General features: G+C 37.2%; 8 protein-coding genes and 1 pseudogene across 13 annotated transcripts in view; 2 read left to right on the forward strand and 7 right to left on the reverse strand.

The window, feature by feature from the left end:
• The first annotated feature begins 4,924 nt into the window (after positions 1-4,924).
• LOC113753906 (BTB/POZ domain-containing protein At1g67900-like) lies at positions 4,925-8,946 on the forward strand. Of its 2 annotated transcripts, XM_027298180.1 has the most exons (5): positions 4,925-5,244; positions 5,755-6,039; positions 6,185-6,254; positions 6,378-7,637; positions 8,274-8,946. In XM_027298180.1, the coding sequence occupies exons 2-5, from the start codon at positions 5,981-5,983 to the stop codon at positions 8,763-8,765; spliced, it is 1,881 nt and encodes a 626-aa protein (XP_027153981.1). In that variant the 5' UTR covers positions 4,925-5,244; positions 5,755-5,980; the 3' UTR covers positions 8,766-8,946. The 2 variants fall into 2 exon arrangements, with proteins under 2 accessions (XP_027153981.1, XP_027153980.1); XM_027298179.1 differs by lacking the exon at positions 4,925-5,244 and having other exon boundaries at positions 5,592-6,039.
• A 2,005-nt stretch (positions 8,947-10,951) lies between these two features.
• On the reverse strand, positions 10,952-11,414 carry LOC113752745 (annotated as a pseudogene).
• Positions 11,415-18,395: 6,981 nt separating this feature from the next.
• On the reverse strand, positions 18,396-19,580 carry LOC113752746 (ethylene-responsive transcription factor ESR2-like). Its single transcript, XM_027296815.1, has one exon. The coding sequence runs from the start codon at positions 19,578-19,580 to the stop codon at positions 18,396-18,398; it is 1,185 nt and encodes a 394-aa protein (XP_027152616.1).
• An 11,683-nt stretch (positions 19,581-31,263) lies between these two features.
• On the reverse strand, positions 31,264-33,431 carry LOC113753085 (plant intracellular Ras-group-related LRR protein 3). Of its 2 annotated transcripts, XM_027297173.1 has the most exons (4): positions 33,234-33,431; positions 32,863-33,098; positions 32,287-32,453; positions 31,264-32,190 (listed from the first exon to the last, which is right to left on the reverse strand). In XM_027297173.1, exons 2-4 carry the CDS (start codon positions 33,061-33,063, stop codon positions 31,545-31,547), a joined length of 1,014 nt encoding a protein of 337 aa, XP_027152974.1. In that variant the 5' UTR covers positions 33,064-33,098; positions 33,234-33,431; the 3' UTR covers positions 31,264-31,544. The 2 variants fall into 2 exon arrangements, with proteins under 2 accessions (XP_027152974.1, XP_027152973.1); XM_027297172.1 differs by having other exon boundaries at positions 32,863-33,431.
• A 513-nt stretch (positions 33,432-33,944) lies between these two features.
• On the reverse strand, positions 33,945-37,625 carry LOC113753596 (protein MAK16 homolog A). Of its 2 annotated transcripts, none has more exons than XM_027297783.1 (9): positions 37,450-37,625; positions 37,220-37,329; positions 36,187-36,305; positions 35,975-36,072; positions 35,267-35,354; positions 35,018-35,149; positions 34,797-34,878; positions 34,349-34,491; positions 33,945-34,260 (listed from the first exon to the last, which is right to left on the reverse strand). In XM_027297783.1, exons 1-9 carry the CDS (start codon positions 37,509-37,511, stop codon positions 34,216-34,218), a joined length of 879 nt encoding a protein of 292 aa, XP_027153584.1. In that variant the 5' UTR covers positions 37,512-37,625; the 3' UTR covers positions 33,945-34,215. The 2 variants fall into 2 exon arrangements, with proteins under 2 accessions (XP_027153584.1, XP_027153583.1); XM_027297782.1 differs by having other exon boundaries at positions 34,779-34,878.
• A 1,857-nt stretch (positions 37,626-39,482) lies between these two features.
• On the reverse strand, positions 39,483-43,041 carry LOC113751143. 2 transcript variants are annotated; one of them, XR_003464781.1, is made up of 4 exons: positions 42,728-43,041; positions 41,860-42,555; positions 40,850-41,347; positions 39,483-40,728 (listed from the first exon to the last, which is right to left on the reverse strand). XR_003464781.1 is itself a non-coding variant. In XM_027295023.1 (2 exons), exons 1-2 carry the CDS (start codon positions 42,909-42,911, stop codon positions 42,026-42,028), a joined length of 714 nt encoding a protein of 237 aa, XP_027150824.1. In that variant the 5' UTR covers positions 42,912-43,041; the 3' UTR covers positions 41,707-42,025. The 2 variants fall into 2 exon arrangements, 1 of the variants encoding a protein (XP_027150824.1); XM_027295023.1 differs by lacking the exons at positions 39,483-40,728; positions 40,850-41,347 and having other exon boundaries at positions 41,707-42,555.
• Positions 43,042-53,847: 10,806 nt separating this feature from the next.
• On the forward strand, positions 53,848-57,243 carry LOC113753420 (inorganic phosphate transporter 2-1, chloroplastic). Its single transcript, XM_027297564.1, has 3 exons — positions 53,848-54,779; positions 55,682-55,873; positions 56,063-57,243. Exons 1-3 carry the CDS (start codon positions 54,036-54,038, stop codon positions 56,885-56,887), a joined length of 1,761 nt encoding a protein of 586 aa, XP_027153365.1. The 5' UTR covers positions 53,848-54,035; the 3' UTR covers positions 56,888-57,243.
• A 1,609-nt stretch (positions 57,244-58,852) lies between these two features.
• LOC113752747 (beta-arabinofuranosyltransferase RAY1) lies at positions 58,853-61,308 on the reverse strand. Its single transcript, XM_027296816.1, is given in 4 exon segments — positions 58,853-59,054; positions 59,109-59,538; positions 59,782-60,028; positions 60,223-61,308. Coding segments are annotated over 4 exon segments (1,950 nt in total). The 5' UTR covers positions 61,294-61,308.
• Positions 61,309-64,302: 2,994 nt separating this feature from the next.
• The window catches only part of LOC113751730 (arginine/serine-rich protein PNISR), an 8,329-nt gene continuing 4,875 nt past the window's right edge, over positions 64,303-67,756 (reverse strand). The window contains exons 9-12 of one of the 2 annotated variants that reach the window (XM_027295842.1): positions 66,625-67,690; positions 66,471-66,524; positions 64,781-64,855; positions 64,303-64,643 (exon numbers count right to left, since the gene is read on the reverse strand). In XM_027295842.1, coding sequence (XP_027151643.1) covers positions 64,592-64,643; positions 64,781-64,855; positions 66,471-66,524; positions 66,625-67,690 — 1,247 coding nt within the window. In that variant the 3' untranslated portion in view covers positions 64,303-64,591. Of the gene's footprint in view, positions 64,644-64,780; positions 64,856-65,098; positions 65,496-66,470; positions 66,525-66,624; positions 67,691-67,756 lie in introns of those variants that run through there. The other variant, XM_027295843.1, reaches the window with a different exon arrangement.

Here is a 67,756-nt window from a genome sequence, read left to right on the forward strand (position 1 = left end):
AGCAGCAGCTTCTTGAGTTCTTAGTTGAATAGGAGCTGAATGATGTTGAACTTAATTAGTAATTTAGAATACAGTAGACGAGAGAGCTGAAGGTCTTAGTGCATAATAGTTTATCAAACTTTGAACTTTCTGGTGGAGGAGGATGCGCAAGATGATTAATTAGGCTTATAACAGTTATCCAGCACCCCAGTCTTGTGTATGATACAGTTTATATGTTGATCTATTTAAGTTTTTGGATCGAGTTTTTAACCTATAATCTAATGTCTTAGTTGTACTAGATGATTATTTAGGTGTCACATAACAAGATAACTAATCAGTCTAATCTATGCATTAAGTGGGATTGACGAAGTTTGTGGTGGAATTAGGATACGTGAAAGTGGCAGTTAAAAGGAGGAGAGGACACAAGGACCCCACAGGGCCAAAAGCAGCCAAAGTAAAAAGAAATCTTGTTACCCAAAGTGGGGTTTAGAATTACACGAACGGCCCATTTGATGAAAAAGATTAGAAGGACAATTGCATGGTCAAATTGCCAGTTCATTTGGGAAAATGGGAAGATCCCCATCCATCCCCATTCCCCTTAGCTTGTTTATGAATGGTGAATGTTACAATTCAGAAGGCTCTGATGAAGAAAGAATTGGCACAGAACAAAAAGATGCTCGATCCTGTAGCAGCAGCAGCAGCAGCGGCAGTAATATCAAACATCTAAATCAGATCGTGGGGTGCCATTGTTGCATGTGTGCATGCGCTAATGCGTACAAAGTCTACAGATCTCTAAAAGTCAATACAACCAAACAGAGAATAACAAAACTTGGAAATGGGACGGAAAGTGATTATTCATGGGGCAAAACTATGCATTTATTATAAATTTTTTGCGAGCCCAAACAAGACAGTTGTTTGTCAAGTAAGTATTGAAACAAATCCCACATCGATAGACAGTATTGAGTGTCATGGGGGTTAGTACACCTCTAGTAGCAGTGGCCTTACTGGCTTTTCCAAAAATCCCACATCGATCATTGGGAGGGGGGTTTGGGGTTAGATTATTAGTTCCCTGGGTGGCCTCAAGAGTTGCCGGCTTTTGAGGTTTACCTGGGATTAAGGGTTAGTGATTTAATTCTGATTTCTTCTGTTGAAAGAAAAAGAAAGTATGGAGAGGTTTCTAAGTGTCATGGAGGTTTGTACACCTTTAGTAGCAGTGGCCTTACTGGCCTTTCCAAAAATCCCACATCGATCATTGGAGGGGTTTCGGGTTAGATTATTAGTTCCCTGGGTGGCCTCAAGAGTTGCCGGCTTTTGAGGTTTACCTGGGATTAAGGATCAGTGATTTAATTCTGATTTCTTCTGTTGTAAAAAAAAAGTATTGAAACAAATCTTTGGAGCACCGACTGGCATTAATATCTTTGCCCTGACCTTCACTAGCTGTCATCGCTGAGCCGTATTCATCGATTTGCAGGTTCCGTGACCTTTTGTTTTGACTCTCGAATGTAATTCAGACGCTCTCCTGAAAAGAAATTTATTATACTAGTCCGAGTTTCCCATCAAAAATTGCAGACGTCGGAATCAATCATGAACCTTGTTCAGCGTAACCAAGGATCATGCTAGACTAGACCTCATCAACCGTGCCGTAAAGATGGCACTAGGAAACTGCTTGGTATTTTTTTTTTCCAACCTCGTAATTCACAAAAGAAAGAAAAAGAATATGGATTGAGAAGGCAAAAGGGATTCTAAAAAAGTCTTCTATCATGAATATTTGATAACAAAATGAGTACATGGTATTATCGTATGGGCTAAAGTGGATAAAATTTTAGGAGCATTAAAAGAAGGCTTTGTAGGTGTAATGCCTGGCCGATATGATTAAATAGGAGGGTTGATGTTTACTTCCCTTGAGCAAAAATTGACATCAGAAATTTTAAAAAAATAAAAACAAAAAATCAAGAAGCCTAGTTTGGAGGGTAGTATAAACTTTTAGCTGAAAGCTGTAAAAGATACGCCATAAATTTCATCATGCAGATTCAAGTGTCACTTCAACGTCTTCACCGCATAAATTTAACTGTTCCTTTTAATTTAATTCCATTCGGGCTCTCCATCGATTGCATAGTAGCTCTAACAAAAGTAGTATTTTTCTACCGGTACTTTTTTTGTTTGTTTGTTTGTTCGTAGTAAGATAGCTAATTGAAAATTGACCTGTAAAAAAACTTTTTGCTGTTTCACATCGTACGATTATCAAATCATCATCATCAAAACTAAGACAGAAGAAGAAGGTCCCACCAAGGAAATATAGTGGAGGAGAACGAGGTCCCACCTGTCGACTGGTAGCCCCGTTGGGTGGCACCGTTAGCACAGCTGAGGACCCCCCACACCGTAGACCGTGACCGTCGAGGATGGTGGCCTTTCACACATAGTGATAGCGGACTGGACGGCAGCAGAGCAATTATACAAATGCCAAACAGACCTCAACCACCTTTCGTCCACACCAGTTTGACCTTGAATTTAGAACAAAATATCCGAATTGCCAGTGCAAGGGGGTTCGGTGGGAGCATTGATCGAGCCAAGACGCTGTTCGGGTGTGGAGTCTGGTGGACACTGATCGAGCCAAGACACTGTTGGTTCTTAATCCAAGGTGGACAATGACTGAACCAACACATACGTTTTTTGGGGTCAGTTTACCTTTGTATGCCCAACCAAACTTGGCAAGTGGGCAGAAACTTTAGGTCCACGGCCCGAAGAGAAATAGTGGCTTGACTCAATTTCTTCTAACTTTTTTTTTTTTTTTTTGGGTTGTTGTCAGAATTTCAATCCTTAGTATCAATTCATAAGATATATTAATAAGGTAGTTGATAGTATTACTAAATTAGTAAGTTGTGTATGTATATTTCGAACTGCTAGTATAAACTATGGATCCGTGTAGTACAAATCTTGTGTACCATTATCAATTCATCTGTACTCATGACAGAAAATACGTCCAACATTTCATAGATTTGATCAATTTGAAAAAATCACTAAATTTAACGTATTTATCACTAAAATACGTCAAATTGTTTATTATCTATGGGTTTGTTTGGATTGTGAATTATTATAGATATTTTTACTGTAGCACTTTTTGTGATGTGATGTATGTGAGATAAAAAGGTAATTGAAAAAATAAAAGGTGCGTTGAAAATTATAACGATGATGTAAGAAAATATATTTTAGCAAATAAATCGCAATCCCAACAAACCCTACGTTGTTTGAATGTTCCAAAGGAATGGCACCAAAATTTCCACAAGTGGAATGGACATTGTCCACTTGTTGTACCTTTACACAATGACACTAGTAACTTGTAAGTATCATTTGAGGTATGCTCTAAGGTTATGATGACTAACTGTTCTCTAATTATTCCAATCATTTAACTTCAATCATAGACTTTGAATTGGTTGCCAAGGGACTGGTCACGAAAATGGATAGCTGCTCGCTCACTTTGGAGATGTAGCAGCTAGACTAGAGTAGGAAAAGATCGCAAGTGCCTAGCTCTAAAGACACTTAATAGAAAACAAAATAAACACAAAGTAAGGCTATATATTGGCTCAAAAGTGAAAAGAAAAAAAAAATGATTGGATTGCATTTCAGGTTTTACTTGGCAGATGCTGACTTTATCCAATCATAAAGACTACTGCATTTAAGAGTTGGCAACTTGGCAGCGGAAGTTTGAGAGTTTTGTTCTCTGGATGTTTTATAGCGACTCCCTCTTTAGTTTACTAGGTACAAACAATTTGGATGAAAATAATAGTTTACTAGTTTACAGTTTACTAGTTTACTAGGTACAACCCATTGTATTTTGAGTTAATATGAGATGAGATTACTCATTACTAAATGCACTAAACAATTCGCTAATGTTGTGCTAAACTGTCTTCTAGCTGTCGATCTAGATATCAATAATACTATACTATTATTGTTCCTCGAGTTAATTTAGCAAATAAAAAAACTCCCCAGTCAAGCAAAGCTACTCTACTGACCCAAGAAATAAAAAAAAAATTTTGAACTTTTGACATGGATGAAATGCTTTACGGCTTTGCCAGTACAAAGATTGGGCAAAAATTAAGTCCAAAATCGCATACATTGCATGAAAGCTTTTAAAGTTGGATGCAAGAATGATGTCAGGGACACATATGACCAGAACGCCATATCGTTGGTTTGCAGCTCCCGGAGAGAGTTGTTTATGGATGAAGTGGACCCTTGCTTTTATAAAAACATCAGTGCAGCTCTTTCTGATACTATATATAGTTTTATCGGAAAAAGTTGTAATGGAAACGGAAAAAGAAAAAAGAAAAAAACCATTAATGGCTTTACCAGTCAGTGATCTTCCAAGAATCCAATGCATAATCCAATTGACTAAAACTCTCAACCGCCAAAGCAGTGCATTCTGCATAACTTTATGCCTGAAAATTTTTCTCTCATTTTTTGTCCCATAGCATCACAAATGATACTTAAAAAAACCAATCCGTGGCCGAGCCAACACACTTGTAGGTTTTTTCCCATCTTTCACACAGGGGTGTAGAGGCAAATTTAATGGAGATGGCCCTCCAGCTATAAATGCATGAAAAGTACCATCTTGTGCTATTTCAATGAAAAAGAAGGGCAATTGTGATGAGCCCATGTATTATATATCATGAACCTGAGGCCAATATGATAGGGCAATACCTAAAGGTGCCCTTGATAGAGATGCAGATATCCCATTCCTCATCCAGCATCTCTTGTCCCCAACCCCTCTTGCTGCTACTTTTTCGGTATTCTCTCCACAAACTCACCATGCGTATACACCATCCTTTATGGCACAAAATAATCAGGAATTTTACTTTTTCTTGAAATACACTTGTGCTGGGAAAGAAATTACTGTACATACTAAGGGCACCAGAACCGGGGGTACGATGTTTGATCGAGTACTATATATATACAGGAGTATTAGTATTAGCGTTTGACTAAAATAATCAGAGGGGTGGAAGAATAATCAATTCTTGAAATAAAAATGGCTCTAGCAATGATGAGAAATAGGACACTGGTGGGCGCACCATAGGCACGTGGGAGTCGCCTTTCTCTCATTGCTTGCACGCTGGCATGGAGGCTAGCAAGCTAAGCTGAAGCTGCCTATAACCAAACCATCTTTCTCCCTAGAGGGTCTGGCAATAACAAAAAACAGTTTGGCTTTGGAAATTTCCAGGGGGAATGATTGCCAATTTTTCCCGTCAACCAAACAACCTTAACATATTTCAGGTCGTGATCATTTTATATTTGTGTCTTTTCTAAATTGAGTAACGTGAAATTGATATTTATTACTTCAGTGGTCTCAATTTTTCTTCTCCTTTTTTCCCCCTTTTTTTGGGTTTTTTTTTTTTCAATACTGAGTTGTGGGAACTACCTAGGTAGTTAATTACAATCAAATTCATGATCTTTGACGGGATATTGGTGTACGCTTTGTTTCTGTCTGTTTGCATGTCGATATCAAAAGGGGTGGAGAATGTGACTGAAATGACTTGGATTTTACCTCATTTGATTTCCTTGGTTCATGTCATTTTTTTTTATCGTTATTTATATAGCTTTTGCTTGTTATACCAGTCACATAATAACCAGTTGAGCTAAAAAAAAAATGGAAGTAGTGTATCAATTCTTGGGCTGAATTTTCCTCTTTCTTCAAGAATATTCTCCTACTTTCGGTTTTCATCCTTTTGTTCACCCCGTTAAAGATTGGTTTGTATTGATTTTACTTTCTTGTCGAAACATTAGGTGTTGGAACAAAAGAGTTACTGAATACTGAACTCAGTATTGTGTTTAGTGGTCATCTGGGCTTCCGACAAACTGTATTGCTTGCAGCTGGAGGAAGAACTTTCCAAAGTGACTGGTGTCCTTAAAGTGAGGCTCTTAGCAAGCATGAAATTGGTTTTGTCTAATACTGCCACCTTGCATATCTTGTGAATTGGTAATCCTACAAGGAGGAGAAACAAGTTCAAAGATGAAGTTTATGAAACTAGGATCCCGGCCTGATACTTTCTATACTACCGAGGCTGTAAGGTAAAGTTTTATTCGTCACAGTTTCAATCAATTTGTAGCCCCTTGGTATCTTGAATAAATCTGCTGAATTCAGCTATAATAGTTGATTCTTGATACCCTTGTTTCAAGTGACAAAGTAAGAATCTTTTCTGTTTTGTTGATGCAGGTCAGTCTCCTCAGAGGTCTCCAGCGATCTCATAGTTCAGGTCAAAGGAAGCAGATATATGCTTCACAAGGTAAATTCCTTGGTAATTTACTCGTCTCCGTAGACTAATTCTGTGAAACGAAACGAAATGGGAAATCAACAAGAAAAGTTGTGAATTTTGTGAAGTTGACAACTTCTCTTGGCTGTCCTGCAGTTTCCCCTGCTATCCAAGTGTTTGCGCCTGCAGAGGCTGTGTGCTGAAAATCTCGAGTCACAGCAGCAAATAGTCCAGCTACCTGATTTTCCAGGAGGTGTCGAGGCATTTGAGCTGTGTGCGAAGTTCTGTTATGGTATCACCATCACTCTCAGTGCCTACAACATTGTCTCCGCTCGATGTGCTGCAGAGTACCTTCAAATGACGGAGGATGTGGAGAAGGGGAACTTAATTTACAAACTTGAAGTTTTCTTTAATTCTTGCATACTTCAAGGGTGGAAGGATTCAGTTGTAACATTACAGAGCACCAAGGCGTATCCTTTGTGGTCCGAGGACCTCGGCATGACAAGCAGATGTATTGAAGCCATTGCTTCAAAAATTCTGGCCAACCCCTCAAAGATGTGCTTGTCACACAGTTATTCAAGGAGAGGGAGGGATGATATCTCTTGCAATGGATCAGAAAGCCAGAGGCAGAAACCGGCAACCAAAGGCTGGTGGGCTGAAGATATAGCTGAACTGGGGATAGACCTCTACTGGAGAACAATGATAGCCATAAAATCTGGTGGGAAGGTGCCCTCCAATCTTGTAGGTGATGCGTTGAGGATTTATGCAGCTAGATGGCTACCAAACATATCAAAGTACATAAGTGTTGACAATGAAGTGGAGTCTGAACCTGAGATGGATTCAATTAAGGAAGTTACATCTAAACACAGGCTGCTTCTTGAATCAATTGTTAGCCTATTACCAGCTGAAAAAGGTTCTGTTTCTAGCGGCTTTTTATCAAAATTACTGAAGGCTGCTAACATACTTAAAGCCTCTTCAGCTTCCAAGAATGAATTGGCAAGAAGAATTGGAATTCAATTGGATGAGGCTGCGGTTTCTGATCTGTTAATACCATCATTGTCATACACAAGTAACATGTTATATGATGTTGATGTGGCCATGACCATATTAGAGCAGTTCATGTTACAAGGACAAAGTCCCCCAACAAGTCCTCCAAGAGCCAAGCGGGATTTCGAACGAAGGAGGTCTCGTTCGGCAGAGAATATTGATTTTGAGTTTCAGGAGAGCAGGAGGTCATCCTCTGCATCACATAGTTCAAAACTCAAAGTAGCAAAGCTCGTGGATGGATATCTACAGGAGATAGCTCGAGATGTCAACGTACCCCTCTCAAAATTTACTGCAATTGCTTCAGCACTTCCAGAGTTTGCCAGGGTCGATCATGATGATCTTTACAAAGCCATCGACATTTATCTCAAGGTATTTATTTCCATAGAAAACAGAAAGACTGACTAAAAATCATACCGTAGTTGATTCTTTTTCTTGTTTCCTTATTTTTTGCTTTTGTTTTAACCTTTTTCCTTCTTGTTCTAAAATTGCACAAGGGGTTAGATGTTTAAGAAAGGTTGGAGCAGAAGAATACAAAGACAGATTAGTTGACAGAAATTAGGATGTTTGTCAATGTCATTCAGTGGATAACCAACTACCTTGACCTTTAAATGCTGTCCATTTCTTGTTTGGTTAGTTAATTCAACTTTATGCACATCAATTTGGTATAATCTGGCAGTAGGTCCTCGTACGTTGATTTTACTGCCTACGGCCACGTTCAATGGTCTGAGAACTTTCGGTGGGAGGGACTCAAAAGAATTTTAGATAATGTTCTGTCATCACAGGAATCAGGATTATTGGTGTTAATTTGATCCTCACGAATCTGATGGGACTTTCACTGCTTGACTCGGAGTGCTACATGCCTACCATTTCTCTCTATGTTATTTTCTTTGCTTCTGTTTCACTCGAATTAAACCTTTATCCTTGATAGATTCCTCTACCAATTGAATCATGAATTCCAAAATGGGAGAATGGTGTTGACATAATTCCTTCTACTAAACTGTGCAGGGACATCCAGAACTCAACAAAAGTGACAGAAAGCGTCTGTGTCGAATTTTAGACTGCAGAAAGCTATCCGTTGAAGCCTGTATGCATGCAGCCCAAAATGAAATGCTTCCCCTTAGGGTAGTGGTGCAAGTTCTTTTCTTTGAACAAGCTCGAGCTGCCATGGCTGGTGGCCAAGTCACTGATCTGCCAAGCAACATCAAGGCTCTTTTAGCTACACACAATGACCATTCATCAAGGCCTGCAGCATCCTTCAGCAACAATGGTATGACACCGGCAGATGATCAATGGAGTGTCTCTGGAGCAAAATCACCCAAATCAAAGCTTTCGACTCTAAAAATGAAGCTGGCTGAGGATGATGATTTGGATGAAAATTACCAGGATGGGATTGGGAAATCCTCAAGAGTTAAGGCATTCTGCATGCTTCCTAATCGACCTAAAAGGATGTTGAGCAAGTTGTGGCCTAGCAACAGAAGTACTAGTGAGAAAAACTGAAAGAAATTTTGTTTTCTTTCTAGTTAAAAGGGATGGTTATTTGATGGTTAACATATACTCTACCTTAATTTTTTTTTTCCCCCCTTTGTCTAGTTCTTGCTTAAGCTTTGTAATTGTTAGGGAAGATAATCCAATGTGCATTATTGGTGTACCTTATGCTAATAAAAGCAAATGTTGTAGAGGTTAAAAGGGCCAAAAAAAAGTCTCTGAGGAACCTCTATTAGTGCAAAATGGAGTAGGACGCTTGTGAGGCTGGAGTCGGGACCAAGGTATTGTGCATACTTATTCCATCCAAGAGCATCCATCTTTATCATATATTGTAACTTAGTGAATTCCCCTATCGAGAAGAGGAAATTTAATGAACTGTTTATAGCGTACCTAAAACTGCAATCTGTTCTGGAGTGGAGTTATTCACCTTCAGGCGGTTGCTTTTCAGAAATTTTCTTGTACAAGAAAATTTTAGGCGAATGTTGAACGGCATTTGAAAGTACATTTGTTCATTGAGGAATCCATATCTGCAACTTGAAGAATTCATCAATGCAACTGGTCCTCCTCACTGTTTGTGGCAATGATGCACCTTCTTAACAACAAGTATCACTCTCGTATGCTAATCAAGATGAAAAATATACAAAGAGAATTTGCTCTAAACTAATGTTTCTCACAAGGAGAAAACTGTAACGTAGGAAATCAAGACTTGAAAATTGAACTCCTGACAATTTCATATCCTCCCAGAAGAGAACACAACAACCCCCCAAACAAACAACAAAAAACATATGACTTCGTAATAGTGCATGAAGAACATAACAGCGTACGGTTTATTGTGCACAAAAGAAGCTCTAGATATCATGCATAATTATTTAGTGCTTCTATCTCCCAAATTTGGATTTGGTACAATTATTTTGTCTTCCGACAGTTGTATTGGGATTTAGAGTCGAGATATTAATTGTCTCTGCCAATTGATTGAACTTTCGAGGCGGGTGTCCCATAAACATCACTTAAAAATACTACTATTGATGGTCCAGCATCCTTTGTGTTGGTTTTTGTCATTTATTCTGGAATGTACAAGGACAGCTGAGCTTCATGTTTCAGCACAAAAGTTTACTTCTTTTTGCTTAACATAGAATATATATATATGTACTAAATTGATCAGACGTATTTTTTTTTGTAGTATAACAAACAGGAAAATCATTAGGCAGATCAACATTGGTTCTTCAATAATTTAGGTAGTAATGACCATGTTGGGGCTAATGATTCCTACGTGCTTAAAGTTAAACGACCAGCTAAAGTTGATGCATGCGATGTCATCATCGAATAAGACCCCAAATTCAATTGATTTAGTTTCAATAATTTTGCATATCTGGTTATTGCAGCTACTATTTGTTTACCAGAGAAAAAAAAAATTTGCTCTCTGTTTTCTGCTTGTTAAACTGAGGTCAATTTTATTGCTTTACTATAGATTGGACTTGGAACATATGCATGTCCATCAAAGCCTGCCTGTTTATTTCATCACCGATCTGGATTCATCCAGTCAGGGCCCAACTCCAACTGGACTAGTGGTGTGATGAGTAAATTGTTGTTCATCTGCAGCAAAAGATATAAAAGTACGTACAATACGAGTGTAATATTTTTGGTGACGTAGAAAACTATAAAAACATGCACTCTCTTTTTTTAAAGAAAAAAAAAATTACTAAGAGAATGGTGGGATTTAAGAAGTTATATTTAAGGATTTTTTTTTTTACCTTTTTTTCGGGTTTTAAAGATGCTAAGTACAAATAATTATTCAAGAGTTAGTCTAGACCACCTCAGCTAGGAATTTAAACCATGAAAAGGATAAAATAACATTTCAATCAATACTAAGGCGAGTTTTCCCTTTTTCCTCTTTTGTATTCATTTCAAAAAGGGAAGGAAAAAAAAAAAAAAAAGAAATCCCAAATGCCTCTTCAAGGATATTAAACTCTGATGAGTTTTTTTGAAATTGGTACTCAAGCTTGGTATATCTTAACATGCAGTAGCTACAAAGTACTTGGCAGGCACAACTAATAAAACATCATGAAATGAGACATAGTAGATACAACAAATAGATGCATTCTTTTTACGTTTAAATGAGACCAAATAAAACCTTAATCCTATAGCTAGCAAATTTTTACAGTCAAGCGAGCCTCCTGCACTACACCACTGTCATGCGATCAGTACTTTGTTCAATTGGGCTTAGATTGTGAATCCTGGAGGGGGGTTGAATCAATGCTTTTGGTTCTCTGGAGGCTTTGTTGGGGAACTCGATGAAGCCTACAACGAAAGGAACCTGCATGGGTGGTTGGAGAGCAAAGGCAATTGTTCTTCGTCATGCTTCCCTGCCTAGCAAGCCCGCCACCTCCAGTGGCTACCCCTGGTGCCACCACCGGAAAAGCCATTTCACTTTCTCCTGGAATTTCCAACTTCAAATTCTTTTTATGTATCACTTCTCCCTCCATTTTTCTCTTCTTTTTCTCTTTAACTTAAAGCAAAGCAAAAAAAAAAAAAAAAAAAGCATGTTGAATTATATGTTGTCAGTGTTGCACATAACAAAAATAATTGACAGAAATTACAACTTGTAAACTTACTTGAGTTCTGGAGTTGATAGCCAGCAGCTCTAGCAAGTTAGTAACAAAGTGCATGGCTGGATAGTCTGGCTATGCTTTAAATAAAGGAAAAGCAAAGCAAAAGAAAGGAAAAGAAGTGGATAATGAATTTGTCTATGGTAAGGACAAGACAGGTGGGGGTGGGACTGCACTTGTGTTAGCAGTAATTAAAATGATGGAGATGGCCATGCAGCCATCTTTGCTTTTACATATGATGTCTCTTTCTTTTTCACGGGTATGGTAATATTGTCCATTAACGTCCCAACTGCATTCATCACTTTATATAATGCTTCAAACACTCTATTGGATTTAACTTTAATAGAAACCTATGATTAGCTAGCTACCTTTTTTTTTTTGACCCTTTTTTTCCTTGTTCATGATCAAGAATAGGAATTCATCTAGAAATGTATCAAGAAATGCAATAGTTTCGTTTTCCTTTGATGACAGGGGGAACTCAATATGTGTGGCCAAACTCAGCAAGATGCTCCTGTAATAGTTCAGAACTGTACATGCTACTATTTTACCAAACATATTGATCACGTACAGAGTAAGAGTAGCATCAAAGGGGAAGGGTGTGATAAGGAGTCGTGGCAGACATTCTCGTGGCTGTCAATTTTAGGCTATTTGGTCCATTGATCCATCACTTCCCTCGTGTTAATGCAAGCCGCTGTGGCTTGTGGGTCACAACTCACAAGTCTCAACCATCACTTAATGTATATATTGAAGGATCTGATACCGGATCCTCCTCATCCCACATCGGTTCTGGGGGTGTTTGGGTTTGGTTTATAAGTCCCTGGGAGGACCTCAAGAGTTGCCGGCTTTTGAGGTTTCTTCTGGGATTAAGTTTATAAAAGCCGAATTTCTAAACTTCAGTTTAGAAAAGGTCAAGAGGCAAATTCATGCAGGGGTAGTTTACTGAGTGTCGTGAGGGGTCTTTACTTCTTAGCAGCAGCGGCCTTACTGGCTTATCCTTGTGGGGTTTGCCATCCCACATCGGTTCTGGGGGGGTTTGGGTTTGGTTTATAAGTCCCTTGGAGGACCTCAAGAGTTGCCGGCTTTTGAGGTTTCTTCTGGGATTAGGTTTATAAAAAGCCGAATTTCTAAACTTCAGTTTAGAAAAGGTCAAGAGGGTGATACCGGATCCTCCAAATTTTGATTGATATATACCTTCCATCAGGATATTTTTTGATTGCTAAATATGTGCTTTGCTGATCCAGCCGGGCTATTTGGAAAAACACAAGCATTAGAAACAGCTCCAAGCTGAATCATCAAAATATCTTGTCTGGAAGAAGCCCTTGGTAGTTGGAATTTGTGCTATTTCATGAGAAATTTCACTAATCTATTTTCTTACGTAAGTTTTCACTCTCCATGACCTCAACAATTTGGGGCTCAGGTTTTCAAATTATATTATGTATACAAGTTGGCCTAACGGGTATTTATTCAGCACTCGTTAAAACATATTTTCAGTGTCATATTTTTAAAAAATGTAAAATTAACTAGAAAAAGTAAACAAATACAAGAGAATCTATATAAGATTAAATAGAAAAAATATATAAATATATGAGAGTGTAATAATTGTTAGCATATGTACATATATGATAGGTTAGATAAATTTTAGATGCCTTAATGAGTTTCCAATGGACACCTATTAGAAAAACTTTATGTACATTATCCCTAAGTTAATCTTATATACACTTGACAATGTAAGTTAATCTTCTATAGTATGTTTAGATGCATGATACATATCTAAAATTTGAATTTTAAATTAAAATTAAAATTAGTTGTTGTGTACCCTTAGGTAATAATGTATACATAAAAAAATTAATCCTATTATCCAATTTGCATTTCAACTATCTCTAACTTTTTTTCCTCTGTTTTCTTTTTCCTCTATTTCTGGACCCCAATATGCATACATAATTATGGTTTAGTTTCAATACTATCTAATTTTTTTCTATATTTTCTTTTTCTTTTATTTTCAGACACCAATATGCATACGTAATTACGGTTTAGTTTCAATACTACATAAACTAAACACAAATAACACGATACACCACTTTTTGAAAAAAAAAAAACTTGAGGCCTCCCTTAGCACATTTTACCTACCATCACCACGACCATTTACAACATACCATAACCTCCCACTGTCACCACTACTTCTCTTCCCCCTTCCTTCTTCCTCCTTTAACTTCCCCTTCCCTCCTTTCCCTCTCATCTAGTCGTAGTCTTGTCACAACATGCAACCCCTCTCTTCCTCCTTTGATCACGACTATCATGACTAGATCTAGTCTAGTCGCGGTCCAGATTGCAAAGCCCTTCTCTCCTTCCTTCCCTTTTTTTTGGTCACAACCACCACCGCTACAACTAGAGGAAGGGGAAGAGAAGAGAGGGCGGGAAGGGGAAAACGGAGGGGAAAACGGAGGAAAATGAAAAAAAAAAAAAGAAATGGGGGGAAGAAGGAGAAGAGGAAATGAGAGAAGGAGAAGGAGAGGAGGAAGAGAAAGAGGGAAAAACAAGGAGGAAGAAGAAGGGAGTGGCAGTGGAAGAGGAAGGAAGGGAAAAATAGTGGCGGTGATGGGTGGTGTTAGGTAGTTGAGATAAAAAATTTTAAAGATAAAAAAAAAAAGATAAAAATTTTTAAAAACATCCTGCTAAAATTTTAAATTTTAAAAATATCTCAAAATACATTTATTATGGAAATTTTTGGTATACAAAACTATAGTATAAACTTTTTAAAAACACTTCTAAAAATACCTAATCAATACGGATCCTAAAAGATGGGAGTTGATGGATTGTGGATGTGTTAGCCCAAAAAAGTGGGCCTTCAACTTAATTAAGTACGAGTTCACATAGAGGAACAAATCCATGAAACTGAACAAGAATTAACGTTTATCGCTTGACGCGAGGCAGTTAGCAAACGCTAAAAGCATATCTGGGCCTAGTTGGCCCAAAATAACGGCACGGTCCAATAAAAGGCTCCTTTCATGAAGTGTACTCGTCCAAAAGGACGTTTCTAAGATCTCTGTCATCTTCGCTCGGGAGTAGACGCCGGCATGTTGGTGGCATACACTTTGAAATTATGTTGCAAACTATCTCATTTAAATTTTTAATTATATACGCATAAATGAATTTTTTTAAAAAAGAGAGAGAGAGAATAGTTTTCATGTGCCTCTAACTGAAAATTTCGACGTGCTAATTAATTTTAATAAATGAATGACTTCTAATTTCCTTTGAAAACTGAATTACGTTTTTCACAATAAGCTCATCCAACTGGGAAATTACAAGAGATATCTGTTTAAAATATAAAAAATTGATAAATAGTCACCTACTAACAGTAGATCTCACATTAAAAAAGGAGCAGAGATTAGAAGGTGTAATGATGAGTATTAACTATAGCACATGCTAATCTACGCGGGAAAGAAATCTAGCACATGCTAATCTACACGGGACAGAAATTAGAGGTTTTAATAAAGAAATAAATGCATAACTGAAGGGCCAATGTATCTCTGCCATTTGGAACTGAATTATCAAACTCCCCTCCCAGCTACAGCGTCTCAAACTTCAGATAAAATCTTTGACATTATTGAAGCCCAAGAAACAGTTAAAAAAGTACAAAAAGCAGCTTTTTCATCCATGTTAGCACCTGGAAAACGTGGGAATATATCATGTTATTGAATTTGTCTCCTGTAGAAAGAAAAGGATAGGAGCTTCTTTTTTTTTTTTTTTTTTCAAATTCTCTCATCACTTAAATTTATCTAGAAGTTGCTCTTGCTTTATAATATTTTCAGAATAGCTTAGATTGAAAAATGTAAAATAAAAGACTAACGGCGAAAGGAAAACTGGAGGTGCTTTTGTAAAATACAATTTTTTTTTTTAATTTAACGATCATGTTCCAATTATTTACACTTCTTTTGTTCTTTCTCCTTTTATAGATGTTTGGAAAAAGCTGGAACAAAATGGAATCAAAAGGAACTCAAGCTTTCTAACCAAAAACAAAATAGTCGCTTAATTGGTCCAGTCATGATCAGACAATTGTACTACTTGTCTATAAAGGGTTTTAAGAGACTCTTCCGACCATTACCCAATGGTTGTGTCCTGGTTATCTTCCAGCAAGTTCCCCAACCAATACTGCAGTAGTCGCTCTTAGTAGAGTTGCATACGAGTCGAGCTGTCACGAGCAGTTTGAGTCAAAGTTTAATTCGAGTTCGATTAACAAAGAACTCGATTCGAGTTTGAACTGATCAAGTTGAATTCAAATTCAAAGATATTCAATTCAGTAGTTCACGAATTGACTCGATTTTATATATGTATATTTCTAATTTTTATTTTAATAATAAAATTACATATATATTCATAATATTTGACTATTTATTAAGAAAAAATATTAATTTATTCATTTTTTTTAAAAATAAGCTCAATTTGGTTTGAATTTGAAGTGGAGCTCGAGATTCATAGTGAAAGTACGTCGAGCTTGAGTTCAATGTCGAATTTACTAAAATTAAATCGAGACTCGATTTGATTAGATCAAAGTTCGACTTGACTCGACTCGTTTGCGGCCGTAACTCTTAATCTTCACGAAGATTCCATAAATGCATAACAATCCGATGTTGGAGTAGTATTAATAGAATTGAGCAACAAGTCCATAGTTGCGTCTACCGTTGCATTAGGCTGTATTTAATTTAATCACAATGGTCCAAACTCCTACTCAGTTACATAATTAACCTGTAGTCGGCAGGATTCGCCGATTCGGAACTGGTGGATCCAGTTAATTGAACCCCGAGCATTAAATCTCATGCAAGTGGAGTGTCTAAAAAAAAAAATCTCATGCAAGTGGGTAATTAAATTTTGGAAATGGCATTCATCCGCGTATATAGTGGCTTCATTGATTACGGACAGCGCATCATCGTGCCCCCCAAACCCACACATGATAACCTATTTTTGGAGTTTTGATACTCGGAAAAGCTAAATAACACTTTCTGATTCAAGTTCAACACTTAAAATTGTCCTTGTTCCTACGCATGGTTAAGAAACCTTTGCATAAAATTTCATAAAAATTGCAGCATGACAAAACGTCACAAATGACAAAATATATTACTCCTTGGCCTCACTTTAATAGTGTGCTATTTTTCTGTTTTCATCCGGTCCGGACAATAATAAACATTCTAATTAAATAATACAGTTTACTTTTAACTTCTCTAAAATTTCATACTCCCTCCGTCTCACTTTGATAGTTCTGGTTCTTTTTTCACACAGTTTAAGAAAAAGTAGTTAACTTTGTTGGAACAATCAATTTAGGTAACTATTTTTCTAAAATATCCTCACATTAATTAGAGTACAACTTTATGGGAACCTGAATTGATAGTAAAAAAAGAATAAACTCTCATTAAATGGAGTAGATTTATAGTAACAACAACTTACATTGAATAAGGGTATTTTAGAAAAATTAAAATACAACTACATTCTTCAATTGGAAAGTGGACTACAATTTGGAACAGACGAAAAAGGAAAACAGGACTATCAAAGTGAGACGGAGGGAGTAGAAGTTACGGCATGACAAAACGCAACAAATGACCAAGTATATTACTACTTCGGGAGTATCCGTAATTTGCTGGTGTGGGTAAGAAAAATTGCCTCGAACTATAATTCAAACGATTTCATAAGAGACAATTAAACACCCGGCATCTTTTTTTCCTTGTGTGGGAAAAAACAGAGAGTCTATCTAAGACGCTCTACATTCATATACAATCGGTGAATCCGCATGCCATCCTTTTTTTTTTCCTTGAAACGAGAACAAGTGATGGTAAGGATGACCTTTCTGGCTTTCTCCACCAGAACTAGATTGATGAGTGGACGCAAGTTAGCAACCTCGAAATTGAGATCGTCATCATAAAGCATTCAATTATCCGTTTGTAATGCCTCCCTTATGGAAATTAGCAGTACAATTGCACTTGGGTTAATACTACTGTAATTAATGTAATAGGCCAGCCATGAATTACAATAATGAACGTTTGGCAATCCGCGGATGTACACCTACGCGCTGCAAAATTCCATTAACCTGTAGTTATATATATATATATATATATATATTTTTTTTTTTGTTCTACTACTTTGTCTTCATTTTATTTTCATTTTAAATTCTTTCAATTCTAGTTGATTATTCGGCTTTTGTTCACCATCCAGATGGCTACAAGGCCAGTCCTTCATGAATCAGACCAATACAGGTTCTCTAAATTATGAAAGATAAACAAATACATAGCATCAGCAAGCTTTTTTCAAGTGATGAGATTGGCCATCTTGTATGTAGTTTTTGCAAAGGAATATTTGAAGAGGAAAAAAAAAAAAAAAGGAAGCGTCAACAAACAAGTTTGAAACCTTTTCTTATAATACCAAACCCTAAAACGCTCATAAGGATCATATATATAATCAACTGGAGTAGCATTCAGTACTGACTACTGAGTACCCAGCGTGCTTAAGAAAGAAGCATATCCCGACTGCGAAATTCCAATGCCCTACAAAATCTAACATAGAATTAAAAGAGCAACTGCTTTTTGGTACAACAGCTAGTAGTCCTAGTACTAGAAAAGATGGGAAAATTAAATAACAGCCCAAAAAGGCTGGACAAATACTTTCAGTAACTGCACCAAACTCGAAGGTCAACTCTTCGAAGGGTCCTAACATTGCCAAACTTCTGTAGTACTTCGAATGCCATTACAAAAAGCTTCTCATTTTGGCTTGAAGAATCAAGGTGACAAGTATGGACATGAATCAAATTCTGACAAAAAGACCTCTGGTAGAGCAAGAAAAAGGCAGGAGAATTCGCTTGAGAATTTTTGCAACAAAGCTAGTATTGTCCATAGTTTATGTCAGGATCAGAAGGGATAGAGAAATGGGCCAAATGAAAGTCAACTGATAATTCGGAAACATTTCCTTCGACCTTTCCAACTCCTGCTTACGACTTTCTGAAAACGGGTAATCTAATGAAATATTACTAAGTTACCAACTTCAGAAGTTAAATTCAAGCATTCTGCATCTTGGCAGCAGCAAAGGCACCAAGGAGGTCCGGGTACTGATGAAATCCTTCTCCCAATCCCAACATGCATTCTTGTGACCCTTGAACATTCTCAGCCGGATGATAAATCTCACTGTAAAATGGAATAGGCTGTGGCGGGACAACAGCACTGAAATTGTCCAACAGCTGTGGAAGTGGAACGTGGCAATCCAAATAAGCAGCATCTCCTATCCTCCTCTTCAACCCGCCACCTTCCAATGAAAGATTCATGGAAACATCAGTAGTAACTGCAGAAGAAGACGAAGCAGCAAAAGAATCCACCAAAGCCAACTCGGGTTCAGACTTTACTATCTTTTTCTCTTTCGGTAAAAACCCTTGGATGATTTCTTGCAGCAGTCCTGAATCTGACGGCTCTGAGGGGAAAAAATCCATGCACTCAACTTGGTTATTACTTGTGCTGGAAGTTGGAACTCCTGAACAAACTGTTTGTTGGTATTCGTCAAACTTTCGTTGCAGGCTAAAAGTAGTAGAAAGGGAATCAATGGTTTTTGGAGCAGTAAGGTTGTTATTACAAGATTGATTGCCCATGAGGGAGTTGGAGAAGTTGAGGTCGGCAAAGGGTCCTTGCTCATACAAAGGCAAAGTGCTTGAAGAAGTAAGTATTGATGAGTTTGTAGATGAAGAGTTGAAAAGGTCACGAAAGAACAGCATGTTAACAGAATTACTAGTGGTATTTCTTTGATTTGCTGATCCAGAGAAGTGATCAGCAAGATGTGGGCTGGAGCGAGAAGATTGAAAGGCTGGTTGGGATGATGATTTTGAGTAGTGAAAAGGAGGGATGAGAGTATCATGTGAAGGAGAAGTAGGGTAGACAAAGTTGGTTCTAGCTTTGACACCGCGCATCGCTCGGGCTGCACAGTCATAAGCACAAGCAGCTTCCTCTGCCGTGTCAAATGTACCAAGCCAACGCCTTTCTTTGGACTGAGGGTCTCTTATTTCAGCCGCATAGCGGCCCCACGGACGGCGGCGGACTCCGCGGTATCTCATGGTGCCACTATTACTAGCACCGTCTTTGTGAGACCTCTTGGCTGTTGAGGTGGTGCATCTCTTGGAAATGGCGGAGGTGTTAAGGAGAGGGTCAGATTCGGGTGCTTGGGTGAGACAACCGAGTCTCCTCATTGCTTCTTCCATTTTGATTCGATTGGTACGGGAAGAAAAAAGGTAACAATGAAAAAAACAACACACCAGAATGTATGAGGATTCAGAAACCTAGAAAGCTTGTGAAAATCAAGTACCAAAACCAATAGGTGGCGATAACTGTGGTGGGATGACGAACAGATTATAACTATGTATTGGCTCTTTACTGTGATTGAAGTAGGAGGGAAGTGCTACGCAGAATGTGCTGCCCGAAATCCTGGTTGAGGATATATTTATAGTCGTAGCTGCAGTTATTTAATATCCTGTGCTTTGGTAGAGTATTATTTAAAATAATTAGTGTAATATTTTTTATGATGTGATATATATAAAATATAAAAAATAAATTAAAAATGTAAAAGAAAATAAATTAAAAAAAAATTAATGATATAAATGAAATATTATTTGATAAAATTGAGCTATCCAAACTCATACGATCCTACTTCTTGTTTGAGCTATCCAACAAATTGAGCTATTATTAATCATGATAACAACTTGGTCCTTTTTTTTTTTTTGTCATCCTACTTTTTGTTTACTAATGAAACATATATATTTTCATTTGGCAGCTGGGCCGGGGGACTATTAGCCTAGGATTTAATTAAGAGATTGTAGCAACTGTTTCTTTATTATTTGTAAAAGACCGGTCGTGTATTCTTATTTACTCTTTTGTTATGAAAATATTCAAAAAGAAAAAATTTAGGTGTATTTGAATAGGAGATTATTTGAAAAAATTATTTAGAATTACATTATAATTTTTTTATGATGTGATGTATGCAAAATAAAGAAAATGAATAAAAATTATGTTTATGATACAAATAAAATAATATTTAAAAAATAGAGTATCAAAAAACACTCAAGATTTTTGATAATTAGTTCAATAGCTTAAAGAATTACTAAGTCAAGCTTGAATAATCACTTGGCTAATTAGTTTCTTGAGAGTTGACGTGTTCCTAGATGTCCACTGTTGTGCAATCTCTCATATGAAGGGGTTAAAGCAACACTTCTCTATAATAAATCCACACCCTATGCATTTATTAGATAAAAATAGCCTTAAAATTTTAAATTTATTTGATGCTTTTTATAGCTTTAAGAAACAGAGGCTTACACAGCAAAAGAGAGGAAAAACCAATGTTTGCATTGTTATAGAGAATATCTTCAAATATTTTACTAGTCTGTAAGAATATTAATTTAAAATTTAATTTAACAATAAAAAAAATTTCAATTACTAATAATGATGTAAGCAACAGTATCTACGTATTTCAATTTCATAAAATCAAATGTAATTTTTCAAGGTAGAAAATGCTTTCTCATTGACTTCTTCATACTAATACTCACCTTTTGGTTATTTGTGAGTGTCAAAAACAAGTTTAACAAAATGAACAAGAAAAGATAAAATATATTACTATAAAAGTTTTGATTTAAATGTTTAAAAGCTAAGGGTATCAATAATGTTTAACAAATGCATTAAGCATGGATTTCGTATGAAGCGTGTGTGGATTTAACCCCCCCTATTTTATATAATAAAAAAGAACTTTCGTGAGTTATATATCATCTGGCAATTAATAATAGTACTTGAAGGAAAATAAGAATGTTATAGAACTTGTGAATTTAAAATTTACAAACCACTTTTAATCCCTGAAATTCCCCAGTCTATGATTATACTCATTGAAATTCTCGAGTTTATAATCATACTATCCTTTTATCCATATATTTTAAGTATTTTTAACGCTAAATTTTAAACACTTTCGCGAATATATAATATCACAAATGATACAAGTAATGATTGAGTGAAATTTATATATGTTTGTACTATTTAAAGTTACAATGTATGTGATACTATTCGAATCAAAGTTCGAATTGGGATGTTTATGATCCTCTTTGATGCATATTTGAAAACTTTCAATTAGTCATTTTTATGCTGGTTACTATCTTATGCATGCTTTTCTTCTTGCTGTAGTCGGCGAACATATTCAGTAGAAAAATACCAAATTTTAAGTAGGTAATAATCAAATTATGCATTAAAAGTATGTAATGTATGCATTGAACTTGTGTAGCAATACAGAATGAAATAGGTGTAATAATCAAATTTCCAACACGCGATCTAAGTATACAAACTAAATGATAGAAAAGCATAAATTGTGCTTCAACAGATGAAATAGGTGTAGCGAACTGTCAATCATATTTTGCTTTTTCCATCTCTTTTTCTGCTTTTCTTCCATTAAATAGTAGTTAATAAACTGCAATCAAATGGTAAGATCCGCTAGAAGCATGCACTATTTGAAATAAATTAATTAAGCTGTAACTAGATTTGAAATTTGCAAGTGTTTGGAATGCTATGCCAGAAATAGATAGACCATTTTTTTTTTTTTTGTCAAAATAGATAGACCATTTAAGTAGTTCATTTATACATAAAATTTATAGCCCATTCTTGTCCTCTTTTGGATCAAGACATCCATGGTTGTAAGTTATATCATTTCCGTGTTTTTTTACTACTTGATTTTAGTGAACATTAGGTTTTTCTTTTTTAATTTTAGTGAATATTATTGACTTCTAATCACATAACTCTACCTTAAGTATGTCTCTAATCATGATTCACCTGAAAATGGATCAAATAATGCTTATAAACAAGATAACTCTTGGATTTTGAAACAGAAATAACTGGTAACAAGTTTTATTTTTAAGCTACCCTTTGTGTCTGTTTTAAAAAAAGGGATAATATCAGAAACCTCCTTTGAGGTTTTTCTTAATATCACCTGACACCTCTAAGATTTTTAAAATATCAATTACCTCGTTTACTTTTGTTATTTGTGTAACAAATTTTTTAAAAACCCTAAGCTACCTTTCTACTTGCTAAATAAAAATACTCCTAAATCACTTTGTTTATTTCAAGAAAACTATAATCTAGATAATCAATTTCTAGTAATACTACCACATCATAATGTTATAATCCATAAAAATATATATTTGAAAAATAAAAAAGATATTTGCGAGGAAATGCACTTGAATAATTTAATTGTATATCCTCAAAATTGATTTTTTATGAACTTTACATTTTTTCCAACTTCTTCTCAATCGGTGTTCAAACATTTAATTTATACTGATTATTATAAAAATCAATCCAAAATAAGCAAATAAATCATACCCCACTCTATCACAATCCTAAAAATCAAAATATAAATAAAATTCAATTTATTATATTTAGAAATGAAAAATTGCATAATCATCCAAATAATGAGTAAGAGAGAATGTTGAAGAAAAGGGAAAGAGAGGAAAGTTACTTTTATTGCTTTTTTTTTTTTAGCTCCACTTATTTGATATGTAAATTATGTATCAAGTGAGGGTTAACATGGTCTTTTGGCAATTACTAGGAGAGGTAGGTGATCTTTTTAAAACTTTAGGGGTGGCAAGTAATATTAGGAGAAATCTCAAGGGAGGTTTTTGATATTATCCCTTAAAAAAAAATCGAAGAAGGCCATAGAAAGGGAGGTCACATGCTGAGTTCAAATTCGCAATTGAAAGTTGTTAAGAAGAAAAGGTCTCACAAGTCACCGCTTGAACTGTACTGCTGTACCATACAATTACACATTGGGCATCAGATACACTTGCTACCATCAATTTAATTACCTAATGAATGAAATCACTAATATCTACTCCAATTTTGTAAGGTCTATAAATAATTGGACTTAATTAAAATGGTCCCTGTTTTCACCAAAAGAATACATGGAGCACGGTTACTAGGTATTACTAATGTAAATTTGAATTTAAAATCTAAGTATTAGACACTTACTATTACTAATGTATATGCTATTGACGTAATAAATCGAGCTAGTTATTTGGGTATAAATAAATACTATATGAATGATTGGAAAGAAATGTAATCGAGAGGAGCCCGATCCGGGTATTAGAGGCTGGTAATAGTAACGAGTTTGGTTAACGGGTGTTTCGGAGGCACTCGTTAAGAGATGATTCAAGTGTTATAATTTTTCAAAAGTTAAGCTAATTTACAAGTGTTTAAATGCAAAAGATGTAACAAATTTAAATGTGTACATTTGCATGATAGTAGAGATATTTTTCTAGGTATATAGACGAGGGCATAAGGGGACCAGTTTAAAAATTTGATAGTATTTAATTACCAAGTAACGGGCTGATCTCTCTGTAATAGATGCAATTAAAACGGTGATGGCAAAGCCGCTAGTTGCTGGGATACACCTTTGCCGCGTCCTGATTATGTAGCAAATAATTGTCTAAATAATTAATCTTTACCACGTGGCAACAATAAATTCTACAATAAGTTAGGCGATGAACTAAACCAACTTCGAGATTGGAATCAGCTGCTGAGCTTCTCAAATCACAGGTTTAGTAATGGTGCAAAAAGGACAGGGAAATAGCTTGCAAAATTCACAAATAGGTTATGTGTGCAGAATGGCGGGGTGGATTGTGGAGTGACCTGATGATGGTACATGATGGTGAGAAACAAAAAAAAAAGGTGATTGAAAATAATAGGTTGAGTAGTACTTCGACAAGCTTTGGAAAGAGGGATGGGGGAAAAAAGGTAAATTGACGGTTGGAAAAGGTGGAGACGCCAAATCAGATAGAAATAAAGGAGGAGGAAGGGGGCCAGTAGTAGATTTTAACGACAACAGGAGATCGTCTCAGCCTTCTTCTGTCAGGGTGTCAGAGGATGTAGCCACCCTTTTCCTTTCCTAAGATAAAAAACAGGAAGTTTGGGCGGGAGAAGGAGAAACTATCTGCACAGTTCAATCCCTGAGCAAAATGGTTCACCGTTTTGCTTCGTCGCACTGGTAAAAAATTACTGTAACGATTTAATATATATATTAAAAAAAATAGAAAAATATGATCACGAAAAATTACGTAATTTTTCGACGAAAAATAGCAATCCAAACAAGTTCTAAGAAATGGGAAAGAAGAATGATCCAATTAAACCAAAGAAGTCATACTTAGGTAGTGCTTACAATTTTTGATCATTTTAACCAATAATATGGTGAATAAGAGTAACCAATGACCTAAAATTTATCTGCAAGTGACTATATATATTAAAGCCACAAAACGCCAAATAAGGTTCAAGAGTGTCAATATATTTTTAAATTAACTTTTTATCTTATACATGTATATATATATCAAATCGTTACAATATATTTTTTTTTAAAAAAACTTTTAAAAACATGAATTCAAACGAAACCTTACTTGTCATAACTTTTGCTTCTTTAGTTTGGCTAAGTACAGTAGTATGTTGTGTTCTTGCCTGTACAACGGAACCTGGGAGGAGAGAGGGAAGTTCCACGGATGAACTATTTGGTCATGTTAAGACTTCTAAATCCTAATCAGAAAATCTTTGGATTTGACGACTGCGGGTATGGCTGTCGGCCTTAGATTTTTTTTTTTTAATAATTTTTTGAAGACACTAACCCACTCTCCGTTAGCCAATGGATGTCTCTCTCTCACTCTCTCTCGTCCTCTCTTATCCAACATTAATATTATTATCAGTTTTATCTTTCACAACACAAGCTTGTGAGCCTGGCACATTAGATTATGAATGAAAGGCTACAATTCGGTAAACTAATTTTAAAAAATCTAATGACGTCGATTGTATCACACCGTCTCATCAATTAATGTGATATAATTTGAATCATTAAATTTTTGAAAATCGGATAAATCCAAATTTTGGACAAAACATGAATCAACAAAAGTGGCTCGTACAGTGTGTTTGGATAGGAGATTATTTAAAATAATTAATGTAACATTTTATATGATATGATGTATACGAGATAAAAAGTAATGTGTTTACTATACAAACAAATAATTTTCCGAGACAGCTGTCTCTGTGCTCTGTCTCTGCATACCATCTTTTCATCAGTAATGTAAAAGGAAGAATTTATGATGTTGAATGCTACTTCTACTACGATAGCTCAGTAGAATGCACACACAGTCTCACACACACACCCTCCCCTGCATGTAGGGTAGTCATAGATGCAACAGCCAAGCATGTCATTTTGGAGAAAGAACTTCACGGCAACAGGGTTGAGAAGACGTGCAAGGCCAAGAGGAAAAAAGCACATGACCGACTAATTGGACAGAAATGGCGAGGGCTAAGGACCAAAGTGGCCTTTGGTATTTGCCAATCTTTTCAAATTGAGAGCTAAATTTATTATTCTAGGTTGCTCACAATATACATGTAGTTGATAGATTAGTAGGACCTTATGCTACGGAACTTACTCGTAGCATTTAGGTTTTAACTCTATATGCTCTTCTTGAAAATTGTTTGTTTGGACAGTAGATTATTTACAAAAAATTATTTATTTGTGTCGTCAATATATTTTTTAATTATTTTTTTATCTCACATACATCACATAAAAAAAATATTCGAATATTTTTTTTAAAAAAATTATTGCAAATAATCAACTATCCCAACACATGTTTGGATAGTTTTTTAGTTATAAAAAAGTTGATTACATCATAAATATATTTTTAAACTACCTTTTTATTTTTCTAATAACATTTTTGTCTTATATACATCATATTACAAAAAAATGCTGTAGTATTTTTTTAAAAAAATTTATTCCAAATAATCTTCTATCTAAACACACAAAGTATTATTTTGGTAAATATATAAGGAGTCCTTGGATAGGAGATTAATTGGGATAATTTTTTAAAAACTATTATAGCACTTTTTTTTTGATGTGGTGTATATAAGATAAAAAAATAATTGAAAAGATAAATAGGTGATTGAAAACTGTGTTTATGAAACAATAAAATAAATTTTTACAAATAATAAGCTATCCAAATAGACCCTTATTGTAGAAAAAGTTGCCATCCCTTTAGTTGCCTTTGAGAATTTTTAAAATTTGAACAAGTCATTATAAACATTTTGTTCTGAGAATTTTAACAATTTAATTGTTAGTATTTGTTTGTTAGACAACTCATGTGATTTTGGTTTCAAAAAGTAACTACATTCACATTTCATGTAAATTTAGGCGTTTTGGATTGCAATTTTTCTCTAAATTTTTTTTTAATTTTTCATAAATACATTTTTTCAGTTATCTTTTTACTTTACATGCACCAGATCGTTACAGTATATTTATCTATAAAAATTTTAGAAAATAGTAATCCAAACGGGCTTTTAATTACGAATTTGTTGTCAAACATGCTTGATAAGTAACGTGGCAAATTGGTGGAAAGAATAAAAGGACATACCTACTTGAATTCACAGTTAATTTTGAGAATTTAAGAAGTGTACCAAACTTTTTCCGGTTAGATAGCAGATAGGGGAATATTGAAGGTCAGAGTAATTAAAAGTGGCACTTTCTTGCCGGAAAGGACACCAATGCCCGCAACATTGGACCATATTTGTGGTGAACAGATTTGCAGATGCATTGAAGAAGTATACATATGAGACACAACAAAGAATAAAGAGAGTTCATTACTAAGTCAAAAAGTCACACAGTAATAAAGCATATCTTGCCTCCTGAAATTTCCTGCTGCAAAAATGAATCAGCCCATAAACGAAAATAGCAACAACGTTTGTGAGTCACAAACACTAGAACATGACGAAAGATCAAAACATAGAAAAAGAAAGGATCATTTCAACATGGCATACGTATTGAACTGTTATTGCATGGGATACGCGTTAAATACCGTGTAATGCGGATTCTAAGAGATGAGTATTGAGTATTGAGCATTGAGAATAGGGATAGCCACTGCAAATCTGCAAGTCATGGTGGTGGTGTCAGGTTCTCCTGATCATACTGTCCCCTAAAATTAACTGTATCTATACAGACACTCTAAATTCCGGTGAAACCCAGCCTAAAAAAAGGCTGCACACTATGGCCTCGGCTCACACACACACACATATCTGCAGGCAGGAGAACCAAAGAAAAATGGCCAATTAAAAACCCCAGGCTGGCTGCTAAAAAACCCTAAACTTAATGCATGGCACGCCAAGCCTATTTGAGTTACTACTACTAGTGCTCGCTACTTACTATCATGCATGCTTGTAACTGATTATTGTACCATCTCCGCAGTTTTGTCACCTCCTTTAGCCATCACAGTAATAAAAGATCGCTGCAGCGTTCGTTGTAATCCGGATATTCCTTCTCGAGATTCAAATGGAGATAAATAACAAAAACAACCAAAGGAGACCATCCAGGGTTTTATTCTTCCTTATTTGTACACCTCCATGGCTCCATCAAACATGCATGCACATATTTTCTGTTTTTCTATAATTTCTTTGTACCAAAAATTTCTTAACTTACTCACAGCGAAAGACTTTTCATCTTCCATCTTTTTTGACACTTGCAATTCCAAAGTTAAAAGAAAATATAGTACTCCATATAAATGAAGTAGTCCATACAAATTCCAATGAATTGGAGGAAACTGACAAGGAAACGCCATCAAATCAGATCTGAAAAGAGAAAGTTATATTATATTTAGTTGTAAGTTTATCATTTACGGAGTACAATGGATCTCCAATTTTCCTCAATAGTAGTTGAAATCCTCACCTACACGTGCAAAATAAGTATACAAAGGATTTACGTGTTGGCTTGTCCACAGGGAATTAAATCATAGTATAGTAGTGGTAGTTTTATGACCTTTGCACGAAACAAATAGGACGCATCATCACAGTATGATTGGGTTTCCCAAGAAACAAGCAGCATGTAAACAATCGGTCAGGCTAAGAAAAAATGGGTTTAACCTATAAGATCATGGTATAATCACAATCCCAAAAGAAAACCCTTGCAAAAGATTTCTTTACATCTTCGTTGCTCTCGTCTCATCTAGGGTTTCTCAAGTAAGATTTTATTGATACCATTGTCGGGGGTTGGCTCGTATAAAGTCAGGACACGTTGCTTTCATAAGGATCCTTAGACAGGGGGATGTTAGTCCTGAACAATCCACCACAAATCATGCGCCACGTGGGCTTGTTATGATCAAATTTTGAGGCTCTTAAAACTTTGAACCCACTTTTTTTAGCTCATAGTAGCTGCAGCCTTAGGACAACGAATACCTACAAGATTGCGGCTGCATGCCCGTGCGATGGTTGACTTCAGCGGCACATTTTAGACTGCGTAAATTTGTTCAATATGAAGAAGAAGAATAAACAAAATAAAAACTCCGCCAAAGTTTGTCGATCGGCCAATGACAGAGCGCTGCATGAAGCATGGCGTGCAAAACAACCTGCTTCTTTGCTAGTGCTTTACCACGCATCTAAACTGCTCGATTTGGAGACTTCACTGTACATATCCTTATTTGGGATGTGAGGCTTTGTTCTGACTACTGTGCCTAGCTTGGCCTTGTTGGTGTAATAAGAGACTACCATGATGTTGATCGATGAAGAAGAACTACATTAACAAAAAAAAGATAAAAGATGATATTTGCGATGTGTATATCCCTTTTTTCTGTTGACTTTAATACAAGTGCTTGGTTTAGATTTCGAAATCGGAATCATATATCCACACTTCTTTAATTTTGGGTAGGGATCCCATCATACTTCTTTAATTTGGGGTGGAATAGGCTTCAATCTATTAAAAAGCTAATTAATTGAGATCCAAACTAAGTATACGCGAGAAATGAAATTAGGCAAGACCTAACAATTGTCGTCTCATTGTCACAGTAATCTACCAAATAATCAATATGAGTGTATTATCAACTTTGATGCTACTCATTTCTGTCTCTCATACCCATTTACCAGACGCCAGTTAAAACACATGTGATGGAAGAACAAGTGCTCACGTGCGTTAAGCAATTCAGCAATATCTTTTGCATGCCCTTGCTCCTCAAAAAGTATCTCTTTTATAAGACAGATTCAGAAGAAAAGAAAAAAGGAAAACATTTGTTGGAGAGACTGTTACTAGAAGGTTTTGGTTTAACTTTAGGATGCCGACGTACTTGTAGCTAGAATGGTTTACTCCATGTATCTTTAACTGGTACTAGATTGAGTGGCTAGCTTTTACACTTGAAGAAAGGAAAAGAAAAACAGAAGAAAAAAAAATTGCATGCCCTCACTCGTATAAATTTACTTCTTCTTCCTGGAATGCTATGCGTGCTATAATTAGTTAAGGTCTACGTATGCAGGTAAACTTAATATGAGCAGAGCACTTAATTCTATCGTACAAATAAATTCAGATGGTGATAAGAAGAAGAAGATGAAGAAGAAGAAGAGAAGAAAAGACTGAAAAGGCAACAAACAACATGATCAGATGCGGCCTCCCGAATCAGTTGATATGCAGGTCCAGTAATAGACTAGTTTTCAGATCGCAGCAGGGTCCTTGGAAAAGCAAAATGAAAAGAAGGACATAGCAAAGGGTCACGTCCATGCACAGTTATTTCTGCTCCTCAGGTTTACATTGCCGTTGGATTATCCTGATACCATTCCAGATTAACATTGGGAAGATCGACGGTCATCGCCAACCCCATTCGCTAGTTCCCTTTCTCTTCAAGTAGCTAGCAATAATTTCTTTCGTTTCTTTTCTTCCTATGTCCTGAGAACGATATCGATCCCTTTCCCATTCTGATATGACCGACACAATGATCACCTTATGTCATTTCGCCGTCTGAATTCGCAACCTTTTTCTGCACACACACACACACCCAATCCCCCACAACCCGCCCCTCCCCCCAAAAAAAAAAAGAAAAGGAAAAGACAAAGAACGACACCCTTTTTTCTTTTTCACCCCAAAAAACTTTTTAATTTTGATATTCACTTATCTTACAAATAGTCACTGATTGTTTTGGTTAAAAGTTCAAAAATTTGATGCAAAAGGTTGGATATCTTAGGAACATAAAAATAATAATCTTTCACGACTATTGATTAAATTTGACATTTATTGTGTTTGATCCACTATGCACTAACACGAAAACGGACCTGAGCAAATCCTTATCAAAGGGAATAAATAATGATCTGCTTGTTTCTTTTCATGTTTTATTCGGCTTTGTGCACTTGTTGGCTCCCAAGAAAGTATTTTACAAGATAGCCAAGCATACCGGAGAAATGGGCATGCATCTTGGGCTTTTCTACTAGCACTAATCTTGTGGGCATTCTACTTAAGAGCCCAAAATAATTTCTGGTTTCTCGGTGTGCATCTTGGGTAAATTAGACCGTAAAACACTTAGTATCGCATTGACTGGTTGGGGCTGTGTACTTGTATTCGTAACGTTGGCCCAATCCGCAAGACCGTAGCTCTGCTTAAGCGGAAGACAATCCAAAAGTAGATTTTTTTCCTTTTTATTTAGTTAGGGATTAATCTTATACACACTGTCAGTGTATACACTATCATTATTATTAAATATATAAATTTAAAATTTGCTCATGTTTCATCCATTCAACCGTGAGAGTATATACACTAATAGTATATATAAAATTTACTCATTAATTAAATGTAAGTTATTTTCTATGTAGAGTAGAGTTGTTGCACAATCCTTTGGCTTCCAAGAACTCGGGAATTACCAGACACCATCTTGTAGTTCTTGAGATGTTTTAGAGTGTGATTGTTTATTAGTAACCCTTTGTTGGCTAGTTTGTTCATTATGATTGGGTTTCTGGGGACACGTCCCTTATAGGAGCAGTTTTTATCTTCTTCAGGCATTAATAAATTTCTTGCCTACCCAAGAAATAAATAAATAAACTCTAATAAGTTTCTCCATCTCCCGGCAAGACACAAATATGAAAACCCTAATTAATTTGGAATCATTTTATTAATTTAGATAATATCTTCATCGTAAATGTATTGCTCCTCGTGATCACCCCTTGTAATACAATGAAGACTGAAGAGCGTCAACAAAGCATTAAGCTGGTGAATCGAAGCACAGAACACTGTACATACATAGGCATGATGAATTCAGACTCGGAAGGCAATCGCCCACCATTCAGTCTTGGCGCCAGAAAAAGCAAACCATAGGGACTTTATTATATTGTTGAACCAGAAAGAAAGAGACGGACCGTAGAGATTATAATTGCTGATCCAAATATGGATCCTTCGAAGCATTTGTTCCCCCAAGGTAGCCCGAAACGCTCTCAGAAACCCCATAGACAAGATCATGCAACATGGAGGTGCCCCAGGCCAACCAACCAGTCTGAGCTTGCTTATCTGCTTCAAGTTGTCGTCTTTGCTCTTCAGCAGCAAGCATATCAAGCTGTCTCTTCTCCATGAACTCCTTCACAGATTCAACCCCTTTGTTTGCAACATCTATAGGAGGGATTACTAGTGGGTTCTGATCCAGATTGAGCTTGGTTAAGTTTCCGAGTTCAAAAAGGGAACTGGGCAGGAATTTGATTTGGTTGTTGCTGAGGTCAAGCTCTCTGAGGTTGCTCAAGTTACAAATTGTTTCAGGAAGGCCCGTCAAATCTTTGAAATTACTGCTTACGTTCAGAAACTCGAGATTTTGTAACTTCCCAATTGCCGATGGCAGGCCATGAAGCTGATTAAAATGAGCATCCAGGTACCTCAAGGATTGGATTTCACAAACAGAATTAGGAAGCGCTCGGATTCTATTCAGGTGAACAGAGAGTTTTTGCAGATTCACCAGGCCATAGCCAAAATTCGTTGGAAGAAAGCTTAGGTTGTTAAAACTTGCATCTAAATCCACCAACGACCTGTCAATGAACATAACGATCACCATCATATGATACAAAGTAGTGTGAACTGAGCTGCAGCCGCAGGAGGACTGGGTAAAAACTTATAGTACGTACCTACAGCCAGCAATGCTTTCAGGCAGGGAATTAAGCTTGTTTGCGGACACATCCAGAACTTTCAGATTTGTCAACAAACCAATTGAATCAGGCAACGTTAGCAGGTGGTTGGCAGATAAATAGAGCTCCTCCAACCTCACCAAACCAGCAATTGAATCGGGAATGATCTGTTTTTATGTTGACTGATTCATGTTAGAAACGAATTTTTGGAACACTAAACAGGAGAGAATTCCCACAATTGCGGTACCACAAAACTTTCTAGGAATAGTAAGAAAGAATTTACGTGTAAAACATCAGGAAGCAAGAGTAAAAGTTAACCTTTCCTGATTTATATGGGTATCGTTCCAAAAGCAAGTATAACTGATTTACTTGAAACTAGAGTCGTCGAATTCCTCATGTTTTATAGAGATCAACAAAGAAAGAAAAAATCCAATTTCACAGATTTTCGGGGACTCCTCTTGGATTTTTGTAGAGGTCAACAAAGAAAGAAAGAAAGAAAGAAGGTAGCCAATTGCGGGTGGTGGTGAAATCCATACAAAAGTTCTCTTGAATGAACATACATAACAAACAACCGACCTCCAGTTGATTATGAGAGAGACGGAGAACGATCAAGCCGCGAAGTTTGCCGAAAGCTTCAGGTAGAAATTTAAGTTGACGCCCCGAAAGATCCACTCGGTCCACCGCCTCCAGCTTTTGGGACGACAGTATCTCAGCAACTTCCTCATCAATTCCATCATCCTCCTCAAGAGAAGCCTCGATCTTCACTGCTTTTTTCATCTTCCAGATTGAATATGACTATCGTGCTTACAATTCTTGGATGAAAAAAATTCCATCAATCCATCGAATTCAAAATCATGTAAGCCTATGCATCCATCACCACTTACAGTAGATGATGCACGTCTAGTCTTTAGTAGTTAAAGAGAGTGAGAAATCAGAAGACTACGCACCACGGTGAAAGGGTCTTGAGAAATGGTAAACACGTCAACGGCTCGGTGGCTGATCGACGGATTCTTTACTTCTAAGTTCTACCTACCACGGATTGAGAACAATTTTCATGGCAGTTGACCGGACAGCGGCTTGTTGGAAAATACCTACCCTCTCCTATTCTGAGTATTCTCTCTCTCCCGTTTCATGTCATCATCAATCTTGTACACCGCCTTAAGAAAATAAAAACTTGACCAAAACACACTTAAGTTACTAAATAATATCTATTCATTCTTATCCTCAATTAAATTTCAACATTTTATTAATTAAGTTTGAAGTTTTAGTTTGCATCAAGATATATTAGAAGATGACTTACATACTTCTCCTCCTTGAAAATTGTATTAAAACAGTCACAATTTATTCACTTTTCCTCTTCAAAACTCTTTTTTCCCCCTTGATAACCCAATTCAATACTCAAACGCACCCTTGGTTTCGTTTCAATTGTCAAATCAAGGCAAGCAAACGTGCTAATTTGCATGATTGGCATTAATAAATGATCGGGTAACCAATTTACGGCAGTTCATACCTGTAATTTTATGTGGTAGGTAGAGACAAGCTTATAATTTCACCAATAATCTTTTATTTTTTTTTTTAAAGAATAAAACACAAAGAAAGAAAAGATTCACAGTAGTCAATTCTGATCCCTGAAAAATTTTAGAAAACGAGTGTACACATTTTTTTTTTTGCTCTTTAGAACTTCATATGCGTCAATTACATCTCAAGCTTTAGTACCGAGTTGAACAAGGAATTGATGAACTAGTTTATGAGCTGGTACAAGAGGTCGAATAAGACCAAATATCCTCCATCTGAAACAAGATCAAAACTTACCAGAACATGTTCCAAACAGCCTAGCCTACGGCTTAACTCATTGATGTGAAAAACAAAGCAAAATTGATCGCTCTTCCGGTTCATGCGTCTGTATACGAGCAGAGAAAACACACATTTCTATTGAACCATTGTTTGTCTCTCGCTTGTATCTTCATGTTCAACCTAGTAGAAAAGGAAAAAATGGCAAGTAGGAATTATGTAAATGGCAATCACCCATAAACGGTTGAATGTGATGCTTTAGATGTCTAACCTCAATAAGAACTTTTGCTTTCTTCTTTTGCTTGGCTCCAGATTCATCTTTCTCAAGCTTCCTTTCAGAAATGCCATATTCTTTTCTCCTCCTCTGGTGGTCAGTAGCTGTAACGTGTTCTTCATCATCATCGCTGATTCCAACTACATCATCAATAAGCAATTTTAGAATCTTATGTTCCCATTTCATATGCACTTTCAACTGGCTTGAGGGGTACTACCAATTACAACCATTATCTTTTCCTTATCTCCAACAGATAGACACAACCACAAACAATGAATACATGAAATCAGAGGTGCCTTCTGTAAAACGGTTACATATGTACAAGCAGACACTTCTAAAGGGAAAATGTACAGAAGGGAACAAATGAAGAGGATAACAACTAACAGAAACCTAAACGAGAATAGCATGATCAAATATTCAGTGTTACCAGTGTCATCATCTGCACCTATTGCCAGGTCACCTAAGTCTTCCATATCTTCTTCCTCTTCAAGTTCTTCGTACCCTTCGACATACTCTATCTCACCTTCCTGCTAATAAAATCAGTTGTACAGAAGTTTGTCAGTATGCATTCTACCTAAAACAAACCCCAAGAAAAATCAAAAAGCAGAAACAAAGGGCCGAAAATGCAAGAAAATGTCCTGTTCAGAAGTTTTATGTAGTTTAGACCTCATCTTCATCTTCACTAGCAGCCTGCTGCCTTTCCATGTCAAGAACTTTATTGTACTCTTTGACAGGATAATTATATATGTCACCATACACTCCGCGCTTGAGGCGTTCAAGCAATTCCTTTTCAATACTCTGCATAATTGCTGAAAACATGAGTAAATGGGAAAAACATTTCATACATTCCACTACATAAACTCATGAAAAATTAGCGTATTAGAAAGTTAGACATGACAGCTAGTCATACAAAACCTTATCCAAAACTGCGGCCTTTTCAGCCTTTTCTTCTCTCCGAGCCTCTCTTTTCTTCTCCTTTCTGGGTGTGGTCATTATCTTCTCCCTGAAGAAATCAAGTAAAGAGGAAAAGTTATACCCTAAGAAGAGCATATTAAACCACAAAAATTTTGTAATGTAATTATATTGCTGTGAAAGGAGATAAGAATATAGAGGCAATGGTTATATTTATAATAAGGCCATACAAAAGAGAAAAATCAAGGCAAAAGGAAGCTTCCAAACAAAGAAAATCATCACCCCCACAACTGACAAGTTTTTTTTTTTCCCCTGCATATTCTTGATACATACAATAGGATTTCTATTGAATCATGACACAAGCACTTTCAATTGGACCTGTATAGAAATGTTCATTCTCTTTTCACATGATAAGTAGAAACATATGCATTCAAGGCTTAATTGTTTAGCAAAATCCAGTCTTCACATGAAAAATGTCAAGGGGTTATAGCTAAGTAAATATTTGGCTAGCCTATTGTTTACTTTGCCAACTTGAACAAGTTATTCTGGCAGTCAAACCAAATATGCACTTAAAGATAAGCTTTCTCACCAATTAAAACCATGAGCACAACAATCATTAGGTGTACTCATAGCAATCCGGTATCAAGTATTTACAACTTCAATTGACAGATTTGAAAAGAGAGCAACACAGACAGTAAAAGAAGCATGAACCTCGTTTTTAATGCAAGCTTCCTCATGCGTATTCGCATCTGGGTCATCTTAGTTAATCGTTGTTTTGTTTTATGAACAAGGAATTTTGGCCAATACATCTGTCAAGGAGAAAGAGAAAGAAATTTAGCAAGGAATATGGTGCCTAGCACAATAGCATATATTGATCAGTCAAATGCAAAAAACAGATAAACACAATACAAGATTTTAGTTACCAAATGTTTGTCGATGACTTCAAGTGCTTTCTCATAATTTCTAGGCAATTTAACTCTTTCCCACAGTTTATTTGGCATATGGGCCCTTTCTATAGTTTTCATGTATAGATAGAACACTCCTGCAGAAAATGAAGACCACAACATTGTCTGGTTAAACAATAAACCAATAACATCAAGGTGTGAGCAACTGTACAAGCAAAACTGCATTAATTTATTTAATATGCAAGATTTCAAAGTCAAATCTTCTAGGCAATAACACTATCAATCATTAAACAGAAACATCCATAATAAACCAGTGCAGAGAAAATATTTTAGAACGACTCCTTTACAGAAGATGTTAAATAAACTGAGGACGCATATTTAACAAGACACGGCCTTTTCCTTAAGGGCAAATGATGGCCTACAACACCTCCTTGAAAAACCTATTTTTCCTAGGGGAAAATAAGGCAAGAATACAACACCTGGAGTACGTTGCTCCACAGAACAGAAAGCTGCCTCCACAGGCTTGTTTAATTTTCTTTAACAAGTTATTAATGAACTTTGGAGCTCGACTTGATCATTACCCATTAATGGACTTTTATCAAACTGAGCTCAACTAGAGCTCAGACAGATTGATCTAGCTATAGCTATATTTGAGTTTTTTATGTTTATTGCTCTCAACTTCGAAGCTATTGAAACTAAATCTTGCTGGAGCTTAATTTGATTAGTTGAATACCTAAACTCAACCAAGCTCTTATTAAGCCAAGAACGATTTCAGTATCAAATAATCTAATTTGTCTTTTAGCCCTAAACCATGTGCAACCCTGGTGCCCATTCTCCACCATTTTGTTAAACGAGCAGCCAGTCAAAGATAATAACAAATGCATTAAGTCACAACATAATTAGTTATTTTCCAATTCATTTCTTCGAGTTCCATACTACATTTTGTAAGAGGCAAAATATAATTGACTACAAAAAGTAATACAGTAAAAAAACCCAGTCTAGAAAACAAAAAGAGGTGAAATTGTTCACGGATGGAAAGAACAAATAGTACCTTCATGATCACGGATGGTGGCGTAGCGACTATTAGCAAGAGGGCAAGAGCTCCGATTACACACTCCAGTGACGTTATACGGGTTTCGACAAAAATTCCCCGTTTCAATTCTAAAATTAAACACCCAAAACCCAAACCCATAAAATTAAAGCTAAAAAAAAACAAAAAATACTAACAAATCCATCAAGTTAGAAATTGAGGAGCAGAAAGAACAACAAAAAGGAGCTTACTTGGCCATAAAACTGCAGTGATTGTGTCTGATAACTTGCCATATTACTTCGTCGTGCTGCATTTTGATCTGGGTTGATGATGATTGATTAGCTTATTCGGGTCTTCTTTTCTTTTTGGGATTGAAGGGGGAAAGAGGAAATTACGGGGTTTAGGGTTTATGGAAAGGCTACTTTGAAGACGGTGATTTGGTTTGTTGTCATTTTGGGTCGGTTTAAACTACTCGACCGGGTTTTGGTTCCCTCCATATTTCCCTAAATTGTACTTCTCTCCTCTAAATTTTGTCATAACTGCAGGAGTGGCCCCTTAATTTGTTCTAAATTTATTAATCTCCCCAAAAGTTTTTATTTATTTATTTGTCCTTTAAATTGCTTATAAGGGTGGAGCGGGAAACAAATGTCCTCATCCATATAATTATGTTCACTTCTCTATTATTTACTGCTTTTTTGATACTTCTAGCTCTTTAATTTCAAAAACATCCTAATGTGAAAATTTTTGCGATTAAAATACGATTTTTTTTAACGAACTCTATAAAAGATTACGTAGTCTAATTCAATACCTGAATGGTTGTTAATGTGATTACAGAATTTAAGAGGCATAACTCAATTTTTGTAAGAAACAAAGGTGTACTCTCCTTTCTTCTGTTTATTCCTTTTTGCTTCTTATATAGTCGCAGTCCACAAAATTTATATAAATCGTTATGTTTCCACAGATGCATAACAATTTATTTGTAAGTGTTACCTCTGGACAGCTCAGTTTTGTCATCCATAGTTATCCAAGTATGAACTCATGAGACGTAACTCAATTGTATTGGTTTAACCCAATATTAGAGGTTGTTTATCAAGAAACAGTAGGACTAGGAACTGATTGTGCCTAGACGAAAACAACTGCTTCTCAACTCAACTCAACTCCCTGGAAAAACACGTCCCATGTCTAGAAAAAGTTTACCAGAAACAACGGCTGCACCAATTAAGAAGGAGAATGGGGCATTCCAATTTTCTCTCGAGTGTCGTTACTATCCATCCCTAGCTCGTGCTGGACACAAGTAGACTGAGCATTCATTATTCCATATCATATTGCTTATCTTCATCGTCGCCATCTACTGCTACAAATGCTTGCAGTTCATTATCTTGACGGGACCTCATCAACAATGAATCCCAGACGCATGAATATATTACTACGTATTATTACGGCTAGCTACAAGAGGTTCTTTGCTGGTCCATGATCATGCCAATACTTTGATGTGAAAGCCTTTTAAGAATTAAGAAGTAAATCACTACTGTTTCTGCTCTGCCCTTTTAGCATTAATCTAGACAGAAATAGCATTCCGGACCAATACGAGATAAGGCTACATTATGTGGTGGCATTTCCTGATACGTACGATACACAAAAAAGACAAGGAAAGGGGAATGTATTGGGAATACTATATACATATTGCCGAAGTTAATTTATCTTCAAGAGATGAAGAGATAATAATAACAACCAACTATCGTCCATTGGTTGTGTTATCAGACACCGGCCATGCACTGCAATATTGTTGTTACTATTGTATAGTTGAATTATTTCCTTTCTCATGATCTAATCAAAATTATTATGACACCACCCCATGACTGTAGATTTCGTTTTCATCCATCCTAATCCAACTTGACCCCACCACTTCATCGGATAAGATGGAGATTTTCTCCCCTTAATAATCAGTAATAATAATCATCATTGCATGCTCTCCCTTGTTTGTGGCTGCTAATATGAGAAGGTAAGGACCAATACGTAAAGTGCGTATTGGATTAGGCATCCTTCTCTTGTAAGTTGTAAGTAGTGGTATTCGTCTTTGGTTAATTTAATTACGTATAGCATTTAATTTCCCTATAGGGAGGGGGGCTGTGCTGGGATTCCACTTTTCTTTTCAATTAACTTTCATCTAATGGAGCAAGAACCAGTATTCGGCATTGCCTAATTTGGCGTTAAATGAAAACATATATTTATATAGTAGGATAAAAAAAGAAGGATCAAGGAGGGAAGTTCCAAGTCAGAACACTGAAATCAAGCCAAATATCGTTAGGTCGTGGGATTGCGATTGTTTTGTGTCTGCTAATGTAGTTTTGTTTACTGAAGAAAAAGATAACCTTATCATTTTTCTTTACGCATCTGCTGGTTCAGACAGGGATAGATGACAATTTCACTGGAAAACGTCCTTTCTTTCTATCTATGCGTTCAATTCAACTCTCTCTTTCTCACGAGTCTCACAATTTCCTTTACCCATTCCAACCCTGGAATGACCCCAAGTTATCTTTCCCAACTGCAGATAAACTTTCCATTGTTCTTTCTCCATGATCCATCCATGTTCACTCTTCAAAAACCCTATAATACTAATAAATATATAATGACACAGCTGCAATGGCTCCACAGACCACACCACACTTTGATGCTGACGTTCCTACAGCACCGAACACTTTGATCGTGATCCCATCCATAGTCAAGAGGAGAAGAACAGGCTTAATTCTGAGTGGAAGGTGTGCCCGGGCCTCGCCTGGCAAAAGTCTTTTCCTCCAAGCGATGAAGAGATCAGAACATTGGTGGGGTAGGATAACCTTAAACCACTTTTTATTTTATCTTCAAAAATTGATTCCCTTTCAAAATGAAAAAAGAAAAAAAAAATTGATTCCCTTCCTATCTTCGTGTCCTTTTGATTACTTCGCTCATATCTCATCTGCCCTCAATTGATGAATGGCAGCATTTCTTTTGCACCCGAAATTATGGCAGCATTCATCTTCCTCCACATCTCTTTGATAGGAAGAAATATAAAAAAAGAAAAGGGTCCCTTTCCTTTCTATCTTTTTCCCTTCGATTTCGATTTTGTTAAAATAATTTTTTCAATGTAGTCTCAACAATAATTGGTCCATTTCTTGCTCCAGCTGTCACTTGGCCATCAGCCATCAATTCATATGTCGCCTTCATTTTCATTTTTTTCTCAGGCAAATGTCTTCTCTGTCTTGACGTTAATTGTTACTCCCTTTCACTCGAAAGAAGAGTTCCTTGCCCGAGCAGAATTATTCCACTCTGTTTTCCAGTGTTGGCCCCGTCCAATGAATTCCACATTCAGCCTCTTCTTCATTTATTATAACTATTTTGTTATTATCTTTTTTTCAGTTGGTCCGTTTTTCTAGTAGTTTGTAGAGACAATATGCAATCGGCTTCTTCCAAGTCCTCCAGGCTCCACCTGACCTGGTCTAGAAAATGAAATGGATACCCCAAGTCAATTTAACTCCATATCACTTCCTTCCCTGTCAGAATTAATACAACAAATAGCATTAAAATAGTGCAAGGGAAAAAAAAAAAACAAAGCATAAAAATCACGATATTTTGTATGGTGGATATAATAAACAAATAAAAAAAATACCATACCCCATTAAGTAAGTACACTCTGAGTCACGTCCAAGTTGGCACTCTTTCATCCAATGGGAATTCTTCTCAAAACACACAAACTTGTTACGTGCAAAACTTTTGGGATCAGCCAAACTTCATTAGGCAATATGAACAGGTCTGCACTTTATGAGCTAAACAAATTCGGCCAAACAAAATTTTGCAGAATCAAAAGTCATGTTGGATTGTTTTCTAGCTTTAGCTAATCGTGACTGTGTATCAGGTAATGCGGGAGATTTTGCGGGATCGTTTTTTGTGCAGTGCACTAAAACATTGAAAATCACTTTTGACACCTTTTGAAACCACAAAGTCGGAATATTTTGAAAGTTCAATAGATATTTGACGCTGAAAAACAATTAAGGTGAAGAAACCGAGTTATGGATCTTCCGCTGCTAAAGATGGAGCAAACTTTCTTGCAGACTGACCTTGAGGACATTGGAATTTGATCCACTGGACATCAGTGTTCATATCTTGCCGCACCTGCAAGGGCAAAATGCAAATATCAGAATTAGCAACAAAAATTCCAGTGCCAACAACAAACATGATTCAGAAAATTTTACCATTAAAAAAAAAAAAAAGAGCAACACGTTAGTAAAAACTCAAATGTGATGAAAATGAAATAAGATCGCATACTCCAATCCATAGTGAAACGAGGAGCATAAAAACAGGATAATAAACGTCCACAGAAAATATAGTTACGTGTTACAAAATGCATATGAACTTCTATCAGATGATGAAAAGATGAAAGTAATATAAACAACAACATTGGATCGACGGCTGTTTGTAATCATATCGTTTGGACTAGTGGAAAAAGCAGCATAGCAGAATGGCCTGATTAATTGCAAAACACAAACCATCACAATTGGATTTTTGACGATGCGGTCCCATTACAAAATTGGACGACGAGGTAGTAAAATTTCTATTAATTGGCTTCTTAAGGATTAACAAAAAAGACAATCCCTTCTGTAAGATGATTTACAGTAGCTTCTTACATTAAATATATCTGCGTCTGCTTGGCCAAGCTTTTTTGCCCACTTCTTTCTTGAATATAGCAATATATCAACCTATATTATCAGGTTCATCTTTCCTGGTGTTTATCTTCCGCTGGCAGGGGAAGATATAGTCCAGGTGGATCGATCGGATATTTATAGGACCCTGCTATTGCCAGTGGTTGCCATGTTGAATGAGATATACATGGCTGCTAGCTTTTCCAGGGCCACAGTAGACATACTGATGATGAGGAAGCCCCTTTGCAGCAGCTTTCTCATAAGTCATCAGGGGATGGGGGTATGCAACGGCTGGCCTGGACATGATCTGATGGACGCACCTATCAGTTGCAGCTGATTTAATTGGACGCCTAAAGCTGATCAGGCTAGGGGAAGCAGCAGGTGCTGGGGAATAAACTGGAGAAGTAGCCTCATTGCTACTAGTAGAAAAGGAGGCAATGGAATGGGAGGGAGACGATTTCTTGGTGGTAGGTTTATAAGGGGTTGAAAGGAAAGCTCTGATCTTGAGGGCATTATTAGTGGTTGGTGAGGCTGAGACCGCAGCTAGATCATATTCCTCGATGAGATTGGCAAGATCCTCATCCGAGGTGATCGAAACAAGTGCATCCATATCTTCTGTTGGCAATTGACATCTTAGACTAACTGATGCTCCACACATCTCCCCCAGCTTCATCACTAGCTCTGCCACCACAAAAACAATCCATATAACATTAAAATTCACCATTTCGGTATTTACAAATCCCAATCTCATGCTATTGAATACACACACGCACACTTTTTTCTCCGATACATGTACATGTATGCTGGAGCTATAGGAGATTTCTGCTGATTGATATAGAGAAAAAGAACTAACCAGAAAAGGAAATGGAACGTTCAACAGCAAGGACACGGGTTTCACCACCATGATAACGGAGCTTGCCATCAGGATAACGGGGGAGGATCTTGCCGCCATAGCTGCAAAGAAATTTGATGGTGGTTGGAGAGGATTTAAGGGTTACGTTATATTTGTATGTGTTAAGCATTGAAGGGCCGACCATGCTGCTTGGAGGCTTGGGAAAAAAAGTTGCTAATGGGTCCAGTTTTGAGATACTGTGCTACTTGTAGTACTAAAACTATCACAAGATGGAAGGGAGAAAAGAGACTAGAGGAGGAGAAGAGAGCTGTGGAGTTGCCTCTTCAAGCCTATCTATTGTACCCTTTAAGCCTAATTTATAGAGTTTCGGGAAGGCTCAAGGTTTTGGAGGCTGACTGGGATCAAGGCTAGCAGCTTCATCACGATTTCCATTCCCCCCCCCCTCCCCACCCCACCCCGGTCCCCATCGGGGCCACACACCCCCGAATCCAAAGCTTCGGCTATACAGATTCCCATTACAACCCTGAGGATAGGGCTGAAAATAAGTTTCAACGAGCGGGACAGACTTATGTTCAGGATTGGCTTCAAAATTAAAAGAAATGTTTGAACTTGAATTGTGTTTAAAATTTTTTTGAAAGGAACTGATGGAACTTGACTTGAAATTTCATAAGTATGTTCACAGAAAACTTGATTTGGCTTATCAAAGTATCGAATTCAAGCACATACAATCAAAGTTTGGTTTGGCTTGAAATTTCATGTTGTATTATATAGAATTTTTTACCCTAATTTGTTGTTTTTTTTCCTTAATTTTTGCTCTCTGATATTCCGAAAATCTATGACTATGAATTAGGCATGTGATTAAAATCAATTATACCTATTCAAGAGACAAGAGTATTATATGCTTACTATTTTATAAGATAAGCAATATATAGAAAGAAAAGAAGTGGAGTCAAAGAAGGAAACTAATAGGTATATTTTTATGAAATTTACTTATCTTATATGTTTCAAAACGTATCGAGCTGAACAAAATGAAGATCGTGATTGGTTCGTTAATATTTTTGAATTTGAAATCATGTTTGGGTTTGAATTGATACCTAAATAAACAAGTTTGAACAACCTGATTCAATTTAAATCGAGTAACAAATTATTTGGTTTGATTTACAGCATAGCCTGTGGGCCTAGCTAGGTCAAATTCGAAGCTTTTGGCACCTTGTTAGTATTATTTTGGTTGGAATAACTTCTAGTAAAAGACCAAAATCTTCTACTACATTTGAACCATTACATGTAAACCTAGCTGAGTTGGGTTCTTGAATTTGAATTTGTGCTGCTGAACAATTTCGTTTTACTGTTATACTTTTGACCCAATTTTGGAATTTGGCTCTTGTCATTATTCATGACATTTTAATCTTTCTGTGGTTCACTTTATTGTCATAAGAAAAGGATATTCTTTTTTATCCGGACAAGTAACTTGAACACGATACCCAATTTTTTGATAAACTCCAAAGAAAGACTTCAAACCTTACAAAAAAGAATAGGAAAAATGAAGAATTTAAAAATCAAATCAGGAAACTTATAGTCATACGGCCAATGTTCCTACTTGTTAAGTGGGATTCTAGAGACAATGACCCATGTGTTTGAGTTGTAAGTGTTAGTAAATTATCTACTAATAAAGATTTGTGGGCATTAATGAAGTCAACGTTTTTTTTTTTTATGAAAAACATTAATGAAGTCATTGTTCTTTTTCGTGTAGCAAGTACTTGTTCATTTTGGTGCGTTCAGTGACTGTTGTTTCATGTTCTTCTAGTGATTTTAACCGGAGAGTTGGATACACTTACCTTTCTGAATTTGTTCCCAAGATTGAAAATCTTCCTTGGTGTATAGAATTGCATGATGCTTAGCGTTAAATTTTGATTTCTAGTCCAGGAATAAGGAAGCCGTATTGCAAATGTTGAAACTACCAGAATCTATACTGCGGCCGCCACTAGCGGCCTGGTTTACAAAGCATACTTGTAAAACTTGGCCGGGATCTTGACTCAGAGAGGTGATCCGTACAACGGATTTTTGATTTAATTGCGGATTGAACAGCAAATTGGACAGCAATTATGTTATACAATATAATAATATATTTTAAATTATAAAAATAATTTAAAAAATTTAAGTTGGCGGTTTAACCGATGATTTTTTTTGATTCACTTGTTGGACCGTTGAATTATTGATTAGTCAACGAATTTATTATTTGTGTGATCTAATTAGTGATCCAACTCGATTCTGTAGTTTGTTTGTCGGATTGAACGGTTCAACCGTCGAGCCGAGCTGGACCGAATCTTATAACTATGCTCCAAAGGAAGCCTCTAAATCAGAACTTTTGACGGTCCAAGACCGGGAGGAGCTACCTGCCCCCACCGGACAAAGGACAGTCCCAAGTTTAGGTTTAAAATTTTGTAAGAATTGTGCTTCTACCCTAATAAATTGTAAATGTGACTTTACTAGCAAAAGTAAAATGTGAAAATTTTTGCTTTTATTCCGAATAATTTGATGAAAGCCAATATTATGTGCTCGGAAGTGCTTTGATACTTTTGTTGTTAACAAAATAACTAGCAATATATGTAACCTATCATTATCATTGTAATCAATGACTTTTAAGTATTAAGTCCGATGCTTTAAAAATTTATTCTGGTGGTGATTTTTATTGCACAAATTAAAAATTCATACTTAAATGCGTTGTCCAGCATTAATGAGTTATTCGCATCCTCGTACTTCAGTTATTGGTAAATAATTATATATCTCTATTTGTTATTACGAGAGTGTTATAATTGTCCATTTCGATTCTCATAATTACAGAACTCATGCCCCGCTGTAATATAGTACGTACTGGCTCCGCCACTGGGCAGAAGGATATCTCCACCAGATATTGCAGTTATAGTACTTGTTTTTTGGGGCCATATATAGTAGTTATTGAATACTTCTATTCAATTTATATGTACATCAATCTTTGTTTTCTTGATGTTGTAACCCTTCAGACGGGGAAGATTGTCCAGGACTTCATGGCCAGTTTTGTTTGCAAGGAAGGACGGAGATGCTTGGGACCTGCGATGGCCTGCAGACAGCTCTGGATAGCAGATTGGTGCCTGTCTCGGTAGTTGGTATGATTTCTTTCCAAGAATCTTGTAATAAGAATGGGCCAGGTCAGGTGTAAGATCAATTGAATATGTCTTAACAATTTTATTTTTTGTTCCAGACATACATAAAAGGAAAAAAGTTTGTTCCACATGCATTATTTTGTTTGTAGATTACGTTGGAATTGGATCAATATTAACATATCATGATTTCCCTAAAATTACAACTAATAATTCACAAACATTAGCGTAAATACTGAATTACTACAGTTGCAAAATTAAATTAAAGAGTATTACATTTATACTTGCATGGATGTGTACTTTTTCTTGTTTTGCACTACTAAGACAGAGCTTGTTCTCTTTGCTTCAAATTTTGCAAAAGCTGATCACGAAAAACGATTATAGTACAGACAGCAAAGCTACTTTTTAATAGATTATGCGTTTTACTTTTTTAGCTGTTTGAAAAACAATTATGATCTAATTTAGAAGGACACAAGAACATTAAAAAATATTTATTTAATGAATTTATAATCAATTAAGCTAATCAATTGAGAGCCAATCCATGGCCAACTTGTAAAGTTGTTACTTATCCATTATGGCAACTTCTTTTTATTTATTTATTTATTTATTTATTTATGAACATAACAAAATGAGAGTGATAGTTTACACTTTATACAAAGAGATGGATATGCAAAACGATGAATGTGAGTACTGCAGAGGCCCCGTCCCGGGCCAGACACATGGCAGCCTGGGAAGTCCAGAGTTGGGCTTGGACCCCAGGCTCATGGGAACTATCCTGGGGCACACCGCCGCTAGGGCTCCGGAGAACAATCCCGCAGGGGCGGGGAGAATCCCCCTCAGCGCGGGATTGATGCTATTTCGGGCAGATCCCGAAACGTACGGAGGTCGGGCTCTCGAGTAGGTATAAATGGTAACGCACACCAGTTGTGCAAGGTACGCTCACTACGAACAGATTACTCCCGATTGTTTTACCTCTCGTGAATTCCACTCACCGGAAGACTAACTTGACCGTCGGAGTGCCCCCGGGAATAACCTCGGGGCTCCCCTGCTAGTCACCCTAAAGACATTTTCTTGTTTATTTTGCAGGGTTTGGACACGCTCTTCTCATCAGCACGCCGAGCTTAGAAGAAGGTCAGCTCGGTCCTGGGAAGTTCAACGCTTCTTCAAGTACCATTCTCAATTTTGCCCATTTTCTATCTTGGTCGAGACTTGGATTTCCTGGTACACTGCGCTCTTCCTAAAAATTGATGAATTTCATTTTCTTACCGTCAATTGTCAAAGCCCCAAAATATTCCCAACTCCTTGTCTTCCTTTTCCATTCTCTCGGTTGTCATCCAAAATTCCAAGAGCTTGTGCTGTCCCGCTCTTGCATCACCATGGGCCACCTTTAATGGCTCCCACTTCATTTCCGGGACCTTCTTTTTCTCTTTTTTCTTTGTATTTCTTAGCTATTTCTACTTGAACAAACATTTCGAAAAGGAAGTGACCATATCCGGCCGCTCTATCTTTTTATCCTTTTAAATAGAGTGAATCAATGACGCTTTTGCCTTTTTCACTTCATGCTAGTGGATCAATCTGATTCACTCGAATGGAATTTAGGTTAAGATCTAAACCAAAAAAAAAAAGAAAAAGAAGAAGAGTCATTGGACATAAAAGAGTAAGAACACAATGAAGGAACCAAAAGGACCGTCTGATATACATATATTCAGGTCTCATCTCTCTCTTCCCGAAGGCTGATCGAGTTCCCGTATCTGTTAATTCTTTTCTATTATTTAAAATGGTTAATTTTTCTGCTTTGCATTTTCGAACCAAAGTTTTACCAATTAAAAATAATTGATATTTTCTGAAAAAAGAAAATAATGTCTCCAGGGGTTTCTGTTTATCCAAAAAAATTGGGTTTCAACTGTGTATAAGAGAAGACAAACGGATGAATGACGAGTATGGACGGCTTGCTGATTTGTTCCTATAAAAAGATTTCGCGTAGTAGGACAATTTGTTCGTTCTACATAAATAAACTTCTGATTCGATCATTAGAAGTTAGTAGAACGCTGGGATGAATGTCCATAAAAAGGACATCAGTGCCTTAATTTACACACGGCGAGGGTACTCACTTGAGAGCTGTATGTAGATTGAGATGTCAGCTCATTCAAGTGTTTCTTGGGATAATTCTTGATTAAATGGACCGCACCACAATCTTCTTTTTCAAATAACTTGCATTTTCACTCACGGACATCTTTTTCTTTGAAATGTAGATGTATGCTTTCGATCAATACAAAAAATCGTAATTGATCATTTCAGCCTTATAACACTACATTCACCCCAATATATATATATATATATATATATATACGGACTTGATATTCTGGATATTCCACAGTAGTCGAGATGTTGTAATATGTTGCTACAATTTGAAGAGCGCAGTCGACTTGCTGGTAGGGTCGGACGGTTTGGCCTTCCATGAGAAGGGTGAAGAGGCGATTTTTGGTTGGTAGCTGAACCGACCTGAATCAGTCCTCTCTGAGATGAGGTGAGGTGAACTCCTGGATCCGAAGTCAACCTCCTTGTCCGAAGTGAATGGCGGGGCTTCTCCCCTGGGATCACTCCGACGATCAAGTTAGTATGAGAACGAGAAATATGCTAGAGTATGAGCAAATGAACAGTGTATGCTTACTTGCTAGGAGTGTATGTGGGGTATTTATAGGAGGGTAGAGGACAGAGCGGAGAGCTCATGCTGGTGGGACCCATTCTCTGGTCATTACGGCTCTGTCCCGTGTCAGGAGGCCTGACTCTGACACTGTAGCCGCCTGAGTGTGATGACGGAGAGTATTGAGCAGGTTCCATTAAGAGTCTCCAGTGCTTTTCAGATAAAGCACTGGACCTGGGTGATGTCAGGGGCCGTGACCTTATCAGCGTGCGGCCGAAGTGGGTGGTGCCGAGGTCACCTACACGGTAGGCTAGGGAAGTGGCCGAGCTCAGGGGTTATGCCCAAGATACGGATGAGCTCTGATAAGGGACGAGGTGAGTTCACCTCGGACACGCAGGATGGCCGAGGTGAGCATCCTCAAAGGGCCTTACGTGTTGTTGATGTGATTTTTCACGAAGATGATAAGCATCCGCGTCAAGAGCTGGAGGACCTTTGCCAAGTTGCCATCTCCCTTGAGGTTGCGGGCCTTGACTATGGTACCAGACACAGATTGGGAGCTGACGTTGACCTCCAACACCGATGAAATGAAGAGCATGAGTTAGAGGCGCAACTAACATGACCATGCTTGCATAATCTGGAACCTGAAACCATAATTGGCTTTTGGCTTCATGATCTACATGTGACACCACACCATTGTGCTTTCTGCAAAACCGCCTTGAGGAATGTTGTCATTGAAGACTTGATGCAAGCTGGACAAGATGAGAGAGTGTGAACAATGATAATGGTGCAAAAAACACTACAAGAAAACTGACTTTTCACGACGCCAGAAATATGCTGCAAAAAGTCCAAAAACCGCCGCGAAAACCTTTTTGCGGCACAAATGCGACGGAATTAAATTGTGCCACAAAAGTAGTCGTTACAAAAGAAAGCGACACAATTTTTCAACATGTCGCATGCATTTGCATCACTCTTTGCGACGCAAATTTGAGTGTCACCACTCTACTTGCGGCACAAAAAATGCGCTACAAAATGTCCACAATGTCATGCGACAAAGACAGATAAATTACATGTTTAAACTTCTATAATCCTGACACAATTGAATTTTTAGGAATGAGCGATTATAATTTACACAGACTATCTTTAGAAATTAAAACAGCATCTCAATAGTTGTCTCTTGATTTTATTGTTAATCGAGTCCATCAAAACCGTCCTAAGTTCTTTCTACGAGTCAATTAAAAAGCCTTGTACGTAGTTGATGAAGTAAGTAGATATTTTAGGTTACAGTTGCTTTCTTGATAGCACTATAGCAGGAGTAACTTGAGGGGTGGACCCGATTAGATACCTATGCATGTCACACCTCAGAAGACTGAAAGCAAAAACGGGAGCACTGGAATTGATATGAATGTATGTCTGTAGCAGAAGCCGACGCCTTAATATATTCGTTGCATCTGCACTGCAGAAGCAGCTTTTTACATTTATATTTTGTGGTAGCCAACGCTGAACACCGAACGCTCCTTCATTCACATAAATAAATAATTTCCATTAATTCCGCCCGTCTGAGAATTATAGCAGTGTTGCATAAATTTTATTTGGGCTCATTCCATATATAATACCATATAGAGAGGCCTGGGCATTTTACGTGGACTTCTGCAATATCTCTCGTACTTTTTTTTTATTGATCACCGGTCGAACAGAATATTCTCTGCGATTTTGGTGGTTGTGCATGCATGTATCTATAATTAATCTTAACGTGTAGTATTTTGCGTATAAATTAAAATCCAAGTTCAACTGCAGGGAAGCTATGGCCATGCATCTATGATCTTTCAATGTATGATGAGCCTCTTTGTCTCGTACTTGACTATTTCCTACCACTTACTAGTAATTAGTAGTTCTCAATGAGAATTGGTCAGTGCCCGCATAATTAATTAGATCATCTATCTTCTGTCTTCGACGGCGCAAGTCTGAAAAATATGACAAACAACAACAAAATTTTCACTAGGAAATCGAGAGTTTGATTTGACGAATATGACATCTGATTGATGATGATGATGATGATAAGATTTCACTACACTTTGGGACTAGGTTCCCATTTTAATTATTTGCTGTATAGATAGAGATGTTGGTTGCTTGGTCTAATTGTACTACTTTGGTGTTTTACGGATTGGGGCATCAAATTTTGACATGATCGAAACCAAAGTACGTAAATTTGGCATCCACTTAGATGTCCCAACATTTTTTTTTTTTGGAACGAGGAGAGAAGAGAATAGAATGATGCGAGCATGTCCTTGTCAAATATACTAAATTAATTAGAAGATGATGCTGTTCCTTAGGATCCCAATCCTATCAAGAACAAACCATGTACTTTCTGGTTTCTACTATAATATAATTGTCACGATATTATAAGTAATCCAGGATTAAACTGCAGCCTCAGACATGAACAGCATGACAATTGAGATAAGGTCATTGTTGGGCTCCTGCGCAAGGAAGGCTGCCTTACAATCTGTACATCTGTATTCAACTCTCGGACTTTTGTCGTTATTGATTATAAAAAAAAAAAAAAAAAACCCCTTCAACGTTGCACCTATGTTTTGAAATTCGGACCGGACAATGACTCGGTCTAGATTAGGGGTCAGGGGAGGGTCGAACCGAACGGGGTGACGTCATCATGATGTCATAAATATGTTTAATTTTAAAAATTAATATGCTATGTAAAATTTCTAAAAATGCAATAATCTTGAGAAAGGTATGTTCATGTATATTTGGTGGTTCTAAGATATTTTACAAGAAAATACAAATAAAGTAATACAGTCAAGTAGCAATCTATATAATTTAATGCATATTCAACAAGTTTAGAACTAAATTAGAGGGCTTATTTGAAAAATAATACTAGAATTCAGGGCAGAAGCTATAAATTATAAAGATTTTTAGGCATGTTTACAGTTTTCTATCACTCTAGGGGTCAAACCATAAAATTGACAAAACTTTGAAACCCCAAAGCTGAATTCCCTAGATCTTTCCGTTCTTTTTTCTCTCAAAATCTCATTGGCCGTCATCGTCCTCTCCATCCCGACCTTGTCCTTTCTTCTCCAGAGTCCAGACGCATTCCTCCTTCTGTTTCTTTTCTTTTTTTTTTCCCTTTTGTCCCTTTTTCACTTCTATATCTTTGCATTTCTTTTCTATTTACCACGTGAAAATCATCAACACTATTTTTTTGTTGGGTGAAAATCATCAACTCACATTAAGTTTCTTCTGTCAAATGCTGAAGCTGGGTCTGCCATAGGAAAATGTGGCTCAACTATAAATGATTTCTAGACACAGTCTGGAAAATCGTCAACTTCTCTTCTTTTTTTTTTCTCAAATCTTTTAATTTTAACTTTAGATCTTTCAATATTTGTGTTAGAATAGCCATATGTGACTACACCACTGCTGTTGCCGTCGAATCTGCACTCAAGGATCGATATCCATGCTGAAAATTTTGGGAGAAACATAGCAGAAATTGGATGCTCAAAAAGAACCGGTTTTCCCGGTTGTTCCAAGTTTCCGGTCAAACCCGAATTTGACCGGTTTTGACCGAGTCTTTGTCACTCGAGTTTTTGAACCAACTCGGACCGGACATGTCTCCAACTCTCGGTTCCACTGGGTCGAACCGACCAGTCCGTTGCACAGACGTAAGAAAGATGACTAAGACCAGCAATACAATGACTCAAAATCACAATATAATATAGCGGTCTAGCACTACTTTTGAATGGATTTTTTCTTTAAATTCTAACACCATTTTTCGACCGTCACGCAGGATTCTTTTTTTTTTTTTTAATGTCAAACATTAGAGGCCAATTCTTGTGGAGCCGGGCTTGGCCCAATTCTTATCAGCACGCTGCAAAAAACAAAGGCCAGTTAGACCTCATTCACTTGGATGGAAAAGTACCTATAACATTGCTTTAATTGCGGCATTTTACTAAAATGATCTGTTAAACAACAAGAATTAGGTTCCAATCACCAATACTGGATTTCTGCGCAAAACTATGACAAGAGCAGCTTTGGGCTTTTGGAAATCAAGGCTTTATGGTTTTGTGAGAAGAGTTTTGGTATCTCAATCCTGTCAAGTGCTTAATCAATAATAGCCTCTACAATGTGAGTATATCATATTTGCAGCAGGCCTCTGGGGTCGATGGATATTGCTGCTTGCATAAAGGCTCGGGGGACATCAAGTCTCGTAGCGTATAGTACTATAAGATTTAGATATGTGTGGACCATTATGGGAGCTGGCTTGGGATTTGGGGATAGGATGTTGTGAAGGCTGTTCCCGAAATGGGCCGAGAATGAAGTCCGTCGTAGAGCATCATTGACGAGCTGCAGCCTCAAACAATTCTTGTGATCTAGGGGAACAAACCACAATGTCAACATTATGAGCCTGGTCCAACTCCAGAACATGATAGTGGTACTGGGTATAGTGGAGTTCAACCTTGGGTTCAAAGCGGGTAGATAAAATCATGCCGGAGTTGTTCAATCTTGAAGTCTCTGGCCTGTCTTAATGCAGTTATGATTTTGGGCTTATCATCTTGATTTATCCCAAAGTATAAATATCATAGTATGCAATTTCTGATGCACAGACAAGCTCACAAGCATTGTAAAGTTCTAGAACTAAGCATTAGAAGTACGGCTGCAACAATTGTTTTCTTTGATTTTCTGGACCATAAATGAGTAGAAGACAAGAAACTTCACCGATCGCTTGTTATAGCCTCGGTCATTTTAGAGTCCAAGGTAAATTTCATCTTTGTCTCGGGGGACAAGGTCCAATTAAGGACTCGAGCCTTGCTGATCGCGTGTGGACGGCCTCATTGTGTAACGCCATAATCTATTTTTTTTTGTCAACACATAGAGTATTCATTTCAAACTAATTTTCCTGCACTTCTACACTCGCTCCCAAGATACAAAAGACGGTAGAAGGAATCGAACCCTGACTACACAGTGCCGGAATCTAATGAGGCAATTTCAGCGCCAGGCGAGCCGACCCGAGGGTGTAACGCCATAATCTAACTAGTCATCATGAAAATGGAATGGAAAGTTGAGCAAATAAATAAAAGAAAAAGAAAAAAAGTGTAGAAAAGTGGAAGAAGAAGAAGAGGAAAAGGACAGAATGGATTCTTTGGGCAAAATTGCCTGTCCCTCCATCTCTCTGCTTGTTAAAGATCCATTGGTAGTGGATATGGTATCTTGTTACGTCTAATTTTGAAGTTAAAACTAGTGGACGTGTACGTGCCGTGGCCAAGAAAAAATTCAGCCACCACTCGTTCCACTAGACCCCAAACCAAGCTGCCAATCCTTCTACACCAAAGAAAGAATATGTAAAGACTGACTAAACGCCCATGACCGTGCCTCCTCCTCCAGTCCTCTTCCACCTACTCTTTTCTCGTCTCTTCCTCCTCTACTTTCCATGGCCAAGATTCTACCAGAATAATCCTCCCCTTTTCACTTCAAACGCACTCTTTCCCCACTTGCTCAATCCTTTCTGTTTTTCTGTCAAGTCATGACTTCCTCTTACTGTTTATCTTCTGCTAGAAACAGGGCCACTACACCAGCTGAAGCCTTCTTAGTTCACAATTCTCATCTTTACCTTCCCACGTACAGGCACCGTCTCTTCTCCAGTGAACCTAAAAGAGACCCTCTTATTCTCAAGCCTCGGCAACGGCTGCTTAAATCTTCTTTTTCATTTTTAGGGAGGAAAAATTGTAGCTCTGTACACCCTTTTGCGGCCTTATCGTCTTTTGCTGAAGCTGAAGATCATAAAGGTGGAGATATAGAATCTGAAAGGCAACATGAAGTTGATGATGCAAGCACGGATGTTGAATTGCCAGGCATGGCGCAGGCCTTCCATATGTCCTCAACTACAGCTGCTGCTGTTACCATATGCATAGCAGTTGCTGCTCTTACTTTTCCCTTTTTCATGAAGTCACTGACTCGGACTGCTGGATTGAAGGCTAAGGTTTTGACATATGCTACATTACTCTCCGGTTTTTACATGGCCTGGAACATTGGAGCCAATGATGTTGCTAATGCCATGGGGACTTCAGTTGGTTCAGGAGCTTTATCCCTCATGCAAGCTGTACTGATTGCTGCAGTTCTGGAATTCTCGGGTGCATTGCTGATGGGAACACATGTAACCAGTACAATGCAGAAGGGAATTCTGGTTGCCAGTGTTTTCGATGGAAAGGCTACTTTGCTTTTCGCAGGGCTGCTATCTTCTTTGGCTGCTGCTGGCACTTGGTTGCAGGTGCAATACTATATCCTTCATTTCTTGATCTGTATGGTTGACATTCAAGATGTTTCCAAATTCTCTAGCATACAATTGTATTCTCCGTATATATGTCGGACAAAATTTATGCAACTTAAAAAAGGGAATGGACGTTCAAAATTGCTTCTTTTGTTCAAAATTGTATAGTAACGTTGGAAGCACGTTCTGACTCGACTACTGAAAACATTAAATTCATTGAAAAACTGGCTAAACCTAAAAGCATTTTAGTAAGATTCTCTGTCCTATTTCCATTCGGAATTATCAAGAACAGTAACAATATGCTAATGTTCCAATTTATCTATACAGTGATGGCGACCATTTAATCTACTCTTTTCCTTTACAACTCCTAGAGTGCAGGATGTCTAAGGTGATGCAGGAGCGTAAACTTAATTTTGAAGTCACTGCAATTTTACAGTGGCAAAGCCCCAGATACTAGTGAAGAGCTTTAGTTGAATTCCTGCACATAGACTCTGTTACAGCTTGTTTGAACTCTAAATACCGTGGAACTTGATGATCAAATTATAGAAATCTTTCTATCAATGACAGAATATCCAAGATAGACAGTTTTGAAAACAAAATTTGAAGGTATTGATATTTGATACCCTTAAGTCTGCAATGATGATATATAACAAAAACATCCTTCAATATCATCTTAATGCTCTACTTAAAACTGGATGCTGTGTACTCCAACATGCTACTACTTTTATATGATTATCAATAACATGATTGGACTCTTCCGTTAGTCAACTAGACAATGTTGTTGATGAAATAGCACAATGTCTCTCAACTTATTCAGCTTTAATCACTCAGCACGTATCAATTTACACTGTTATTTGTTTTATCTCTTCCAACCTCTTAACAAATCTTGGTTGTGTGCACAGGTTGCATCTTACTATGGTTGGCCTGTTTCAACCACTCATTGCATTGTAGGGTCGATGGTTGGGTTTGGTCTCGTGTATGGGGGAACTGGTGCTGTCTTTTGGAGTTCATTGGCAAGAGTAACTTCGTCGTGGGTGATCTCACCTTTAATGGGAGCAATGGTGTCATTTGTTGTCTATAAATGCATCCGCAGGGTATGTTCTTAATAGCTCGAGACTTGAAAAATTATGTTTGCCCAATCTGATTCAACAGCTGTCATAAGAAACAAGAAGAAACCTGATATTGATTATTCATTCTGAAAGATAAAGTAGGCAACAGAATACTACACAGATTCTACTCCAAAGTCACATATTCATCCCCACTGACCTCCTTTAATATTTTAGTTTGTTTACAGTGCTCCGAACCCAGGACAAGCTGCAGCTGCAGCTGCACCGATTGCTGTATTTGTCGGTGTGACTGGAATCTCTTTTGCAGCCTTCCCTCTTAGTAAGCAATTCCCTTTAGCTGTCCTCCAGGCTTTAGCTTGTGGTACTGCTGGAGCGTTTATCGTATACAGAATTATTCAAAAGCAACTTGGTCACCTGTTGGTCAAGTCTAATTCGGGAGAGGGAGAGCCAAAGGAAGAGATAATCCACACCAAAAATGTTGGATTTCTTTCTGACTTTGCTGGTCCAAAGGGTACCCAGCTACAACTGGTGTATGGAGTCTTTGGCTACATGCAAGTGCTGTCTGCCTGTTTCATGTCATTTGCTCACGGTGGAAATGATGTCTCCAATGCAATAGGTCCCTTGGCTGCAGCATTATCCATTCTTCAGGGGGGTGTAAGTGGAGCAGAAATTGTTATTCCTAATCACATTCTAGCATGGGGTGGCTTTGGGATTGTTGCAGGGCTCACGATGTGGGGTTATAGAGTCATTGCAACAATTGGGAAGAAGATTACAGAATTAACACCAACACGAGGATTTGCAGCAGAGTTTGCAGCTGCATCCGTGGTTTTGTTTGCATCTAAACTAGGTTTACCAATCTCAGCCACCCACACTCTAGTGGGCGCAGTCATGGGGGTGGGGTTTGCTCGGGGACTTAACAGTGTGAGGGCAGAAACAGTGAGGGAGATTGTGACTTCTTGGGCTGTGACAATTCCTGCTGGAGCAATCTTTGCAGTAATCTACACGTGGATCTTGACTAAATTGTTTGCATACATACTTTGAGTGTGCATTACGAGCGTAATGCAAGCTTCAAGAATGGGATAAACAATTGATCTTTTAAAGTGATTGTAGAACAAGTAGATTTTTTTTGGAACTTTGCCTGACTTGTTCGAGTGGAGCAATATTTAAGCTCCAGGCGAGGATATATATATATATATATATATATGCGAGACTTTCTTGTCCAAATTTGAAACCTCTTCCTGTCCTCATCCCTCAAATTTCATGGTAAAACTCTTATGCAGTATACATCACATGCCTCGTGTTGTACTCACGCCCATCTATTGTAATCTCATTTCTCGTGTAATAAGTCAAGCTATGATAATGGAAGTTTATCCAGCAAACAGATGCTATTAGCTGCTTGTCTTCAAAAACTACTAGTACTTTTTTTTCTGTTAAGCATGCATTTCATGTTTCAAGGATTAGTTCATTTGGTCCTGAGATATAGCTAACATCTCATAGGGCCAATGATGAATTCAGCTTGTGCCTCGTGTTAAAAAACAGTAGTGATTTCATAAAATAAGCAGATTTCACTTTTCTTCTTCATCTTTAGACCATTGAGCAGAACAACTCCAGCTCATTATCTCAATCCGTCCACCAGCCTTGTGTATACCAATTTCAGTTTTAATTTCAAAAAGCTAAGTATTTGTTTCTTAATTTTCACTTAAAAGTCAACAACTCGAGTACATGTACTCCAAGGGTGCAGAAATGGCCAACAAGAGGAACAGAAACAAAAAGGAGAGGGGCTTCAAAAGTTTGTTCATCTACTCAGACAAAAGATCACACAATCCTACATTGGATGCAAAACATGGAAAAGAATTGGAGATTTCCTTAATAACAAAACAAAATCACTTTTCAGAGTATCATGCCGTCCAGATATGTTTGATAAGAATTACAGCTGCCCGGTGAAAGAAAAGTGCAGATAAATACATCTGCGGTAACTCGTAACATTGGAAAGTATAAATGCATTCATGTAACTGCAGTCGAGACCAGTAATCAGCAGTACTGACATATCAAAGTTAATGCCAAAACGAAAAGACAAAGTTCCCTTTTACTGACCAAAGATGTTCACAACATGTTTTTTGCCTCACCCTCATTCAGTACAAACATGCAAATTTGGTGAATGGAGAGCATAGAAGGAGATACACCTTGTATTACAAAGATACTTTTAATCTAGAACAAGACCAAGGAAGGCAAGGCAGAGTACAAAAGGATTTCGAGGATCTCTTTCCAAGGAAACATGATAAGCATCTGAGCGCACGCAAAGTCCAGATACAGTTTCTCTAGTACGTGACCACCAGAATCAGAAGCAAGACAAATTCATGGAGAAATTTCCTCTATAGACGTGAGGCTGGGCTCCCACTCTAGTTCCTTCCATGGTTTTGGCTTCTGGATTGGTGGTACGAACGACTTCTTCTCTTCGAAGGTTCTTCTTAGCAAACAACTGGACCGCCTATCATTGGAAACATAAAAGTCCTTCGCAGAACAAACAAATTCTTCTGAACACTCAGCTCCTACATCTGCAACATCCTTTATCAACAACAGTGGCTGCTCACTTCCCTTGAGTTTTTTGACATTCCCTTTCTGCAAGTGTCTACGTTTCAATTTGCGAACAGTAGTGCAGGGTACCATGTAGTACTTCTGCCCAGGCAACAAAAAATCATCTGCAGAGAGAACAGATTCATGTGGCCGCTTGAAGATATCTGGTCTGGCAACGCACATCCCAGGATGCTCCTCCATTAACAGAGATGCAGGAATTGGATGTTGATACCGCTCTTCCCGGCCACCTGCATGAACTATCCTGACAGTGGTATCCTTAAATTGTATGCTTAATTCAAGTGAAATATTGGCAACTCTTAGTTCCTTATTGCTTTTGGATTCTTTCTCTTTGTACCTGATTAATCCAAACTTAAGAGCCCACCTCTTCAGCATTGATGGCAACCAGAAGTCCCCACCTTGAAATAGCTAGCATTATGGTCCGATGGCTATGAGAATTTGATTATCAGGAGTTTCAATGTAATTAAACTTTGTCAATGCCGGCTTTGTCTCATGGCAGTCTATTGCATTTTTATCATTTTCCCAAATTACATCCGCGGCAAATCCAAGAGCTTTAAGGAAGTATATACGGACAATCAAATTCCTCCTTGTATTCTCCTCCACGTGAATATCAAAGCTTCAAATGAAGATAAACCAAGTATCCACCTTCGTTTAAAAATAGCTTGTCAACCTCGTGGTCCTGTGCCAATTTTGCAGACACATTCTTGTACCAACATCATACTCCCAAAGTCCTGATAACACCTGGCGTTCTAACTTTTTCCTTCTCCCACTAATCCAATTATTATGGATAACAAAACACCCCCTCTTCATACAGGTTTCACTGACATTTCTTTCCTCCCACAGATTTTGGTATGCACCATTTGGAAAAAGATCTCTATCCAAGAAATGAACAGTCATATTTGTTTCCGGTTCTAAGCATCTGTCATCACCTAGACGATGGAAACCACCTTCACCACATAAGGTGTCATAGAAGCTAGGTTGCTCTGAGAGATTAGAAGTTGATGCGTGTTGCACGACTTTCTGCAATGCTGCAATTGTTGTATCATCTGACTGAACGTAATAGAAACCAGAGTTGAGGCGTCGTGGTAAGTTAATTGGTCCTGCAAGCATGAGCATGAAATCATAAATTAAATAAGATTTTTCCAGATTGTCACGTTGGAGGTCAATGCCTTATTTCATATCAAAGTACAGAAAAATGAGAGACTCGCATAATAAGGAAGTTTTACATTCCATCACTTGTATTTTATGAGTAAGATAGCAAATTTATTATGAGGGGCTATTAGGACAAATCTGAAGCGTAGGGAGTTTTCATAGCGCAGGAGTAAAGCTTTTGAAGTTAATACCTGTTATGTTATACTCATCGGACTGTGCGACCAGAGTTGCACGACCAAAGGAACTAAGCAAAGGCAAGGGGTTTTTGAACCAATACACATCAACATCACTCAATAGTACATTATAACCCAGCTTTAATATCTGCAAGACCATCCTCGACTTGACTTTGGTTACTTTCTGAAAGCATTCTGTTCCAAAATGGCAGTCGTCAAAACTGACATTTGCTGGAATATCTGCATACTCAAGAACTGGTATGCCCTAGAAGCATGCAATAAATTCCTTCAGGTTTATCAGAACATGGAGAAATGCAGGAACTAAACAGATGGATAACAACAACACTTTGAGATGATATGCATACACACCAAACTTTGATGATGGTCATTTCACATTCCTCCTAAACTTAAAAATAGAACCAGACATTCAATCACACAAATAATAGAGAAGCATGTCACCTGCAGAACCGCAAACTCATAAATTTCATGGTCAATAGCACAGACCAAAAAGTTTGAAATCTGGAGGTGGCGTAGTCTGCAGACCCAGCTCATTAGCATGTCCTTATAACTATATCCAGCAACCGCTAGCACAATTGTCTTATTCTGGTCTGCACGCATTGAAAGAAGTTGTTCTAAGGAGAATGGAAGAGAAATTGAGTCAGAACTCTGCAGCTGGTCCTTCTGAGAACAGTTTTCAACCCCTTGACGTGACTTCATTACATTAAGACAATTCAGAATTTTCTTTTCTGTTAATGGTCCAGAAATACCTTGATTTCGTAAACTAAATGATACCGGGTCTCCCAGAGAAAAAGCAACATCTTGTTCTGAGTTTATCAAAAGATAGTTCCCACCACATTTAGAAATTCTAAACAAGTTTGAATAATTAGCTTCGTGAAAAGAAAATGACCCATAAAGCTTCCCCAGGTGAATGTTTCCCATGAACTCCCAATTCCTCTTTTCAATATCTGAATGGTTGGAAGCTTCCATTAATTCATAGTACACGTGGTTTATATCATTCACATAGGTATTTGAAAAGGTCCAAGTGGCATCAATAATCAACCTATAATCAGACGACAAGGCTTCAGTTAATAACCAGTGATGGTGAATCCCCTTTCTGTACAAAAAAGGAGGCAAGACTCCATTATGCAGCGGAAGATTGCAATTGTTCCATGCCATTAGCATTCTTCTTTCACACAATTCCCTCTGCAATTTCTGAGCCAAAAACCCCTGCAAGAAAGAGTACAAATTTACTGTGAATTCTCTTATGGTCCATGAAGTCTGAATCTGTGACAGCTTGCTTTATACCGTTTGGCTTGTTAGTTTCTTCCCTTCATCGGCTACTGACTTCTTCCAGTCCGCACCCCAGCGAACTGGAGAGTAGGACAAGTTTTGTGATGAAGCAATAAGTAACCAGTCGTGATCAAGTTTGTGAGCAAATCTCAAAGTGGAAATGAAATCAGGAAAGAGAATTAGTTCTGGATCAATCAGCACAGAAACATCTGAGTTCGATGTCTGTGCTTTGGCCACCATTGAATGAAAAAACGGCGTCCCAAGGAACCTACAAAAATGAGAATTTTCATCAGCTGCACAGTGTCGCTGTCAGTAATTATCTGTAGCAAACTAACCAGAAACTTGTCGGATCCCACTCTTTTGGTCAGAACACATGCAATCCTGTTCGCGCAAGGCTTCTACCAACAACAATTCTAGAAATGAAGATTCATTAGAAAGTGTAGGGCTTGTACTAGGTAGAGTGGCATCATAAGAGCTTATTAGTGTTGTCTATTGTATAACAAGCGAAACTACTAATGCCTAGAAAATGTCGACACTTGGATGTATTATAATTTATACGAAAAGACAATAGCAAAAATCACTGGACAGTTTAAATCATCGAGTCTACAACGTCGGACTTTATAAATTTAGCCAATTAATCAAGTACATAGCTTTCGAGACTTACGTGAAATCGATATTGGGCTCAACTGATACCCTGGAACCAAAGGCTGTTGCAAAAAAGACAGCAGAAGGATCTTGGCTAAAGAGCACAACGTCAATATCAGGTGATAGACCTAGCCATGATCTGATAGCGAGACCCTGTCTTTCTCCAAATGAACCCTCAAAAGGTCTTGGTGCAGCAAATATGGTGATCGTGGGACCAGAGGAATCACTAAATCCATTGCCAAAAAGCTTTGGCTTCTTTAACTGATCCTTAACAGAAAAAGACAACATCTGAGTAGCATAAAAGCTAACACCTATCAAGAAAATCCCAAGCAGCCAAACCAACCATATCCCAAGAGCCAGTCTCTGCCAATCAAAATCAGTCCACTTAAAGCCAGAAAAGACAATTGAATCAAAACTAACAAAATATATGAGCAAAGTGATGCTCAATAGGATGCAACTGTATGAAACCAGACCTTAAAAAAGGGAAAGAAAAGGGGGCTGTAGAGCTGCATTGCTGCTGTTTTTGTTTTGGTTTCTGAATTGCAGAACATACTGGATCAAGGCCCGATGGGTTTGACTTAACTTGGAGGCAGATTTTAAGAGAAAGAAGGCAACTTTAACGGATGCAAGAAGTTGAGGAATGTGAAATGGCACTGCCTCCACTCCCGGGGATTAGCAAGAAAGCCGCCGAGCCAAGTGGGCTTGTGCAAGACATGTGATGTAATATCACCATTTTCACGCTTCACAAATCACAATGAAGTTTTTTTCAACAATAGTTTTGTGCAGCTGGAACTGCCTTTTTACGTCGGAAAAGGAGCGGGGTTTAGGACTTAAAAAATGGTGGAGGAGAACCTAAAGCAAGAAAGGTCAGCTATCTTTTCATATAAAAGTCAAATGCTGACTTGCCCAACCCAACAAATCTGCTGGGTCCCAAATTCCTGAACTCTGTTTCGGAGTTTATTTTCGTTAATTATTTCAGAAATCTATTGGTTCCTTTGCTATTGCGTCTTTAGAAGCATTTATACAACAAAATAATAGTGTTATAACTATTCTTAAATAAAATTATCAAGTGGTAGGACAAAATGTGGTAAAAAAAATATAAACAGCTTAATTAAAGATGCATTCAGAATAATTTTTCGATCATTTTTTAATCTCACATATATCACATTATAAAAAATGTTACAGTAATTATTTCAAATAATATTTCAAATAATACTCTATTCAAACATACCCATACTTTTTCAAATTCCAATTACTCTCTCAATCATTAGATCTCTGAGATGCTAAATTCAATTTATCGTATTACTCTTTTTTCCTTTCAACGGGCCTAACAACTATACTTCTTAGTCCTGTTTGTATCCATGGCTATGTTTGGTTTATAAGCTTCTATCACCGCGAAGTCATATTGTAGTAAATTACACTTAAAATTTGGAGAGGAATGGATTGGGTGATTTAAGAGAAGAAAGTGTACGTGAGAGATGTCAAAATCGAGTTCTTCCACCTATACTAAAAATATATATATACACACACACACACTTACGGTGTGTTTGTTTGGATTGAAAATATTTTCTGGAAATCATTTTCAACAATTTCCGATGTTTGGTTGCTTTAGAGTTGGTGAAAATACTTTCCATAGCAAAAAATTTTCCTAAGGTCAGTGTAAAATAACTTCCCTAAACGAGCTAATAAAGTTGGTTTTCGGATGATTGTGATTGAAACTCTCAACAAAAGAACATTACTTTTAAAGAAGATGAAAGACTCAAAAGCTCATCAGGAAATTTACTGGTGAACTTACCTATGATTCTATTTCCGACAACTTTTTCGGAGCAATTTTGAATACAATTTTCTCTTTCCAGACAACTTTAAGATCTTTTTCATTCTTCATTCGAATTCGTTTTTGTTTCTCCTTTTCTTTTGGAACTCCAATATCTTTGTGTCAAATTGCCTTGATCTTTCTATGAAAATTGGATTTGGAGTTTATGGATCATATTCTAGCGATCGGTGAGATTACATTTTCCTCACCTCCCAATCAAGGAATTCTCCTAAGTCAACTATGGATCTGCTACTCGATCTCAAGTGGTAAGAAGATGGATTTCCGCGGGTTAAGGGTTTGTCGGCTTGAGGTGGCTATGTAGCAGTTGGCAAAGAACAGTGGTGGTGGTAATTAGTCATAACCGTTTTGAGGGTAGGAACAAAGCTGCAAAATTGCAACCAAACACCAGAAAATTATGAAAATGCAAATCTTTTCCTGGAAAATATTTTCATCATGAAAATGCTTTACATCGAAACAAACGGAGCCTTAAAATCGTTCTCTGACATTCATTAATCACATAAGCAACACCTCTTGTTCCCACATTTTGGCACGGCCTTTTGTTTCTAGTTCTTCCCTTGCCTTTCTAAGCAGATATTGATTTCATTGACCCCCGCTCGTCTACAACGATTCGTGAGCTATAGAAAATTTCCACCAGCTGGTACAGGCAAGCAGCAGTTCCATCTTTAATCATTTTAACTTGTTCCTTTTCTGGCTGAAAGTTGTTCGGTCTTTACCAACCCTTTGGTGTTTACAAAGAATCTACTTCTTTGATGAATACTACAATGCCAAAATTCGTTGACATGAGTTAATCCAATTGTAGGACAAAAGGGAAAAGAAATCATCCCATGGTTTGTGTCGAAACTAGGAGCTGGCATAATTACATTGAAGATGATCCAAATGCAGCGCTACATATTGCCTCTGTAACTACTACTTACAAGCAAAACAGGAAAGCCCTTGGGATGATATAACAAACCAGTCTCCAATATTTGCATTAACAAGAACGAAAATATCTGGTTACAAGGATCTTTAGGCACAAAGTTTCTGATTCGGGTATCTTGCATCTCCATCCAATCTTGGGTATCATCTTTTCCGACGACTAGGCGACCTTGACCTCGATCTTGACCTTCTCCCCCTAAAATTGCAAAAGATCAATTCATATGCTACAAAAATTCACGACTTCAAGATAGATGTTCTTTCACCTTAGTTGCAATTGATGGATGGTTATATTCAAATAATTGAAACTTTAATTAGATATGTCCAACAACATACCTGGAACTCTCAAGAGAAGAGTAAGGAGAATGCCTGCGCTGAGAGTGCTTGCTATGAGGAGACCGCGAAACTTGTCTATAAATGAAACATTGCATACTAATAGAGTTAAAATATAACTTTTGAACACGATTTCTCGGCCTTTAACACATTATGCTTTAAATGATAGGCCTGTTCGCAAACTTATTGTGGTCCTGACAATAATTGTTTCAATATTTGCCAAAAAGCACTCAAGGTCAAGGAGTTAAGCTAAAAGCTTTATTAAAGCAAAACCATCATCTGGACGAGTTTCCCTCACAGTGCCTCCTAAACAAATAATCATAGCCAATATGATACCTCATTCTTCTGATGATAGCAAGCTTTAGAGAATTGAATGTCAAATGTCAAACAAATAGTATCACAAAGATTTTAAAGAGAGAAATTAGTTTCTTCTCAACCATATTTATCAAGAATCACAGGCAAAAGCCTCAGCAAGTTCCAAAGCACGTTCCGAAAAGAGAAGCTACATAAAATAGTCATTCTTGACTTATTGCAATAATCAACATTTGCAAAATGCACGAGGAAAAGGGTAAATTTAAAAAAGGAAAACAAGACGCCTCTTTCACATGCTCTACAGAAAGCCAACAGGCCAAGAAACCTATTTCTGGTGTGACATAAAGATCACTGAATCCCAAAGACACAGTCTATGCGACATCACTGATCCTTTCCAACCCTTAACCTGTAGAGATTAAAGAAATATTGCAAACCAGAACACAATTACCAAACAGCTCCTGGCTTGCACAAAGTAGACGAGAAATAACAGCAAATCACTAACAATGCTGTTTACGTAATCAGCATCTGAACCGTAAATTGCGTGCTCTCAACATTACCAGTTGCTTAGTTTTTTTTTTTTTTTTTTTGTGCTGAGGGGTGAGGGGAGAGAAGAAATCAAATTATTTCAGGCAGGATTTGAAAATTTATCTACATCCAGCATTAGTAAGTTAGTATATTAAGAGTATTTCCATCTTGAGTCATATTCCCATGTGATTCATATATCTGATTATACGCTCTTGTATCTATGTCAAGTTATCCAGCAGTCAGCCTGAAGCAAAATCTGTTCTATGCAGATTAATACCTGATTGTTATCAATTACAGTTGTCAAGGAATAGAAGATGGGTAATACAATGAACTAATCAATCAATTATTAATAGACAAAATCAGATGAGAAAAAGCATCAGCAACAGAAAAAACAAACTAAATATGCCCATAAATAGTAATAATACACCTCACATAAGGTGACAGAAACTTCAGAAGTTTGCGGAAAGCCATAGGCAATTCATACAGAAAAACACAAGAAACAAGAAAGCCCATATTGCTCATACAATGACTTATGCTTTTAATTCTTCTTAAAACTTGGACAATATTTGGAAACAAATAAGAGAACCTAGAAGCATACGAGCATGAAGCATAATATTCTTAAAGCCAACTGTCAGAAAAAGGCACTACAAGTAAGTTATATTAACAAGGGCCTTTAAATACAGCACTTCACGTATCATATACAGCTTCACAATTTTGCATGTTAAAGTCAATTCAACCCTTTTCTTTGGAGTATTAATCCTAAACAGCATTCATGGTCTTACATGAAAAAAAAAGAGACCACAACAGTAAGAATAACAAGAGTGTTCCCAGATTATTGGGAGACTAAGATAAATACCTTTTCCTCGACCTGACAGGAGATGGTGATTTACGTCTCCTTGAGTGCATCTTTCTGCAGGCCAAAAGAAAATATAAGCAATTCTTTTGTCCTTCAGATGATAAGTTGAATAAAAAATAAAAATGATCAACAACTATTGAACTGAAATACGAACTTTTTAGAATTATCTGATGATTCATCACTTGAATCATAAGCATGGCCAACAACCAATCCACCTCTGTTGTCTCGATCCCTACCAGTGATGGAAGGCGAATGGTGTCTCTTATGTCTGCTAGATTCATTTGAGTTTCTACGACTAGATTTTTCTCTTCTATCATCCTCAGTTCTTTCCCTTTTCCTATCATTTTCTTCTTTACCACTTGATCTTCTGTCTGCATGCCTCTCCTTATTACCCTCCTTGTCATAATCAGGAGAGGCCCTTTTTCTTGAATCAGTATCCTTTGCTTTTTCTGAAGGTTTAACAACTCTTTCTTTTAAACCATTTTGATCATCCCTCCTTTCCTTTTTCAAGTGCCTCTGATCACGCCTACTATTTGTTCCCTCTTTCTCATATGCACTCTCCTTGTCAATTTCTAACTCTCTGACAATTTTCTCAACCGCATTTCTTTCTTGTTCACGTCTATCATTTTTATCTAACTTGTCTCTAGTTTCTTCACCCGAAGAATCACCCATCAGTGACCTTTTGGAGCTGTCATTTTCAACGATGTTTTCACTTTGACCAGCTACCTTTGCAGCTAGTGTGTTCATAATCTTAGAAGCAATGACACCATCCAGCACTTCACGCTCAGCCACTGAATCGGATAGTTTCGCTGCCTCTGCATCCTTTAATCCAAAAACTGCAGCATTATGATTTACTGTGGTAGCATTTTGACTATTACTACCGAGATCAGAACGCTCTTTATTTTCTTCCTGTGAACCACCATTATGAAGCACATCTGTGCCTTTCGATAACTTGCTTGATGTTGACTGATGCTTCACACTATCTTCCTTTATACTTTGTTTACCAAAACTCTCAGTTTCATTGTCCTCATCATCTGAGGCATAACTAGCAAGACCGAGCAAATCCCCACCAGAGACAGAACTAGACTTTTCACCAGCATCATAATAATTAGTATCCTTAGTTTTCAATGGTTGGAGAACATTCGAAGAGGCTCTGGAAGTTGCAATGATTGGTCTAGAAGTCTCTGCTTTATCATCCTGATTGGAAACACCATCCTCAACTAAAAAAAATAGAAATAATAATCTGAGTAAGCATGGACAGAAATCCAATTAATACTTTGGATACA

This window comes from Coffea eugenioides, chromosome 11 (assembly GCF_003713205.1).
Source record: "Coffea eugenioides isolate CCC68of chromosome 11, Ceug_1.0, whole genome shotgun sequence".
NCBI lineage: Eukaryota > Viridiplantae > Streptophyta > Magnoliopsida > Gentianales > Rubiaceae > Coffea > Coffea eugenioides.

Excerpts from the sequence above, each read along its gene's own strand:
- LOC113753906 (XM_027298180.1), top strand. The coding sequence starts at position 5,981 with ATGAAGTTTATGAAACTAGGATCCCGGCCTGATACTTTCTATACTACC. Across the intron at positions 6,255-6,377 it reads GCAGATATATGCTTCACAAG|TTTCCCCTGCTATCCAAGTG; the intron begins GTAAATTCCTTG and ends GCTGTCCTGCAG. Across the intron at positions 7,638-8,273 it reads CCATCGACATTTATCTCAAG|GGACATCCAGAACTCAACAA; the intron begins GTATTTATTTCC and ends TAAACTGTGCAG.
- LOC113752746 (XM_027296815.1), bottom strand. The coding sequence starts at position 19,580 with ATGGAAGAAGCAATGAGGAGACTCGGTTGTCTCACCCAAGCACCCGAA.
- LOC113753085 (XM_027297173.1), bottom strand. The coding sequence starts at position 33,063 with ATGAAAAAAGCAGTGAAGATCGAGGCTTCTCTTGAGGAGGATGATGGA. Across the intron at positions 32,454-32,862 it reads TCTCTCATAATCAACTGGAG|ATCATTCCCGATTCAATTGC; the intron begins GTCGGTTGTTTG and ends ACATAAAAACAG. Across the intron at positions 32,191-32,286 it reads GAAAGCATTGCTGGCTGTAG|GTCGTTGGTGGATTTAGATG; the intron begins GTACGTACTATA and ends GTTCATTGACAG.
- LOC113753596 (XM_027297782.1), bottom strand. The coding sequence starts at position 37,511 with ATGCAGCACGACGAAGTAATATGGCAAGTTATCAGACACAATCACTGC. Across the intron at positions 35,355-35,974 it reads AAGCTTGCATTAAAAACGAG|GGAGAAGATAATGACCACAC; the intron begins GTTCATGCTTCT and ends TGATTTCTTCAG. Across the intron at positions 34,492-34,778 it reads AGGTGCAGATGATGACACTG|TTGGAATCAGCGATGATGAT; the intron begins GTAACACTGAAT and ends TTGATGATGTAG.
- LOC113751143 (XM_027295023.1), bottom strand. The coding sequence starts at position 42,911 with ATGGTCGGCCCTTCAATGCTTAACACATACAAATATAACGTAACCCTT. Across the intron at positions 42,556-42,727 it reads ACGTTCCATTTCCTTTTCTG|AGCTAGTGATGAAGCTGGGG; the intron begins GTTAGTTCTTTT and ends TTGTGGTGGCAG.
- LOC113753420 (XM_027297564.1), top strand. The coding sequence starts at position 54,036 with ATGACTTCCTCTTACTGTTTATCTTCTGCTAGAAACAGGGCCACTACA. Across the intron at positions 54,780-55,681 it reads CTGCTGGCACTTGGTTGCAG|GTTGCATCTTACTATGGTTG; the intron begins GTGCAATACTAT and ends TTGTGTGCACAG. Across the intron at positions 55,874-56,062 it reads TCTATAAATGCATCCGCAGG|TTTGTTTACAGTGCTCCGAA; the intron begins GTATGTTCTTAA and ends TTAATATTTTAG.